Source organism: Lutjanus erythropterus, chromosome 19, assembly GCF_056507025.1.
Source record: "Lutjanus erythropterus isolate fLutEry1 chromosome 19, fLutEry1.hap2, whole genome shotgun sequence".
Taxonomy (NCBI): domain Eukaryota; kingdom Metazoa; phylum Chordata; class Actinopteri; order Lutjaniformes; family Lutjanidae; genus Lutjanus; species Lutjanus erythropterus.
Window position 1 is genome coordinate 27828433 of NC_139335.1, and position 72089 is coordinate 27900521.

The following is a 72089-nucleotide window of genomic DNA, read 5'->3' on the forward strand; positions in this document are numbered from 1 at the left end:
AGATGCTCCACAAGAATAATCAAACACAGCGGGTGATATGCATTTCATAAATTACTTCCTGGAGTTTGAAAAATAGAAAAACTCCTCTTATTCTTTTACCACTCTGTACTACAAGGAGTTTTAAACTGGTTATGAAACTCAGTTTAATACTGTTTTTTTTTTTTTTACTGTAAATATGAATGTGATGCCTGCAACATGTTATAGAAAAAGTCCAGTACCCGTACTCTTCTACTTTGAAGCCACACTGTTGTGTCTTGGTATTGTTTTGCTGAAATAAGCAGTGACATCAGCATAGTTGCTCCAAAACCTGTATGTACCTTTCAGCTTTAATGGGGCCTTCACAGATGCGGCAGTTACCCATGTCATGGGCACTAACACACCCCCATACCATCACAGATGCTGGCTTTTGAAGTAACAATCTGGATGGTCCTTTTCCTCTTCAGATCACGACAGCCATGACTTCCAAAAGCAATGTGAAACCACAGCACACTTTTCCACTTTGCGTCAGTCCATCTCAGATGAGCTCAGGCCCAAAGAAGTCTGCAGCGTTTCTGAACACTGTTGATATATGGCTTTTTCTTAGCATGGTAGAGTCTTAACTTGACAAACTGCGCGTACTGAAAAGTTTTCCAAAGTGTTCCCGAGCCCATGTAGTGTCCTTTATACAATTATGCGGGTTTTAATGCAGTCGTTCATGCTGAGGGGTCAAAGGTCAGAGCCGGTTTTTGGCTTTGTCCCTAATGTACAGAGGTTTCTTCAGATTTTCTGAATCTTTGAATTAGGGCTGCACAATTAGGCACAATATCATCAAAACTGCAATATGGCCAAGTGCAATATCCGAATGGCATAACCAGAATCAAATTGCCATATTTTGAAAAAGAAAACGAAAATATGAGAAAAAGCATAATGAAGTTTGGCAGTGCTGGAGAAATAGGATGGCCTAAAAATCCTGTTCCCCAGCTCAAAAAAAGTACATTTGTTTGGTGCACACCTTAACAAATGTCACATCGTCATGATTTTAATAGTTTTTTTTCGATGAAAATGAAAACTGTGATGCAAAAATGATTATTTCCACTAATCGCACTATGCTCCGCAGTCACAATTTCAGCTAAAATAACTGTAATATGACTTTTTTTTACCATATTGCACAGCCCTACTTTTAATGATATTGTGGACTGTAGATGGTGAAATCCCTAAATTCCTTGCTGTTTTGTCAAACTGTTGCCCACACAGTTTTACACAAGTGGTGATCTGTGCCCCACCCATGTTTATGAACGACTGAGCCTTTTCAGAATGTCCCTTTAATACCCAATCATGATACTATCATCTGTTACCAGCCTATTTATATTTTTAATGTTACAAACGGGTGTTTTTTGAGTGTTCCACAACTTTCCCAGCCTTTTGTTTCCGCTGTCCCTGTCACTTTTTTGAAATGTGTCGCAGGCATCAAATTTAGAATGCATGTATATTCACAAATAACAATGAAGTTTATCAGTTTGAACATTAAATATCTTGTCTTTGGTCTGTATTCAATTGAATCCAGGTCAAAAAGTTTTCTGTTTTTATGTCTGTTTTACCCAAAGTTCCAACACTTCTGGAATTGGGGTTTGTCCATTATTGATTTAGAGATTTCTCATCACTGCCAACTAATGGTTATGATGACATACCTGCACGGTGGCAGATTAGATGACAAAACTTACCCACGTTCATAAAGCACCTTTCACCCAATTCTAGCCTCAGGCTGTAAGTATGTGTTCTCGAGGTTCTACCAGGGAAGAGACATTAAAATTTCAGGGAGGAATAACCTCTCAGAGTGCCCACATAAATATTTAATGTGCTCCATTTCTCCATGCGAGGCCTCCAGTGTGTGTGCGTGTGTGTGTGTGCATATGTGTGTCTGCGGACTGTAATTACCTCGCTGCTGCAAAAACACCAATAGAGGAAGAGAGGGAAGGGGAGTGAGCAAGAGGATGAAAGAGAGGGCAGAGTAGGGGAGAGAGAAAAGTCAGACTACTCAGAAAAACATGATTATGATAATTTACACTGTTGAAGGGGCATTGTAAAGGTTTCAGCTCCCATGCACTGTAATTAGACAGAAGCACGTGTGCAGACGTGGGTGTACGTACACACACACGCAAGCACACACAAATAAAAGGGTTTCTCATTCTCTTGCTGTCTCCGTGTTTCACACGACTTCGATGAAAACTGTGGCTGCCTTTTAAAAGACAAAGATAAGCAGTCAAAGCACATATATTAACTGAAAAAAAAGTTTTTTTGCTTTTTTTTTCAGAGTGACGTCAGTCAACCCAACACAGTAACTTGTGTGATTTTGGCCAAGTAAATGTTTGAATCGGCTCCAAGGCACAATGAAACAGGTCTGGGAGCGAGTTGGAAGAGCTCAACGAGAGTTTCGTTTTGGATCAATAACAAACAAAAGCAGGAACAAAGTCACCCACGCACACAAGTACATTGCCATCACCTGAAAGGACTGGCAGTGACGATGCACAAATCAAATCAAAGTCTGCACGAATCAGTATATTTAGCCACTGTGATTTTCTCTGTCTTCATTGCCTATAGCATAATACAACACAGGATAAAGACACCTACTGTATTACATTTACATGCACACCAGTACCCTGGTTGATAGGAGTAATCCGCTTAAAGAAACAGTTTGATAGCATTTGCATTGTCTGAGGCGTTTCTTCAGAAATGACTCTGTCCTGTTATATTGGCATCATCCTCATTTTGTCAGTATTATAAACTGTTTCATAGAATAAATAAAACTAGTCAACATGACTTTCCAAATGACTACTCATTACTAAGGATTCAACTGAATCCAACTACACTACACAAGAACGCACAAATAATGTGATGGAAACACGTATGTATTTGATCTGAAGTTGCTTATAAGTATTCTGAAAAAGTCCATGATTACCTCAGCAGACTTACAAAAGGTTGCATCTAGCTAAAACTAAAAGGAAAGATAAATGAAAAGGGCAGGATGAGGATGTGGAAATGTTCAATCATTTAAAGATTAAATCATGCTGATTCTTTGTAGGCAGAACAATTGCACTGAAAATGAATATTAAATAAAGCGTTTGCCAAGTTAAACATGACGTCCAGTGTAAACCATTATATCTGGTCTTCTATCTGAACAGAGATACAGGGACAGATTTTGTTGGCTGAACAGTTAACAATGCAAATAATAACGTCTCTATGAACATGCAGTCATTACTATGTTATTACTTGAGTACTCATGTGTCGGACCACAACCATCTTCACACTCAAACTTAATTTTGATCTCAACTACACACAGATCTGATGCTATTGCATTGACACAATCTGTCCAAAGCAGGTTCCGTGGGTGTCTCCAGGACAGCACTTTGCCATGATCATACACCCTTCACACACACACACACACACACACACACACACACACACACACACACACACACACACACACACACACACACACAGAGACACACACACAGTCCCAAGGTGAAAGCACACTGTCACGGCTGGTAATTTCTTTCTTAATGTCATGATTCTTATAGGTCACAGTCAATCAATACTATCTTGACAGTATCAGAGTGATAGGGGAGTTATGGGGTTCATATTAAACAGATATTGAACACAGATTCAGTCTGCACCACAGAAAGTAGCACTACTAATTGTGTATGTAATTATCATATGCCACATGCCATCATGATTGTCATGTATGCAGGATCAGTGGTGGAGGTAACTAATTACAACAAATTTGTGTAATTAAGTAATTATTACATGTCCTTTTATGAGATTTCTCAAGTATTTAAATTTACTTAAGTATGCAGCACACCTTTTATCTGCATTTTTGTAGACAATACGGCTGCTGGATTCCAAACAGACCAATGAAAACCATGACATACGGATGGGAAAAATGCTGCAGCAGGCGCAGGTCTGAACACGTGACTGTGACTATTGAGCAGAACGGCGCAGGAGTTGAGAGTAATTTAGACAGAAATAGAAACTCCTTCCTACTGAATGGTTGTGATTGATAATTCTTTAAACATTGATGGTTAAAAAATAATTAATACTCTGAGAAATATAAGTTGTTTTTGAGACAAATACTTTGTACTCTACTTTTACTTAAGTATTTTTTTTTAAGACCAGTAGTTTTACTTGCAGTTGAGCAATGTTTCAGTATTGTACTTATACAGATTTTCAGTACTGTCAAACAGTCAAAATTCTCAGATCTCAGCTTCTTAAATATGAATATCTTTGAGTTGTGGATAAAACAAGACATTTGAGGACGTCATTTTGGACTTTAGGAAACACTGATTGACATTTTTTGCCATTCTCTGACATTTTATGCACAAACAACTGATTGATTAATGGAGAAAATGATCGACAGATTAATTAGTAATGAAAATAACTATTACAGGAAAGACCTGAGCAATAGTTTCAAACATGTGGAGCACATGGACATACATGTTTGGATCCATTTTTTCAACTGGCAAGATTGTGAAAGGATTAATTAATGGATTAATAGTTTTGAGTCATTTTTTAATTTAAAAAGTTCTCTGATTTCAGCTTCTTAAATATGAATATTCTCTCGTTTCTTTACTCCTCTCTGACATTAACCTGAATATTTTTGAGTTGTGGACATAACAAGACATTTGAAAACGTCATCTTGAGCTTCGATCAACATTTTTGACCAGTTTGAGAGTTTTTATGAACCAAACAACTAACTTATTTGAGAAAGTAATCGACCAATTAATTAATGATTAAAATAATTGTTCAATGCAGCCCTAAAACACTATATTAAGTTAAACAATTTCCCCTGTATTTGGTACTAAGGTGATCCAAAAGTACTGAGAAAGTAATCAAGTTACATTACTTTAAAACTTTGATACCTAGATTACATTACTGATACTGGTAATTAACAGAATGTATTTGTAAAGTAAACCTCCCAGCCCTGTCAATGAGTCAGAGAGAGAGGATGAGGAATGCTCTGTTCACACATTAAACCACTTCATATTATGGTGAAATATTACTTTCTTTTTTCCACTGGGTACTGTCCCTATGTGTCACAACTTCCAATACTTGCATGTATTAACCCCTGTGTTGTCTTGCAGAGCCACCAGAGGTCCCTACCTGCCTCCCTGGATGTGAGCTGCGTCATCTTTATCTGTTTAATCAGCATTCAACCAGCCCCGCTTAATCAACTCGTCGGTCTGTGGGTGCATATTCAGACGTGTCCCTGCATCAGTCAGTGCTTCAAAGAGCTCCCAGCCAGAGTTTTTGTTCATGCTAGCCTTCTACTGAGAGTTTTTCTGCATTTCCATTCTTGTCTGCTTCTAACCTTCAATAAAATCCTGAAGAGATCCTCAGCCTCCAGTCTGCTCTCTGCACTCGGGTCCTCATTCTGTCTCTGTCGCACCGTGGCTGTATCTGCTTGAATCAATAAGCTGGTTTAAGGAGGAGGGATACACCATTGAGATAAAGAATAGGAAATGTAAACTGGGATTTGTAGGGATAGAGGAGACATGAAAGGGACATGGAGGTTACTTAAGTGTTGAATGCTGACTCCTCTGTGTAATTTCTTCCTTCCACTTATCTCCTCCACCCCTACAGTCCTTCACTTATCTTAAGATAAGCGTTTCTTGAGAGACAATTTACCACTTGAGTGGTTTCTCTACAGGAATGAGAAGAGGGCACAGGTTGAAGTGCATTTAAGGATTACATGAGAATGGTGCCATCATATTCTCTTCTTATAAATATGCAGTTGCATAACTGTGGCACTTGAAAACCCCTTCACTCAAGGTTATTTGAGCTGTTGTATTTCACACCACTATTTTGGTGGGAATCCTGCAACAGAATTTCACAGGGGAAAAAAGTTGAATTGCCAAAGTCTTACTGCACACATGCAACATGTGTTTCTTCACCAGGGACCAATCCCAATGTCTCCCTAAAGCCTTAAGCCCTGAACCTTTATGGACTTTAGCTGACATCACCTGGTAGTGTTGTAGGCTGCAAGGGGCCAAAATGGTTTAAAGAGGCACTTTGCAACATATCAAAGTAACATTACGAAGAACATACAATGAAAATAAAAATCATCCTCAAGATCTGACACACATGTTGTTTCCATTAGTTTCTGTTGCCCATTGCCACACTAAGTTCATTCACAGTCAGCCCAGGAAGTCTTCAGGGCAGAATGTCTGAGATTATCTGGTGTTTTGCTCTGTAGTGTAGTAAAGTGGACTCTTCTTTGTGCTACAACAGCTGAGATGGGAGGGATGCCGCCATAAATCTGACCTTTTTCTGGGATGGCTCCTCCATGAGAGCATCTAGACATGCATTTGAAACATGGGTTTTGCGTATGTTCCATGAGGACAATCCTGGAGTCCTGGATGCTTCCATGTCGTAAAGAAGGATGCTTTCCACACAGGCTTTCAAAAAGTTGATCTTGGTAGCTCTTGAGAGGTTTGACTGCCAAATGTAAATTAAAATTAAAATTTTATAAGAAAATGACATAAAAATAAAAGAAGGATATGTATGTAGAGAAATATATTCAGTCAGAGGTTTTGAGGAAAATGTTTCAAAAGCTTAGTCCTTTGTTGCTGTTTCATAAACCAAGTGGTCTAAATAAAGAATTACTGTTTGTGATTAAAAAACTTTGCATATAGAATGATGGAATTAATCAAGAGCATTGTTGTCATCTACGGATCTCTTTTTTGTCTCTTTCCAAATGCTTTTGAGGTTCTTCTGGTAACCCGTGTTTGATTTCACAATGCTGTGAACTGTGGGTAATTCTCTCAGTCAAAGTCTGCAGAAATGCAGTGTTCATAAAAGGCTCAAAAAGTCTACAATAGAGCCCTCATGTATTTGACAATCTGACAGCGGAACAGCCCTGAGCCCTCAGACTTATGGGGAATGCGCCTCAAAATCTTTGAGTCTGTGAGGGTAGACATTGGAATTGGATTCAGTGCGGTAGTTGTATGTCAGGTTCATCCGAAAGGACTTCTATTACTTTATTGTTTTCTATGTAATGACACCAATCATTGATCGGCAAAGACATGGTAGAATTGTTCATCTGACTGGCTGGAGGATCTGGGCTTCTAAAAGGTAAACAGCAATATTAATGTTTTATTTTATGCATTTAAACTGGCAAAGGCCTTGGAATTTGTATTGACCAGCAGTCAAATCAGAGCTGTTGTTTTCACCCAAGAAGGGATGGCGGCATGATGCAGGAGCAAAGTACCTGGATAGGTTGCTCTCATCCATGGGGAACCTGTTAGAAAGCATTTGCTTGTTTACACATCCAGCAGCACCCAACATTATCATTCATTTGGAGTTGCAGAACTGGTCACCCAGCATATAAACAGATCAGGCATAACATTATGAACAGCCCTGACCCATTGAGGCATGGACTCCACTAGAGCCCTGAAGGTGTGCTGTGGTATCTGGCTCCAAGATGTTAGCAGCAGATCCTTTAAGTCCTGTAAGTTGTGAGGTGGGGCCTCCATGGATCGGACTTCTTTGTCCAGCACATCCCACAGATGCTCGATTTGATTGAGATTTGGGGAATTTGGAGACCAAGTCAACACCTCAAACTCGTTGTTGTGCTCCTCAAACCTTTCCTGAACCATTTTTGCTTTGTGGCACAGTGCATTATCCTGCTGAAAGAGGCCACAGCCATCAGGGGATAACGTTTCCATGAAAAGGTGTACATTGTCTGCAACAATGCTTAGGTAGGTGGTATGTATCAAAGTAACATCCACATGGATGGCCATCCACGTGATGTAAAAGAAAACAGACCAGGCCATCAGACCAGGCCACTTTCTTCCATTGCTCCGTGGTCCACTTCTGATGCTCACGTGCCTATTGTTGGTGCTTTCAGCGGTGTACAGGGGTCAGCATGGGCAGTTTTGGAGATGCTCTGACCCATTTGTCAAGCCATCACAATTCCGCTTAAATCCTTACACTTGCCCATGTTTCCTGCTTCTAATACATCAACTTTGAGGACAAAATGTTCACTTGCTGCCTAATATATCCCACCCACTAACAGGTGCTATGATGAAGAGATAATCATTCACCTCACCTTTCAGTGGCCATAATGTTATGCCTGATCTGTGTTCAATATTCACTCTCTTTTAGCTCTATTTTTGGTCTCTACCTCCCGAGGGAAATCTGGCTTTGTAGTTCAATCGACAACTTTATCTGTTTGCTGTCTGGTGCTAAGTTTTATCAGTTTTTTCTCTGAGAACTGCTGCCTGCCGCAGCCAAGAATGACTGTATGAGAGCAGGGAGAGTGAATCAAAATGGTAAAATTAGCGCCCACACAGTTAAACATTGAGCTTAAGTCACTATACTGCTCTATAAAGCCGAGGGGAGCGGCAGACTCAGGTGATTATTCTCTAATTATGTGTAACCCCTTTCACATTGTTATATATTATGAAAATAAATTATAGCTGCTTTAACCATACCTTATATAGTCAGTAACTGCACATAATACTTAAATAATTCAGCCTCAGGGGAAGATGAAATTGGCCAGGGAGCAGCCAACAAGGCACATCACAATTTCTACATGTTTCAAATAATCAGGCAGTGGCTTAGGAATAGCGCACGTTTTCACTGCCATCTTGAAGCTGCGAGATCTCAGCAGAGTCGGGATTGAGTCTCAAATTAATATAGTGCAGTGTTTATGACTGTTGGACCAGACCAGATGCTTGTGTTATATTACATATGACAGGAGGAGCTGACAACAGGCTCCAGGGACCCATACTGTCACTAGTATGACAGGTACAAGCTAGAATGGAATGGAATGAATATAAGGATGTAAGATTGGCATATAAGACCTATTTTCCCCAACTAAAGTGACAGTAAGAAGCTGCACTTTGTCAAAAGTAACTGTATGCAATCCTCAGTCAATGAAAAAAAAAAAAAACAACATTCAAGGATGAAACATTCTCACCTAAACTCATGCAGTGCACGTAACCACCCTGTCCATCCAAGTGTCAGGAGTGAAAAGACTGTAGAAAAATGAGCTGTTTGAAAGATAGAACAACAAAGCTCTAAGCTATGATATTCAAGACTATAGCAATGCTGATGAGTTGAAACAATATCCAGTGAGGTTCAGTCATGCATCATTAAAAGTACTGTGGCCTCCTGAGACCCTGCGTCCACATACAAGGGGCTTGCTACACCTAATATTTCATTCTGCTTAACTTAGACCTTGACCTCATTAGTGGACACTCTGTTGTGCCATCTAGTGAGAGCCAAAGCATAATACACTTATCAGTGTAAAAACAAGATTGCCCAGATTTCTTTAAAAACAGTCTATGGCTGACACTGAGATAAAAGTGAAACAGGTACAAAATCTCATAAAATGTTACTGTTAACACTTGATTATTTATGCTTAGTAACATTTGTAGTTTAACTTGGCATACACATCTGACAATTTTTAGCATTAGCAACAAGCTAGGGCGCTGCTAATTAGGAAGTCCTTGGTTTAGGACACTTTCAAATGCTGATAGGAAGTCCTCATTTGAGGAAATTGGGACTTTATAATGCTAATTGTTCATGTAAAACAAATGTAAATGTAAAGAAACAAATTTGGGAAGTAATCAAGAGATCACAAGACTTTAATGTCAAGGTCATGTCACTTCGAGTCAAGGTTCTCACAGACCTGTTCAGAAACATCTGGGGACAGAAATGTCCTCCCTGAGGACTGGGCCAAAGGTATGATTGCCTAAATTCCAAAGGAAGGCCATCTACAAACCTGCAACAACTGGAGTGACATAACATTGCTATCTATATCTTCCACAAAGTCTTCTGCATAGTCTTGCTGGGCAGAACTGATGTGGTGATTGACACCAAACTGAGGCAGGAACAGATTTCAGGAAAGGAAGAGGGTGCACAGACCAGATCTTTGCTCTAAGGAACATCATTGAGCAAAACCCGGAGTGGAACAATCAGTTATACAGTTCATTGACCTGCAGGAAGCTTTTGACAGCTTACACTGAGACTCGTGCAATCATATGGAGTTCACCCATAGATGATTGCACTGATGAGGATGTTTTGCAATCAATTTGAGCGTGCTGTCATTGTAAATGGCAACCTCACTGATTGGTTCCCCCATGGAATCTGGTGTATGCCAGGTGTGCATCATCTCCCCCATACCTGATTGCCATTCACTGAACCATGTGAAAGACCACCTCAAACAAGCCCAGAGACATCCAGCGGACTCTCTTTACCCAGCTAGAAGATCTTGTTTATGCTAATGGCCTGGCTATTATCTCCACAAGTCACACTCACCTGCAAGAGAAAACAAAAAGGACTAACAAATCTGCCAAACAGATGAGTATAAGACTTGCAGAGGACTTGCAAGCCTTCAAACCACCTGGAAATCAAGACAGAACAGCCAAAAAAAACAAGATCCAACTGTATAACATGGATCAGATCGATGCATTCCATAATAGTCTTCGGAAGATATGTCACTTCTTTTGGCCACATAAGATATCCAATGAAGACCTGTACAAAAACACAAACTATTGCAGTGTGGTGCTGGAAATTAAACACCGACGGCTCTGATGAGAGAGTAAACAAGGGAGTAAACAAGGGAGGCCAAAAGAAGAAAAAAACACTTCTGAATTTAAAATTACTAACCTAACTTGGGGCAAGACATAACATGCTGCACAGGATAGGGCCAGATGGAGGCAGATAGTCACGGCCTTTTGTTCCACAGGGAACAAAAAGATCGTTTGCAATTTTCATTTTGCAAAACCCATATTCAGTCATTAAATACAGTTTTATATTTTACTACAAACTGCTGACCTTATTGCATTATACAGTAAAATAAATCTGTTTTCCCCATATGAAAACATCATTTTTTTCCAAAACTACTTCCTGTTCAAAGACAATGCTTAGTTTTTATACTTATCAGGTCCTACTAATCCCATAATAACTAGGAGAAATTAAAAATGCACAACAAACAAAAGCTCGGGTCTCAGGAGGATAGAATAAATCCAGCAACAGCATCTGCAATCCAAAGGTGTATTTCTGTCATGTAAAATGAATTAACTCCCGACAGAAAGCGATACATTCACTTAGAGGTGCTCTGATGTCATTTTTCAAAACCAGTCTGTCAGACTAGCAAGCACTTCATTAAGTGGATCAATGCAGAGTACAGATCCAAGTGCTTATTCAATTCATTATTATACATTGTAGGAATAATAGCACAAGAGACCCAACTAATGAAAAAAATATCTGACTGAAAGCAATGAGGTCTGTGTTGCATACTGGGGAAAGAGGTAGAGCATTTTGCCTACCCAATTTTGTTGAGTTGATTATTTTTCCTAGATTTTTGTGCTTCTTCAGTGGAAAAACGAGAGCGCCTTCCCCTTCCAAGAGCATTGGAGATGGTGGCATGGTGGCTATGGTGGCAAAAGGCTGCATCTAGAGCCAATGTCTGACTTGTCCATTGTGGGCTACTGTAGAAACATAGTGGTAAGCAACATGGCAAACCTCTGTGCAAGAGGACCCCTGCCCACTGTAGATATAAACACCTCATTCTAAGATAAGGAAAACACAACAATTGTAATTTTCAGGTGATAATACACTAATGAAAGATATTCTGCCATATTCTGCCAACAGATCCCTGTAAGTCCTATATGCTGGACCTTTAAAGTAAACTGACAACACATCAACACATTTAAATGAAGCTTCTGTAATATGTGATATGCATTATCTAAATAGTGCTTATATATAATATGAGTATGATCAGAAGCACAAATATCAGTTCCAGGTGTTGTATCAGTGCAAAGACAGATGACTATTATGTAAGATATACTGTATATTGGACAGTAGTCAGCCAAGCACCGTATAAAGGGGACAAATGTGTAGGAAATAGACTGAGGGCTATAAATTAAGGGCGCCATGAGAGAGAAAAGGGATGGGGAGGCAGAAAGGGGGGCTGCTCTGTGTGGCGTGTTAGTTTTAATTTAACCTCCATGGCTTTGTACAGAGGGCAGAAAAATGCTCGGAGATATATGAAGACTGATGGTGTGCGAAGTGTGTGGTGAGCACAGACCCACTGAGTCTCCAGACATCGTATATCATGTCATATAGATATTACATCATGTCATACCAAAAATGAGTGTGTGTGACCAGAATTACACACTTGTCTGCTTTGGTATATATGTGGGGACACTCTGATAACCTATTGCCTACATTCAATTCCACACTGTTAACTTCAGTCTGTCCTTGGCGCTCACCATTTACTGTATGTGCTAACTTTTGAGGTATTATTGTTTTCCTGCAGGAAATAATCTACCACTGTTTTTAACTGATTTTTCAGTTAGTTGAGCAACAAACAGAGTGCTCAGGATGAGTGTGAAAAAGTGTATATTGATAAACTTTTTTTGATCATGAGGCCACAGGTTTGAGTTTGTATGCTGTTCACTAGCTTAGTATTTCTGTGTTTTGTTTGTCATTTTTGACCTGGATTGTATTGTGGCTTGGGGTTAATGTCTCTCTGCCACTCAACTGCCACTCGACCCCACTCAACACCAGCTAGATTTTCCCCAGCAGAATATGGCTAATATACCAAAGAGTGATCTGGATGGGGAGGGATCAGCTGTCCACTTTATGGCTATATTCCACCAGGCAGAAGTCAGACAATCCGGTCAATTTTCAAAATAAAAGACCCCACCGCAATCATGAAAGACAGACAGAAAAGAAACTATTTAACCACACATCCATAGTAGAAGCATAGAGCAAGGACAGAGGACCAGATAAACTAAATCTTAGCAAACAAACATAATCAGGTGGGCAAAACGCTGGTAGGGGCATGTAGCCATAGAAGCCGTGCAGATCTGGAATCAGCCTGTTATCAGCTGCAATGTAAAGGGACTTAATGGACCAGCAAAGCAGCAAGACATTAGTCTGCCTTAAAAAGCTAAAAACTGATATAAGGCAAATCTTTCATTCAGATTTCAACACTAAAGCAAGGATACAGCCATTTTAATTCATAAAAAGAGTTAGATATAAGGCTAGATATAAAAATAGTGTTGTTGCCATTTGGCTCTTTAGCTTTTATGCCCTCAAAACACCCAAGGCCAAGTGACCTTGTTATGAAATTCCAGGCCTGCTCCACACACTTTGTACAACGTAAAGTTGACTTGCTCGCTTTAATAACTCACTGTGTAACCATGGTAACGCAGGTTATTTCAAAGGCAAATAGTAAGAACACAACCTTGCTCTAATGAAAAATGGATTTGGGTAAAATGTATAACACTTTCCTTGCTTTTCTAGTCAGCTTCCCAGGTTAAATTCATTGTGGGGTATGTTCAAGTTAATATATTCACAATCAAAACATGACTTTCATGTTGCAAGAAAACATTACATCAGTGACATAGCTAATAAGCAACGTGTGTGTATTCATTCAGCCATGAACAGTTTGTGTGATTTGGTGGTTGTAGGGGCCACAAACAAAGTCTTGTTCAGGCCCCCCAAAATCCTAGGGTCAGCCCTGTCTGAACTGTATCACTCACAACCACTTTATAGGAATATCTCTCCTTTTATTATTCCATTACAGTTAGAATTCTATGCATTTTACATGTTCAAGATTTACAGCAATGATTTCAGTGCATGTATTTTGTTGTTGATCCTTTTTTGTTATTGTTATTATTATAAATGGACAAGTGTTTGCTTCAGATTTGAAGTGGCATCCATCACTTTCTTGTGGTGTCCTTGGGAATCAAAGGGCAGCGTGTTTCGTCAATCTTTGTTATCCTTGTGGCAAGACGGATAAATGACATTTAACATATTGCAGCTCTGCAAAATGCAAGCAAAGGCAAACTGTCACAGTCATGCTGTTTGTCCAAAGACACACATTACGTACCACACTTTGGACGAGCGTTTGCCATTTGCCTACTGGGTCAAGGCATCTGACATCAACAAGGAGCTCTAAAGTCTTTCTTGTAGTTTGTACTTTTGCAGGACACTTGCCATGTGTACACTCTCACCTACCCTAAGACACACTGACACACGTACACACACACACACACACACACACAAACAGCACACTGCAGGGCAGGAGGATCAGTCATGGACTCCCCAGAGCATGTCTGTGTTGTAGCGAATGCATTGCGACAGGGAACCTGACTCACCACAGCACCCGAGGGAGCTCGGCATCAGCGGCGAGCCTATGCAGCCAACTGCTCGCAGCACCAAACCTCCTTTCGGAGAGGAAACAGCACCCAGCACACAGTCATCCTGCGACTGTCAGCGTCAATTACGGTGAATTTTCAAATCATCTTCATGCTTCAATTCATCTTGCTGAACTGAAGCTGAATTGTCATCATCTGTTATGGTCTCAGGGGTTTGAGGGAAAGTGTTCTGCAGTCAGAAATAATATCAGGTTCAGGTTTTCATTGATGATGGAATGTGGAGTTAATATGGATTTATACCAGTGATATTCATCTTAATGCAAGTCCATCTGTGGCCAGATGTCAGACAACATCGTTTGTTGGGCCTACCCTATCAGCTGCGTGTCAATCATGTCAAATGTAATAGCATCAGTGTTGCATTTTAGACCATTGATGTTCTGCAGGCTTTACTTCTCTGTCCTGTGGGAGCCAGAAAATCCCAAGAGAAGTTCTTTCAAAGGCATGCCAGTTTCAAAGGCAGTCATTCTGTAAATCTGTTAAGTTGCGCCATGCAGATCATCCCCCGCCTCACACACTGAAATTTTACATATTGACTAAAGTCTGAAACCAGTTGGTATGAAAGTTTTAAACAGTCCTAGTCTTTCTGAGTCACTACCTCAGTATGTGTGAACTAAAACATAAAATAAGGCAAGATTTAAATAATTACATGTACTTTATGTCCACCTCTGTGAACTAAACTACACTAAACAGGGACACTAGTGCTGATAAAGTAAAAAGCCACAGATTTGTTTTTGCTGCTCTTGAAACAGCCGAGTCAATCCAAAACAAGATATTGATTGAACCTCATTTTCATGCATCCATGTTGGTGAGAGCTGTGGCTGAAGGCATTTTGTTTTTGAGTTATCCGTTAGTCTGTCCCATTCTTCTGAATGTAATATCTCAAGAACGCCTTGATGGAATTTATTCAAACTTGACACAAATATTTATTTGGACTCAAGTGTGAAGTGATTAGATTCTGGTGGCCACAGGTCAAGGTCATTGTGATATCGTGCCCATGATATCTCAGCAACGCCTTGATGGAATTTCTTCAAATTTGGTAATGCCCATTTGGACACAAGCGTTCGAATTTGGAGGTCAAAGTCACTGGGACCTGACAAAACATGTTTTTTGGCCACAACTCAAGAATTGATATGCTATTTGTGGCAACATTTCACACAAATGTCTCAGCAGATAAAATGATGAGGTGATGGCATTTTATTTTCAAAAGGTGAAAGGTCAACTTCACTGTGACATAATGTTCAGCTCTCTATTAGCTCAGGGATCCAACAAGTCAAAGAAACATCCAACCCTGTATTTATCTGAAAGCGTATTAGTTTGTCTCATCACCACCTTATTTTGCTCTGACACACTGACACACACCAATGTCTTCAATCTGCAGCTTTCTCTCTTTTCTATCTCATCAGTACTCTTCTTCAGCTCTCTGGACTCCTCTGTAAAACTAATCTCTATGTTGAGACAGTATTTCACTGAAATTATGCATGTCAATATTGCAATGATTTCAACTACACTTCATACCTTTTATTACATTTCTTAAAATCTTCACTACGTATATTATGAGTATGGACAAATCTTGATGTAAACTGCAACTTGACTGGTTTGCAGAGGCATACATTCACAGTAGGAGGCGTGATTCTAATGACGCAGTTTGTTATGTAGCCTGCACTTAAATATATCAGCCTTTGTCCTCAATCTGCATAATACAATGTTTTAAAAAATAGATCAGAATCATTCTGTTAATCCCTACGGATAGATGAAAGCAACTCTTTCCAAAAAAAAAGATAGTAGTAAAGCTGAGAACACCAGGAAAAAACAGTATTAAGCTTCTGCTTCATCATGTCCATAATCAGAAACAATCTCGACGGGTGAAGACATGACTAAGTTCCTCTGTCTTATCAAACACTCACAACAGAGCCTACTGACAGCCTGGTGTCATGAGCAGAAACTTAATTTGTCAGAAAACTACACACTTCACTACATGACACTACACATCCATAGTAGGACTGTCACAATGAAGATCACTTGTAGCATTCAGTGTGTGCCTACATTGATTTATAGTCTCTACAGTGGGGTTGATTTCCTACAGTACAACTACAGTACAAAAGATTCACAAATATAAAAAACTAAAGGCCAGTGCTCTTAAATATGTTTTTCCATGATCAACTCAAAGTAAAAATATGTTGGTTAATAACTTTACACAGAATTGATGAATGGATGAAACAATAGGATGTTGAGCTGTAGAAACTTAAAGGAGTGTCTATTTACACCCAGGTGAGAATAGGCACATGGCAGCCATTCAGCTCACACCTGACCACCTTAGTTTACTAATAGATAGCAACCACTTCTCTGTATATTAAAGCACAGGAGTCGATGTGGGGGAGTAGGGTTCAAGACCCATCCTCCAAAGATTTTGAATTTGAATTCAGTATGACAGTAGAGATCAGTGGCAGTTCAGCTTTTAGACTTAGTTTACTTATTATTTACATTTTCAGGTTTCAGTTGCAGTTTAGTTTGGTTAGTTTAGATTTAAGCAACAAAACTATTTAGTTAGGTGTCAGCAGAGGTGCTGCCAGGGGGGAAAAAGTCAGGACAATTCTAAGGGCCCGGGCCTGACAGGGGGCCCTTTGAGGGCTATCAATATTATTTTAATAGTATTATCTATCTAATCTTTCAGGGGGCCCAAGATTTCTGGCGGCGCCCCTGGGTGTCAGCAACAAAACATCTTGGTTAAGTTTAGGCAACAAAAATATTTGTTTAAGTTTAGGTAACAAAATTATTTGGTTAAGTTTAAGGAACGAAACTACTTGGTTAGGTTCAGGCAACAAAACTATTTAGTTAAGGTTAGGCAAAAAAAAACTACTTGGCTAGGTGTAGGCAACAAAACTTATTGGTTAAGTTTAGGCAACAAAATTATTTGGTTAGGTTTAAGCAATAAAACTACTTGGTTAGGTGCAGGCAACAGAACTTCTTGGCTAGGTTCAGCCAACAAAATTATTTGGTTAGGTGGAGGCATCAAAACATTTTGGCTAGGTTTTGACAACAAAACCATTTGGCTAGAATAAACCAACAAAACTACTTTGTTAGGTGTAGGTAACAAACCTCCTTGGTTAGGTTCAGACAACAAAACTACTTGGTTAGGTGGAGGCAACAAAACATTTTGGTTAGGTTTTTACAACAAAACTATTTGGCTAGATTAAAGCAACACTACTTTGCAGGGTTTAGAAAAAAAAGATTATGGTTTCTCTCTGCCATGTGGGTGTAAATAGCCAATGTGGCTACTTACACCCTGAGTGAAAATAGCCTTGTTAGCTTATGAACACCTGGGTGCTTGCCTCTGCCAAACCAGTCTATAGAAACCCAGGTGTGAATAGCCACATTGCCTTTTCCACTCAGGTAAAAATAGCCACATTGGCTATTCCACCCTAGGTGCAAATAGCATCTTCCAAAATGTAGCTGGATTGGCAAATGATTCCATCTGTTAAGCATGTCAGACTCATACCCTTTCACGTTTCACTTGTTGTGTCCCTCTTTTTCAGTTACGGTTCAATGTTCACACCTCCTAAATCCTTTATGCTGTCACTGCAATTTACTTTCTTAAGGATTCACATTGTTACTTTTCTCCGCAGTAGTTGGCATTTTCTTTTGTTCCTCTATCCTCACTTGTTCGTCCTCGTCTTTCACATGGTCCCTTTTTTTCTTTGTTTACCTTGTTGTACTTTGTCTTTCACTGAGGGATTCCCTTCCCTTGTGTTACATCCCTTCTCACCACATCTTCACTCGCACATGTCTCCCCTCTTCTCTCTCAAGTTCTGCCGGTCAATGGCAAACAGGATTCCGAGCCTTAATTACACCCCAGAGGAGCCTCCTCCTCCTCCTCTCTCTTCATCCTCTTACCACCGCTGCTCCCTCATTCTCTTTGCTTTGTTCTTCTTCACTCTCTCCCTCCTCTGCCTGCTCCTTTTGCACACTCTCATATCTTTCCCTACATCCCTTTTAGCCTCCGTCTCTTGACCCTGTCACTAAACAAAGCATTTCTGTATCTGTAGCTGTCTTTATCATACTGTAGCTTTCACTCTCTGCTTACTCATGCTGTCCATCACTTCCTCCCTTGTCTGCAACCCTGTTACAAAAAGATAATATGCGCTCAGATCTTCATGCCAGGAATAAATCTAAAAATGTGGGACAAAACCTTATTTTTCTAAGCATTGGCCAGGCTTGCTTTTGTTTGTTTGCTGGTCTCCCAGTGACAATGGTTTGATCCTAGTAGGGAAATGTTGTTTTATTGCTCCCCTTCCACTGGGAGGTCAAAGTTCAGCGTCAGCTCAATAACACTTAAGTAAAGCGGATGTTTGCTGTCATGTGGCCATGAACTGGCTGGGCATTTGAAAGCCTGGCCTCTTCACACCACCATCCTGCCAAAGGCATCTACCCATTATGATTCACTCAACCAGATATAGTCAGAATGGTCAGCCAGTGGCTGCATGGGCTAACACTTTTTAAAAATGCATGTCTGTTGAAATGGCTCCAAGCAAGCTGAGCAGCTCAAAATGTGATTGGTGCGCGAACACAGCTGGCATCTTTATTTAGCAAAACACTCTCAGAAATAGAGGGGCTAACAAGAACCTTGTCCCTATAGGAGACCCCTTTTTGGTTCCTCATTACAACCCCTTATAAGAGATGTTAAAGGAGAAGCCTTTTATGGTGTAATGGTTCTACCCAGAACCCTCTCTGGGGGTTATATTCAGAATTTTTCCACCTTCTAACGGTGCTGACAGGAACCCACCAAGGGGGCACCACCAAGAATGCTTTTATATCACAATGGTTTCATCTAGAAACCCACCCAAGGGATTGTACCAAGACTACTTTTATATTCCAAATGTTTTATCTAGAATCCACCAGGGCATTCTCCTGCAAAACCTTCTGTATTCCAAGGGTTCTATCTAATTCCCACTCAGATGGTTCAACCAAGAACCTTTTCATATTCCAGAGGATTAATTTAGGACCTACTGAGGGGGTTCTACTGAGATCCCTTTTACATTCCAAGGGTTTTATCAACAACCTACCCATGGGGTTCTACAGAGACCTCTTTTATATTGTACTACAAAGGACGCGTGTCAAAACTATTTCTTCTGAAAAGGCATGTTAATGGAACCCTTAGTCTTTCAAAGAAGCTTTGATGAACCCTGTCTTCATAAAAAGGGATCTTCAGAAGCAAATCAGTCCTTCAGGTAGAACCCTTTTTTCTAAGAGATTTTTAGGGTGCAACCCCAAATGCCTAAAAAACCTAATGCAAAAACAAGTGTTAAACTGTTTACACGTGGTCATAAATGAACAATACGGGGCTGTTAAACTTGATGGCTTAATGAGGTTGCATTTGTCAAATGTCATCCTCTGACCGCTTTCTCTCTTGTGGCTTTCATCACTGTTATTCCTTCTGAAGGCAGCAGAATAATTAGTCATAAATTAAGCCAAACTTCGCATTAATATGTTTTTAATTAGTCATCCACAGAGCCATTAGCTCTCTTCTACCCATGCTTATCAACTTCAAGGTAACAGCATGAGTGGTGTGTTGGGACCATTGAGAATTAATTTTTTTTTTAGTTGGTCCTGTGATGAAGCGGTTACAAGGCTCCTGTTGCTAATCAGAATACATTGTTAGTTCTCTTTCTGTAGTTCTCATATCTCTATCGATTGCACATGGTGAACCAAGCGCTAAACTAGTCAGCCACTTCTCTTTAGGAGCAACAAATTGATTGCTGTACTCCTTAGGTTTAAACTCTGAGTGGAAATTCAAAGATTTTCTTCTAGACTCCATCAGGGGAATTCCTACTTTAATCATGGCTTCAGTACCCCCTTATACATGACGACATCACGATGGGGTCTAATCTAATCGCCAAAGACTTTCCACATTTCTCATCCAGATTGTTCGCATGTCAAATATATATATATTATACACTCAGAATGAAGTCTCTTGTGATTGAACTGAATTGTGGAGTCAGACTGTTTTTTGATTAGATTTTTTGGTGGATCTGAAATATTGCTTGATGATGCACTGGAGCTGTAGCACTATCATGAGCAGTCTCACAAATGACCCCAGCAATTAGGGACACATTACACCAGAACTGTACTGTAAACGAAAGTGAAATCATATATGCTACTTCTAGACCGATGCCTACTTCTTTGATCAAATCAAATTATCTGGCTACATTATTGCAATAATCCTGTGTAGTCACAGACAAAACATTCCCCTGCTGCTATAATTTTGGCTTTTACTTGGTAGATCTGCTCACATATTATAGCAGATGTGATTTTGACTTTAGTTTACAGTACAGTTCTGTTGTAATGTGTTCCAAATTACCCTTTAATAGTCTAATAAAGGGTCCAATTTTGTCTCATAACAAACATATACTATTCTAGTTTTTGTGTAATTTGATACAAAGTACAACTTGTTACATGTTATTGGTACACTGTAAAATAAAGTGTAACCAGTGATTTTTTTTTCTGACTTACTTGTCATAATCATGAAGTCATGAGGGACTATGTAGTCAGTATGATGTATCACTTTACTTGAGGGGACACAGAAAGAGTAGCTAATGATTAAGTAATTAGTAATAAATGTGTTATTGCCAGTTCGGGCAGCTGAGCAGCTGGTTCAGAGTTAAAAAGGCTCAACCCATGAAGCGAATCATTGTTATTCTGATTCATAGACACTCAACTATCATTACCTAATGATTCATTAATATATCTCCCCATCTGTTCTCTTATAACTCATTATTATCTGCTATATGGTCCTTGAATCACAGTTATTGAGGAAATTATCATTAATGATTCATTAATTGCCAGCCCATTCCTTATTAACTACACATTTTTTGTGTAGGTTTGGCTGCATAATTCTTTACAGGAGAATAAAAACACTGTTATTTTTCAGCCTACCCCTGCTCAGATATTTTATTCGTTTTCATCCCAGCTCGTGTTTTGTTTTAGAGTTCAGTATTATGCAAATTAATCCTTTCCCCTCCACATTCTTCACATGAGGAAAACTCTTCTCCAATATTGTAAATCCAGAATATTAATAAGCGTCAAACAGACCCAACTTTCAACATACTTCATTTTGCTTCTGTAGCATACGTCATATCACTCCAAAACTCCCCTTGTATCTTCATAAAGTATATATTTCCACATAACTTTATTAGAGTAGCACAAGGGCAACGAAGCAGACTTGATCTATGCAAAACATTTCATGGGGATCTAGAGCTGGCAAGGCAGAAAATTAATGATCTGGGCATGAATTATGGCATTATTCATATCCATGTCGTGCTGCTTCAGCACTCCTATTGAAAGTGAAGCTAGCTAGTGAAAGACAGCTTTAAATTTCATTACTTTATAGCGGGTGCTAGCCTCTCACCAGGCTGATGACTCATGGTGAAAATGGATAAATCAAACATTTTCTGTACACATATATATATATATATTTTGTGTGTGTGTGTCTGTGTGTTCCTCCTGGGCCTCTCCGTACACCATTCACATTCTTCGTGTGCAGCAGGGAGGGGAGCCAGCGAAGCGTAGCATTGCACTACCCTGCTTGTTATCAGGTGGAGAAAACGAGGACAGAAAGTGGGCAGACGGGGCTGGTGAGCGGTGGGGGGTGGGGGGGGGTGAATGGAGGGATGAGCAGAGATTGAGAAAAATGAGGGAGAGGGGCACGGATGACTGGAGAGACAGAAAGAGAGAGGATGGAGGGCAGCGGGCATGGACAAATGGCTGGGAGAGAGAAGAGAGGCAGACGGAGTGACACTTGAATCTGCGCTGAGAGCAGACGAGAGACGCTATGACAGGACTGACATCGATGAAGATGGAGAGAAATGAGAGGAAGACGAGGGAAGGGAAGATGTTAGATGGCTTACAGGAGATCTTAGTGTCAGAGAGAACAGTGAGAGCTATGTTATTAGATTCCTGAAATATTAATCGGTACACACGCACCGACAAACACACATAACTGCACAGCATTAATATAAAATGGACCTGTTACTTTGTTATTTTGGTGACACAATGCAATAGGTCAACACTGACAGAGACCACAACAGCACACATACATTGCGACAAGAGATGCGCAACTAAGACACATTGCTTCACATTGCATCACATCACTAAGACACTAGAATATAATACTGTGACTAACTAACAACAAACAGGAGGGGTTGTGACAGAGGAATAAGATATGGTGGGTACATTTGTGAGTAAATAAGTGTGTGTGGGAGGGGAGGGGAGGGACATAAATATATCTGTGGGGTCCAAAAACCAGGAGCCCATTATACTTGTAGGGTTTGACTCACTTGCTTACAGTTAGGTTTAGGCAATGTGTTCTCATCACAACTCATCATAAATCAACAATTTGTCACCACCTCTCGGCATCTGGTACTAAAGCACAAGGTATCCTTTAGTGCATTGGTTCACAACCTGGGGTCCAGGCCCCCCTTAGGAGGGCGCCAGAAATCACAGGGAGTCCCCAAGAGTTTGTCTGGTCTGAAGTCATCAAAAATCAGATGTGCACATATTACGAAAACTAACTAGACTAACTAAAATTGCCATTTATGCAAAAGTCTGTATTCAAAACTATTTAAAAAGATACATTTTTTGTCCTCAGTTTGAAAAAGTAGGCAATTTTGTAGGCTACTTAGCTGTGAATGGGTACTGTCCATGTCTGCCTGAGTCACTGAGGGACAGTGACAAAATTGTGACAAAATTGTCGGCATGTGACGAGCATACTTGCCAACCCTGAGACCTCAAAAATATGGAGGATTTCAAAACCAAAGTGGGGGTCCTCCCCCTGAGAAATTTGAGTTAATTCAACTTTATTTCCTGCATTCTAGTGACCTTTAAAAAATAAAATAACAAAATAATCAGTAATATACACATCCTTCTACAAACAGATACCTGCGGATAATGCAAGGACATTTTTGTATTATCTCAAATTTTTCTTGTATGAACATGTCATGTCAGATTCAGCACACATTCGCATCTTCTTTTGTGTAAATGATGCACGTCTGTGTATCTGAGTGCACATGCATGACACTTGTAAATTAGCATACTTAATTCCTGAATAATACCATATAAGATTATGCCTCCTGCCCCATATGTCAGGAAGTGTTTATTCAGGAAAATCGTATCAAAGAGCAAAAAGAAGGACTTTACGAGTTTGGAGTTTGAAGTTTGAAGTTCTCCTTTCAGATATTCATAAAGAAAAGTATGTCATTGTAACAGCATCTGCAGTGGAATTAAAGGATCCACTTAAGCAATGAAACGGGAAAACCGAGTGCTGTTAATGCCGTGGTATCTGAGGGCCAGACAGTCATTGGTATAAAGAAGAAACGTCTTGATATGAAAATGACTTCAAAGCACAAATAAAGCCTCACCACAGCAAAACGAAAGATGCAGCGTCTCGTCTCAGAAAATATCGCATTTTGCATCCATCCATGTTTCAGATACCTTGACACGAACAGGTGAGCTAAGACCTCCATACACTGCAAGCAGATGAGGCATGCCAGTCAGTCTACCCCCTGGAAGTGTGAGGATTGTGACGTGTCCCTCTGTCTCACTGCAGACAAGAACTGTCTTCAGGCATGGCACTCTAACTATAACTTGGATGGACAAAAAAATGAAAGGACTTATCTTATAAACGTGAATAGTTTTTACTGTGTGTTGACTAGAGTGTTTTGGTTTTTTCCCCCCTGATTGCCAAAGTTTTGTAAAGATTGTAAAGTTTGTCTTGAATCAAAGTCTGTGAGATTCAATTTCCGCTTAGTTTTTTCTTTTGTCTTTATGGTCATATCCCTTTTTGTACATTAACGTAACATCACTGCAGCTTACATAGCCCAGCTTGTCTTGAAAAAAAAAAGATGTTCATAACTTTATTGTGCATCACAGGGTTGAGGTTTTACAAGCATTTTTACACTAGAAGACCAGGCAAACCAAAAATCAAGGTGACATGTTTTTCAGAGGCGTCCTTGCTTTTTTTCAGCAAGACAATGCCAAGACACATTCTGCACATGTTACAACAGTGTGTCAGCATAGTAAAAGAGTTTAGGTACTAGACTGGTCTTCCTGCAGTTCAGACCGGTATCTCAGTAAATACGTGTGGTGCATTATGAAGTACAAAATGCAACAACAGAGACCCCGGACTGTTGAACACCTGAAGTCGTATATCAACCAAGAATGGGAAAGAACTTCACTTTCAAAACTTTAGCAATTAGTGTCTGTTCTGAAATGCTCACCGAGTGTTGGTAAAGTAAAAGGTGATGTAACACAGTGGTAAATATGTCCCTGCCCAACTTTATTGGAACATGTTGTCATGGACTCTGCTGGAGCTTCTTCTCCTCTTAACCCCACCCTCCTGCCTCCAGCACTCTGTCCACACCCACTGATGCTTCCTCTGATGCTGTGTCTGCTCATTTACCCTTCAGTACTTATACCAGTTTGCCTTTGTTGTTTGCCAGATCTTAGTTTGTGCTCCTACCTGCTTAGTATCCCGCCTGTTTGTATGTTTTGCCTCTTCTGGATTTTGCTTTGGACTTTACTTTGCTCTGCCCGAAAACCTCAGTAAAATCTCAGTTTTTGCCTTACTCCTGCCTCTGCCCTGTAATTCTGCATGTGGGTCCTCTCTGGTTCATGACAGCTGCAGTCAAGAAATTCAAAATGAGTGTGTATTTACAATAAACAATAAAGTTAATCAGTTCGAACATTAAATAATTGTCTTCAACTGAATATAGGTCAAAAAGGATTTGCAAATCATTGCACTGCATTTTGTAATTGGGGCACTAGCAATAGTTTTAATAATATAGTAAAATGTACACATATCCTGGAATTTTTTTGGGGAAAATATGTTAAGATATTAAGCAAAGAAGTCTGACAAAAATAATCTCTTTAACAGCAGCTACGAGCAAAGTCATGAGATCTCCAGGAAGGTTCATGTAGAGGCCAAGTTATTCAAATGTCCAACAGCTCTGAACTGGCAAAAGACAAAAGGTTGAACTGCAGCTGAACTGAAAGCAGACCACTTTAGAGTTCCAATGTCTGCAGTAATCGTGTCACTGTACAACTACATACTTTACTACAAAATGGGATATTTGCCCTATATCTGCTGTCCAGTGCCAGTTGCAGTCATGTCACATGCGCTTATAATGTACATTAGTGCCCAGAGAGCATGTGTCATCCCAGTATACATGAAATGTTTGCCCTGTCTTTTACACACTTACTTACACATGTACACAGCGTACGCGCCCACATGCACATGTCAGCACACATCAAATGGAAGAAGCAGATTATTATGTCCCCCTGCTGTTCTAATCCCTGAGGGCTCATAAAGTGCTAAGAAGGAAAGGGAGGACTAGGCAACATGCAGCGCCACAATTGTAATCACGGACTTTAGGCTGACCTCTTCTTGAAAAAATTCTCCACACTCAAAGAATTTGCCAATGGATAATATATCTACTCAGAAAAGAAAAGTTGTGAGTGCTTTTTTTGTGTGTAGATGCGTATTTTTGCATGCATGACTGTACATGTAGATGCAGACAAATGTCACCGCATGTAACTCTGTGTGTGTGCAGCATGCCAAACTTATTTATTAAAACACAGACTTTCAATATTTGATTTCCTGTACTGCTTCAAGGATGAGTGAGGTGAAAGGAGCATCGTAAATATTTGATCACACCCAGGTAGCACATGCTGCCATGCGAAAGCGTGCTCTGACTGCTTGAAAAGGGGAGAACTGGCATAACATGTGACTAATAAGAAAGTCACAACATTAAGCATTACTGGCCTTTTTCATATATAACCTAACAAAATGGAATGTTTGACAGATTCAGACTCCTGTTTTTGTCCATATTTCAGTAATAGTGTGTCAAAAAACTGAATCTCTTCTCTTTCTTTTTTCTACTCTTCACACTACACCTTAAATTATATTATATAATCATATCAACGCCCTACCAGGCTTAAAATTGAATACATGTGATGCAGAGGAGATAAACACTGTCTGAGGAGAAAATGAAGTGCAATGATTACATTCACTACATGAGCCCTGGCAAACATTGGAAGCCCTTGAGTTGGTAAACTAATTATATTGACCCCATGCAACGCAGGTTATGGAAAGCTATTTCAGCCGGTCTGTGCGATTTGATGTTCAAAGCACTCACTGTAAGCACAGAAAGGTCAACAACTGGGTAAGCAGAGAAAGCCAAGCCAACTCTCTGCTTATAATTAAACCCTTAATAAACCTTGATGAGGAAGAAATCATATTTGAGGGAGATTTTAAAATAAATGTAGCTCGTACACAAATGCATTATGAAGCTTATGACCAGCCATGGTGCACATGATGTGCCTGTGTGCATCGCAACATGCACTTATTCATATTTATATAAGCCAGGTCACATCAGGAGATTAAATAAATAAAAGCCTTTTTAGCATTCATTAGTTAGCATGTAGAGCATGCACAAACCAAGCTTGCTTTAACCAGAGGATGGCTGGTACCAGGATTTATTCCCCCCATGGTGCTAAGGGAGGGGGCTTGACCAATACATGCGGTGCTACGAAAATAGTTGATTTTCATGGCTTTAGAGTTACTTTATAGGGAAGTTCTTTTTTTTTATCAATAAAACCAAATATAGCACATTCAATATAAATATAGTCATAAATTGAATTCAGCCGAACAGGTATAAGTCTAATAGAAATGACCACAAGGCAATGACAACGTCTTTCATGTGCAAAGGTGAAAGACTAAAGCAGACACAACACAGTACACCCAAAATGCAACATCAACATGAAGTGTATTTATGTCATATGCACAATCAGACAATTGTGCACTGGTTATAACGTTGTATATGAAATTGCTATCACAACATCTTAAATGAAATAAATAAATAATGATATCCAAAATGCAGCCACAAGTGCAATGGATTTAACCTATGCATGTTCATTATGCAAACATGGTCTAAAATGAGCTATCATCACAATCTTAGCGATTATATTTTTGCCTGCGATCTCCTTTAAGCAGGAAACAGTCCATCGCTAACATAACATACATAACATAGCCTCACACACACCAACATTTAAAAATTACAAAAAAAATGCTTGAGAGGGCTTAACTGGGGCTACGCAGATTTGTCATTTGTATAGCGCTGTGCCTTAAAATTAAAAGCAGTGCTCAAAAAGCAGAGACCTGTTATTCTCTTAATTTGGGGTGGCTAAAGAAAATATACATGTTCATCCAAAAAAAAAGTAACTCCAGCTGAAAATCCTGTTTTTGCTGTTCTCTGGTGGTTTGACTTCTCACCTTGCTCAATAAAAAGCTGCTTTTCAGATTAATAATTAAACACCTTTTACATCAAAAGTAGCACATATATGCAGATTTTTTAAAATATGGATAAACCCATCAACTCATGTGTGCAGGAGACCAGAGAGAAAGAGGTTTTTAAAAGTTGTTGTTCAGCTCTCAGTACTTTTGTAGCTTCTAACTGAATCTCTGTGGTTTGAAGTTTAGTTTCATTCCTGCATCGTTGTCTGTACTTTTAGGTATCTGCTTTATTTTACTGTTTCAGGTTCAATTTTAGCAGGACAAGTCTTGTTAAATTACTGCTGATGAAAACCCAACATTTTCTGATTTAGCTGCTTCATAATAATGAGGATTTTATTGTGAAGAATTTATGGGAAGTAAAATGGTTTTACACCATTCATTTTCTTGAGTAGATACAAGCACTTCATCAGTAAATACACATCTTCAAGCAGGTGGAAACTCTGCACTGACGCACCCAGTGAAACTGAGCCAAGCGGCACATGTGTGAAAACAGAGCACAAGAGTGTCAGAAATTACTGTCAGAAAAGGGGTGAAAATTAGCAGAATTCTAAAATAATAAAACAACAGAGAGAAAGCAATGAAACAGAAACACAAATAGTTCTGTGCATACGGCTTAGTTCTTGGCTTCAAATCAGCTCATGCTTACTTCCTGCATGTCACTGAGAATGTACAAATAGAAAAAAGACACACGCACTGTTCTCTGCCATCCATAATGGCATTATATCCATCATGTAATGTCATCACATGAATTATGCACCCGCATTGATACGTATATAAATGCTGAGATGAGAGCTTGTTTGTGCTGTCTGGACCTTGTGTTGATATTTCAATTTGCAACCACTCAGTCAGACACTGATGGAGAGTTGCAAAGATTATAGGGCCATTTCACTGCCATAAATAAACCATTAGCTCAAAGCTCATTGCCATGTTTCTCTCATACACATGCACAAACACAAATGGACACAGAGAAAGGGTGGTTTTGTAAGAAGACTGGAGAAGAAGAAGTTGTGGCCGATACCACAGGGTTGAGCTGAAGTGACATGAAGTCTGTGTGTTGTGGCCTTCATATTACTCTAAAAACATGAATACTGTACATTAGGTATGTACTATATATACAAACACACACACACACACACACACACACACATATATATATTTATATGTATATATATATATATATGTATACGTCCTCGTTCACCTCCTCCTGCTCCATCTCCACTGTCTTCCTTTTCTTCTGCCTCCTGGTCGTCCTGTTTTCTCCTGTGATTTGAATGTGAATTGAAGGAAGCTGCTCACAGATCCACACTCACTTTGACCAACTGAACAGATCTACCGAGAAACATGGGCAAATCTGAGTCCCAAAACTGAGATGAGCCCAGCTGTTGCTGACATATCCAACAAAGCTGGAAGCGACATCACTGTCAAATGTGCCAAAACAAAGTGTTGAGTCAGGAAGTTAAATCACTATTAAAGCAGAACTTTCTGTTCTATTTTCGCTACATTTGCACAAGGTGACAATTTCTTCAAACATGTCATTAATTAGCTTAAAAAAGTGTTGTAGGATTGTTTAAGTCTGTCAGAGCCCTTTACAATTTGAGTTACAAGAAGCTTTCATAAATGCCATGGTTAGGTAATGCTTATTCAGTATCATTATGCATTTATGAAGTGTTACTTAAGGGATATATGTTTTCAACTTTACAATAAGGGTCACAAACAGCATTAATACCTAATTATGGTTAAGTAGTGTTTATTCAGCTTTAATACATGGTTAATTATTGCTTATATAACATGCATAAAAAATATAGGTGAAGCTATAAGTTAATGACCGTCTACATAACGATAAAGGAACAGGCAAACTTCTACACGCAGACCATGGATTGTGCCCATCGATCTCAAGCTTTACCAAAAATAAGTCATAAAGTGAAGGATAGACAAGTAAGTGGACAATTTTTACCTCTAAATGTACACTTTTCTCTTTTCTCTTAATGAAATGGCTTAGATATGAACTTCATGATATGCATGTTAATTAACATTTTTTTATCGACCAATCTTAATATTAGTTAGTAATCTAATTAACATGTAAACTTTAATAAATGCTAATAATGCTTATTATAGTGTTAATTACCTGTTAGTTAATACTTATTACAGTTGTAACTAATTTTAATAGCATCTTTCTAAACTATTAAAGAATGTATGACAGAAAGCAGCCTCTCTGGTCATTAAATTATCTTTTAAGTTATGTCAAGCAGCACAAGCTTTCCAGGTGATTTCTTTATTGTGTGTTGTACTGATGTCTGAGTGTTTTCTTTAATGATTTACTTTGGTGATTAGAAAGGCTGCTTTTAGGCATTAATAGTAGCAACATTTCCATGTATGTAATAATGTTACACTAGTCACACTGCTGTGCCTAGCGAGTGAATGCCCACAGGCAGACTTCTCACCTTATTTCACCCGCCTTCTGCCCATCCGCCATTATCATAATGTCACTTTTTATGACCCGGCCTGCCTGACCTGTGGATTAACTGTAGTGCCTGCATCACTACAAGTGGGTCATTTCAGCATCTCTGCTCACTTTTCCAATTCATTATTTACATAGCAATGCACCAGAGGCAGATGCACTTGGCTCTCAAAGGAAATGGGAGATGGCATTTGGTTTAATACATATTACGCTCAAAAATCTATGATTAATTAACAGACTAAATACAAGCCCTTTTCACCTTGTGCCTTACTTAACACCTAGATTATGCACAATTTAACCAGCAAAATGGAGTTGAACACACTTGTTAGATGTTTGATAGTTTTAAGATTTTATTCTGAACTGCATATTTGGACATTCTTGAATACAGGGAGTGTATCAGTGTGTGTGTGTGTGTGTGTGTGTGTGCTAAAAGGGATATTTAAAAGGCTACACATGCAGCTATGCACATATTCATGAACATGCCCTCAGGCACACATTTATTTGCACATGTTTGTGTGTTAACCTGTCAGTGAACGTTTCTGTGTGCACCTACATCTCAGTATTGAATGGTGTCTGTTTATCTGTGTTTGTGTGCATGGCTGTATGTTCTTTACATACAGATGCAGTTATTGAAATTTCTGAGGCATTAGTGTTGTTTGTTTGGTTCAGATTCACGCCCATGGGATGTGTTTATTCAAAACACATTTTAATGAAGTCTCAGTGGTAACATTTAGACCGTAGGTGCATCCAAATTGCATCCAGCATTTTAACTGAATCTTAGGTAGCACCATTTTAGTCTCTTTGTTTCTTTTTGATAATGTTAGCGTTATTATTCTTTATGTTATTAGTGTTTAATTTGCATAACACATGGCTGCAGTCTATGAGTTGCTGCTTGTGCTTTGTTGTAAAATCTTTGTGTGATCTCTTGCCCGGAACAAGGAGTTGATTGTGGGTCAATCTGTAAGAAGAGGAAGGCCAAGTGTCCTTTTTACTGGAGGTTGCGAACCTTGCTTAGCTCCTACACTCACACCCCCACACACACACGACCGTGACCTCTTACATAGGTGCATACCATTGATGTATGTGACGCACTTGTGTATTCTTCATCTCCTCTTCATCACACTCCAGAATACCTCAATGCACATATCTTCTCTATAATATCTTCCTTTCTTCTTTATCTACATGCACAAACACACACAAAGACCTGACAGCATTTATCTGCAGTCAGAGTCTTGACAGAAAGTAAACAGCACTGTCTCTATCAGCTGATGTGTATCAGGGCCACAGGGACCCTATTATTCATTTCTATTATCAGTGATTACCACCACGGAGTGATCTTCCTGCTCCTGATTTTTATCTGGACTAGCAGGCCAAAAGATCTGTATCAGACACTAACTAAAGGTATGAACATTCATATTTGTCATTGTTTTCTATTAATTCTTACTTTCAAGCAAGAGGAAGGGGTGATGGCGTTATTAAAAAGATAAAACATTGTCCCTGTCAGGACTTGCCCAAAAATAGATTAAGCTGTGGACTTGAATGTGGACATTTGAAGAATCTTTCTGCAAATGACCTGGATTATTTCACTGTTAAAATACATTTTCAGAAAATATATGTGAAATAAAGTAGGGGAGAGCAGGGGTGAAAGTACAGGAGGGGCCAGATGCAACAAAGAACTTTTTTCTTTTAACATGAAAGTCAGGAACAGGCTGTGTCCACAGGAAGTACGCCCAAGGGTACGTGGGTTAGGGTGAGGAAGCCAACAGAGGTCTCACCAGTCTAGGGGACAAAAATAAACCTTAGATCAATTTTCATCTAAGTATGACTTAAGTAGAAAACCTTATTTATAAAACCTTACTTTGGTATGAAAATGTTATCTATAAACAAAGTCTGGACTTGACTTGAAGTGATTTTCCTGCTGGTTATGTCAGTGTATTGCAATTTGGAAAGAAATGTGCCCAAGCCTCTGGTGACCTTTGGATCAACTTTATGGACAATGTGACAGGAATTATCAATTAAAGGTGTGACAAATCAATAGTGACACACTTCCAAGCTTTGTGTTTGGTTTTTTTTTGTTACTCCACTGAATAATACGTGTTGCCTGACTTCAATCTCCTCTCCCACCGCTGTGATCTTATCTTCCAAACACTTAACTTTTCGCTTTTGGTTTAATTTTTATTTATTTTCTTTAGATAAACTTGAAGCTTTGAGTTTGAGAAAACCAAAGAATTCTGTATTTCAAAAATTGAAATCGTTATTTGGGTGCTTGAAAATGAAATCAGTTTCTGAACAGTTTTTGAAAAGAAAAATGTTTTGTTTCCAAAAGTAAAAGATACATGTTAATCTAAGAACAAAAGTAAATTATGTCAAAATAAAGATTGTAGGTTAGAAAATGTAAGAGTCTGAGTTTGATATAAAACGAAAAATCTAGTGATGACAGCTGCCTTTTAAGTTAAAGTTTTTTCAATGCTCAGTGTCTTTACAAATGGAACAACATCAGAAGTAATCTTAAGACTAAATTCAAGTACAAAACTAAGAACATTAAAAATGAGGCCCATGTGTAAACCAGCGCATGTCTAACTGTTGATGAGAGGTAATTATGCACCAGGGTAAGTCTGATAACTTGAACTAATTTCATACTGTTGTGACATTTGAAATGATAAACTGATCTGAAAGTAACATGGTCATGTACTTGAACTAACTGAAACATTAATGAGCGCTATATTCCAGAAATATTAGGCACTTACTTGTTTTGTCTTGCATTTATCCAACTATTACTTTTGTCCTGTGCCTGTTTTACTTTTCACCCACCCAGGAACAGAGCTGCTGAAGGAACAGTGCGCAATATCGACTTCCAGTGTGATTGCAGCCAACTCATTTATCCAAAATGTTTAATAATGGGTGGTATTGGTAGAGGACATGTGTACATTCACAATTAAATATGGTTACACGCAATAAATACATCTCTGTGCAAAGAAGCAAATATAAAAACATAACATCATCCCTGCTCTCCCCTATTAATGCAAGGCCTCGAACTATATCAAGTTTAGTATTGTGCACACTGAGCAGGTGCAGGTCCAGGAACAGTGGGATCCAGTGTTTATGGAAGAAGCTAGTTTTCACTGATAGGACCATGAAAAAACATGGAATTATCTTACTACATTAATGTTATGATCATCGTTTCTCCATGACTCAAGTCAACACATTTTATTTTTGTCTTGTTGTTGCAACAGTTATCAACATCTGATATCTTTCAGTGCCAGAGGGAGGCAGTTAGATTAGGCAGACTGACAGTGATTACTAAGTGTGATAAAGAGAGAAAAGGCTGACCAATAAATAGAAAAATATGAGGAAATTTCAATCAAAAAGAAAAAGAGGAGAAAGTGTGGACAGGGTCCAACTTTTGCCACCGGCCCAGGGGCCCCAAGTGGGTCAAGACTCTACTTGCCCGGCGATGCTTATGAGTCCATTAGCACTGGAGCCTAACAGTTCCTTTAGCATGCAGCTAACAGCTTGGTGCAGTGTGAAAAACCCTTAGCATCCGGTCAATTTACAAAATAAAACACACAGCGCAGACTCGTGATTACATAGCCTCCTTATCCATGATAGAAGCAAGGACAGAGGACTAAATCAATAAAATTTGAGTACCTACAAAATCAGGCGGGTAAAGCACTTCTGAAACACAGCTGGTGGGACATGCAGCTGTGTGTAGGACGCAAACGCAACATGAACAGTGCAATCAGTGGGTAATGTTGCTCATGCAGAAATGTCTTGTCTTGAAAATCATTTAAACATTTTTTTTAAATTTGATCACACTATACAGTTACAGTTTATTCCTCAGTATACTGTTCTGTTTATCATACAGAATATTCATAACTGACACCACTGAAAGCAGCCTTTATGTAAATGATTTTTGTTGAGACGCCAGCAGCAGCAAGAACTCTATGACAAGAGACCATCTGTTGTTTACAGCTGCATTACCACACACACACACACTCACATAAAGATTTGCATTCAGTCATTTAACTTATGACAAACAATCTTATTGACTTATAGTCTTTCTTTCACATTTTCATGGCCTTCCTGCTTTTTACTCATTAGGACTTCATATCAAGCTCTTTTACAAACTGAATGCATGATTACGGCCATTACTGTCAATGCGGAAGTGTCCATGTGTAGCCATTATTATTATAATTGTGATAGTGTAAGTCAGCATATGGATCAAGGGCACATTGTTCCTTTATCCTCTTAGCCAGCACTTAGTGACAAGTATAAACCAAACATAGATGCACACACAGATGTGTGTACATCATGTGTAGACATAAGTCATGATCTCACACAGACCTTTATTGCCCCTGAGTCTGTTGCTCTCTTCTTTTTCTTTCTTTAACAGAGACACAGAGACTAATGGGAGAGATAAAGACAAGCTACAGTGGGGGGCATTTCAATCCATCTCAGTAAATGATGCAATTAGCATACACATCTTCTTCTGCGGTCGGAAGCTCAGATGCTTTGTTGGTTTGGTTGGATTAATGGTTCTCAAACTGTGGCATGGTGATGCATAGAGCCACTGCAGGGGGCGTAGATGACCAGGGGAGAAATATGAAGTGAAACAAAGCTGAAAGAATATGATGTATGCAGGGAAAATAAACAAAGAAGAGTTTACTGATGGTATTGTGCTGACTTTTATTTTGCTAAAATTCAACAGAAATCCTATTTTATCAGTCAGTTTTTGTTTATGACTGATAAAAAATTGTGGGAATGAACTTTTTTGGCTTCTGAAGAGCTTCAAAGTTTAAAAAAACACTAGAAGAGTGCACTCAGGACAGTGCAGTTCCCCACCATGCTAAAAGATGGTGAAGCACCTACTGCAATGCCACCACAACTGCCAGATACAACCAGTGGAGATTTGTAAAGATTTCAAACTGAAGCAGCTGTCAGTCACTTGCTTCACCTAGCGGACGGTTAAGAAGGGTAAGAAATCAGCTTTCAATGGTCATATAAAACGGAGCAGTAAAAAAATAGTTACTGCCTCACAGTTGTACGCCTCTGCCAACCAGTTAAAGTTTACATCCATGTCTGTCCAGACTAATAATGCATATATATTGCAATACTTTGAAGGAATTTAATATGGTACTAATCACTACGTTTACCTGCAAATTTGAGGGAATTTTATCAATTTTATTTGTCATATTTAGCATATGAATTCTTGAGTTATAGCCAAAATGTGTTTGAGGTGAGCAGCGACCTTGACCTTTGATCGCAAAAATCTAATAAGCTCATTCTTGAGTCCAAGTGGTCATTTGAGCCGAGTTTGAAGACATTCCCTCAAGGCTTCCTTGAAATATTGTGTTCACAAGAAGTTTCTAAAATTATGAATCACAGAGGCCCTTCAGCGTACAGTCAGGAATGTGCACAAAAAAAATCAAGGCTGATCAGTTCAGCAGTACAAAAAATTGGCTCCAGACAAGCTGCAAGTCCATTGATCACACACACACACACACACACACACACACAATCACGGAAGCAATTGCATGAACCCCTGTAAAAACCATGGTCACCAGGACCAAATCTGTTTAACAGTTCTTGTTGTAAAATATTTGACTTTGTCACTTTCCACAAGCATGCACCAACCTCCGCAGAAAGATCAGCTTGAATGGGTAGTGATAATAATAATAAACTCTGCGTGGCCTTTCCCATGCCACACAGCTCAGACGACAATACACCATCCAGTGAACTGAGATGCATAAATCTCGACATAGTATTCCACCTGATATGAGGCAGAATGCTAAAGAATGCAGCTGCACAGCAGATAAAGTCTTTTCTTCTGAAATATAATGATTGACACAGCGGTTGAGCATCATTACACGGATATAAACTGAATGCTGGTAAGAAATGTGGCTCTGTTTGGCAGCAATGTAAACCATAGAGCAGGAGCTCAGCAGTTTACGAAACAATAGTAAAGCAAGCTGCGACCATAACCTGACAGCTTTCACTGGAAATACTTCCAATGCTCAGCTGAATATGAGAAAATGGAGATGTGACTACCATCCTATAAGAGCCATGTTGTTTCACATGCTATAATATTACAGGGAAATTATTATTATGTGAAGGGGCTGTGAGCAAGACAAATCCCTAGTCAATTTATAACCCCAATTCCAGAAAAGTTGTGACATGTGAAAGGTAAATAAAAACAGACTGCCTTGATTTACCCAAATCTTTTCAACCTATATTCTGCAGAATACTGAAGACAGCACTAATATCAGCACTCATTTACTATGAAGCCACGCTGTTGTAACACAGTCAGAACGTGTCTTGCCCAATGACAGTAAATAAACACTGTGCAACTGTGCAAAATTTAAGCCAAATTACGCCATCGGGCGCTGGTGACATCATTTGGAACCAGAGTCTGTGGAGTAGTGACCAGAGTTAGAGCCTTGGTAACTTTTCCTGCCATACAGCAGAACTCAATCACAAGTAGAACTCAGCTGTCAATGCTTTAGATTAGCTCTGGAAAGAATCTGGATTGTCTTTTTTTTCCACTTTGCATCAGTCTAGCTCAGATGAGCTCAATGTTGTTGATATGTGGCTTTTGCTTTGCATGGTGGAGTCTTAACTTGCATTTGTAGTTGTAGCTACAATCTGTTTACAACAATGGTTTTCCTCAGGGTTCTCGAGCCAATGTAACATCCTTTATGCAATTATGTGGGTTTGTAATGCAGTGCCGCTTGACGGGTCAAAGGTCATGGGCATCCAGTGTTGATTTTCAACCCCCTACGGATTTTCTGAATCTTTCACTGCTATTATGGATTGTAGATAGTGAAATTAAGTTTCTAAATTCCTTGCTATTTTGTGTTGGAAATAGCATTCTTAAACTGATGGACTATTTAGAGTGCCAAACAACAGCAGACAAGAATAAGCAACAAGGAGTAATTCACAGTTATTGAGGAAAAGTGATTCCCAAGATGGGATGTAGGGGCTGTATTATGTTCCATTTTATAATTTGCTCAGTTTTGTCATTTAAATTTATAATAATCTTGCACAATAACGTTGTGAAAATGTAACCCTTGGTTATCCTTGGTTTTCTCTCATGTAGGCTTGTACATGGCTGGAGTATTGACATACTGTAGAATGACAGATTGAAAAGTGTGTACACTAGTCTGGTAGTATATGATGGATTATGATCCACACTATTTTTAGACATCCCTGTCAGCTATGAGTTAATCTGAACATGCACAAGCACATACACACACACACACACACACACACACACACACAGACTGCAACACACTGTGCAAGGGGTTCAAGGGTTAACAAGCACTGCAGTCATGGTCATAAATATAAGAAGGGAGGGAGGAGGTTAGGGGGATTTATGTAGCAACAACATCCATTCATCTGCGTCAATGACAAAGACAAATAACTCAACAAATGGCCACAGCAGCTGGACATGATGAAGTGACATAATTTCTGTAAAAACAGTCCATCTTAGTATAAGCTAAGTAAACATTTAAAGCTACTACAAAGAACTTTTGTAAATTTGTTAATGATTTTGGAGCCCCCTGTGGACAAAAGTGGTAGTGTTCCCACCATAATAACCACAAAATATAACATCAAAAATGAAATTATCTAAATAAAAATCTCCACCCGCTACTTTTTAACTGGCTCACATACTACTCACTGTAACTTTGCCTAGAAAAATGTAAACATAGGCTCATTTCATCTCATTGCATGGAGAATCTGACCCGGTGGCAGGCACTAAGAATTATCATACAGATATAGCTAATCTTCTCACAAATAGTGTTTTTAATTCATGTAGGTCACATATAGGTATCAGTCAACGAATTGAGACTGTTTCATAACTGGTTAAAAACTCCTTGTAGTAGCTTTAACTGCAGAGGATACCACTGTTGTTGGATGAAATATCCTTTATTTCTCTTGGAAGAGCTGCTTACATAACTTTAAAGTTTTGCAAATTGCAATCAATTGATTGCTGTTCACCACCATTCTGTTGTTATATTGCAGAATTTAAATTTCCTTTTATGTTGTTTGAGGTTTCTTGCTGCATTTTATTATACAATGGTTTTATTGCAGTGATGCATTAATGCAGATCCTTTATATGCCGCAGTGAAAATAACATCTACAAATTCTGCTGTGGCTTTATGATTACTATCTCTCCCTCTTTGGCTCTGGATTTTATATCTCACATCATTAATCCAACCCTCTTCTTCATTCCAGCATCCACTAGGCTGGTCCCTCTCGACCTTTGCGTCCATCATCGCACTCACCTCCTTTACATCGCATCCCAGAGTGTGTGAATGTGTTTGGATGTGTGTGCTTGTTTGTCACAGCTTAAAGTGCATCATTTCCCAGATGACTTGACCTCCATGATAAAACAAGCTTAGACAGGGAAAAGAAAAATTGTAGGATTTGTATAGAGGCGCATTAAAGATGCCATGATTCTCGTGAGACTCCTGTCAATCTGTTTCGAGTCTCTTTCACTCTTCCTTTTTTCTCTGCCCTTCCCATGACCCCAACTGAGAAACATGAAAACAAGCAACATGATTATAAGAAATGAGACCAATCCGATTCAAAACTAGTTTCAGAACCTGATTTTGACATATTGCATTCATCAGGAATCAGCTTCTCAATGCTGATATGCATTCCGATCTAAATTCTACAACACCAAATGTTTGCTATGTGTTTTCAATTTGTTACTATTACGCTAAAACAATTGGAATTGAGAACTGAATGACACTTTTTGATTGTATATAAGGGAATTTTTGCTACGTTATTACGCTATAATACAGGTGTAGTGAAAAATGTTCCAGCCACCTCACTCATAGTGTAATAATAAACCAGCACAAAAATGACAATCACCACCATAAATCACTATGTTTTGAACAAACACGTTACAAACACATGACAAACACATGACAAATGTTAATAAACAGTCACGTTTGCATTTTGGAACATAAAATAGCAAACTTTAACGCTCAGCAATGTATCATGGGAAAGTATACAAATGAGAGCTGTCTCTCAGCCTGTCAGGTGCACATGTGAGTGTCACAGGCCAGAATCCTAGGGCGCCCCACAGTAGTTGATGGATGCCATTACACAAGTTACATTACACAGTCTACACAAGCTTTCCAGACTGAGGTTCAGTTTGATCCTCATGTAATCTTACTACTACTACCTCTACCAATAATGATAATAATAATAATGATAAATCATTACTATATGATAAAAATCAAGAGAAAAGAGCGGTATTGGTATAGTATCAGTATTGGCAGATATCCAAATTTAAATTCAGATATCAGAATTGGATCGGAATTGGATCGGAACTGAAAAAAGTGGATTGGTGGCCTTTTTCTTCTGCACATGTCAATCTATTTTTTCTGTGGGAAATTGGTAACACAGGTAGAAACATGTTTGCACATGCTCCACCCCACAAACGTTTAAAACACAGACTCAAAAATACAAAAAGCAGCCACTCCCACCACAACACCCAAGAGAAATCAGTTGCTGTTGGAATGCGTAGCCTCAGAGCCCCTGCCCTTTACCTTCAATCCCCCTCATCACAGGAGAGCTCCTCTGAGACGGAGGGAACAGCTGCGTTAAAGCCCCATGATCCAGCCCAGGAGACCCAGCCCGGCTCAGTCTATGCTGGCCTTATATGCATAAATGATGTAAATTATGCCAAAGGCAAGAGGCCACATCATGCAGGTTACATAAACCTGTGCTCTCTGCGTTGCTTAAGGGGTGCCCTATGCATTTCTAACCTGACAGTGGAGACGTAGACTTAATCGTGTTCCACCTCAATGGTTTCAAGTAAGTTCACGTCATGGCTACAACGTCCACAAGAAAAAATGAAAATGTGGACATAAGGGAGACTCTCGCCCCAATGTGATTACATTATGCATGCTGACAAAACACAGCACATACTGTACATATGACATAGCAAGACAAATATGCATGCATAGATATGAATACGCATGAGCAACACTGATACATGTGGGTGCACAAACCCATTTCCACATGCATCGATGCATGCTTGCGCGCATGCGCCCACGTGAGCATACTTTTACATTTGCAGTATAATCTACTCCAACTCATACATGGTTAATTGCATACTGCCTGGTTTAATACAACAGCGCTATCTTCTGTCCTGAAGAAAAACTGCAAGACTGCAGCAAATCAAGCCAGTGTAAACAAGTGTTTCTTTTCTTTTCCCATCTATCTGGTGGTAACCTGCTGATTCATCGGGATCGATAACCTCTTTCATCTGATCCAATGAACATGTCAATAACACTTGCAAGCTTTTGAGCTGACTAAAAAACCCACCTACATGTACACAGAGGCTGCAAGGTTTCTGTTGCTTTACATGAACAATGTATCAGAAAAATGCCTCTTTCAGCCCACGTCTTCTCTCCCCCTCTACTTTTCCACTCTGTGTTCCACTGCTTTCTCTCTATTCCTCACCTTGCTGTTACCCTTAATCATTCCTCTTCTTGTGCTTCAGCAACACATACACACTTTCGCAGTTGAATCTCTTGTTCACTCTCCTGTATTATTTTTCACACACTTCCAAGCTTTGTTTCTCTCTCCTCCCTCTCCCACATATCCTCCCACCCTCCTTCTTGCTTCTAGATCTCTGTCTGTCTCCTTATTCCTCCCCTGGCTTCTCCCTCCGCCTCTCTCTGCCTCTGTCTGACGTCATAGCAACCGCAGTGCAAGATCCAGGGCTTGCTTGACAGTGCCCATCATTCTATCAGCAGTCAGACAGATGAGCACTAGAGGAGGTGGAGTGGGGGGGTAAAGAGGTGGTAGAGAGGGACTGAGCCACACCCACATTGCTGTGACATGCTGGGTGGATGCACTATTAGGGCTATTTGGCCAGCAATCTGTGGGCAAGGTCGGCTTTAGGCTGCAGCATTTTTAATGATGTGACTCACTCTGGCATGGTGCAGCAAACTGAGCGTGCAAGCAACACAAGAGGGTTAGAATGAACAGAAGGACGTCATACTGATGTGTCACAGGGCAGAGGCAGAAGGGAAAAGGGTTAGAAAAAGATTGAGGGAAGGGTAAATAAGGTGAAAGAAATTTTAGTGAAAAGGACATACCAACTTTTCACTCTACGTATGTGTCAGTGGCAAACAGGCTTGGGGAGTAATTGATTACACAATTATCAATTATCAAATTTCAGATACATTTTGTAAAAACTGGGATTATTAGAAGGAAAATACATTTTAAAATAAAGAACAATATACTACCATATGCAATGTGCACACATTACTACACTTCACAAGTCTCGCGACACCACTCTGGTCTCAAATGAAACCATATAATCTTAGAGTTGCCAATTCATTGCCATTCAGACCAAACTCTGTTCAAACCAGCAGCCAACATTAGTCACGCAGACCAAACCGCTGTTAGCTATGCAGAACAACTAGACTTATGATAGAACTGGACAGAGCATTACAGCTCAGATTTACCACCAAATTTTTCTAGTGGCCACTTGTGGTATTGCACCAAAAAACATTTTTGAAACTTGATTAGAGCAAAAAAAAAAAGCAATTTAAAAATGTGTGATGTCATCACAATGTAAAGTCTGTGGTCCAAGCGGGAACTTGGGGGCAAGGGGGGAAATGTATAACCAGGAAGTAAATCCAAAGGCTAGAAAACATTTGGCTTACGTACCAGGCCAGCAATTCTCATTGGACTGAATAGGCACCATATTTGTCTGCTGTATCCAGTTTATTGTAAGAAATCTGAGACCAACTGCCAAAGTTAGCTAAACTGACCAACTGCTAATTAATCTAAACATGCATTTGCACACAACAAAGGAGAGAATAGCTAAGCAAATAATAAATAAACCTACAATGACCATGAACATTATATAATGCTAATCAATTTGTCCATATTTGATTTGGAAGTAATCCAAAAGTAATCAAATAACACATGTCACCATATATAGCCCACTTGGATTAGATTACTGACTATTTTTTTTTAACAGGGAGGCTCAACAGTAATTGTATTAGAAAACATTTTTAAAGTGACCCTCCCAACCCTGGTGGCATTAGAGGGGAAAGAAGGCAGCTGAAGACAGAAGAGAGGGATGAACTGTTGTGTAAGTGCAAAAACACTAAGTAAGACACTAAGTGATTTGCATTTTAAAGGATTATTGGCTCCTCAGTCAGGAGGCTGTGCAACATGTTTTTTATGTGCGTGCACATACAGACACACAATCCTAATTTTTTTTTTAGACCAAGAAATTAAAATGCAGTCTCTCACTGTGCTAAATTTTCAGCTCCAGCATCAAAGCGCCAGCTCCTGTCACGCATGAATCATCTCATAGTCAGGAGAATAGCTGATCATTTGGTTCTGATGCCCATTTAGCCTGACTTCCACAAACTTAAGTGGTTGACACAGGGTACTGTCACTGTCCCCTAAGGCCAATTTGTACTACAGGAGCTTACATGACTGCAATTATAATGTCTTATCTTAGGTGCGTGTTTGTGTCTGAGTGGGTTGGCGGGTGTGTGGAGGATGGAGGCTCGTGGGGGCTGTAATAAAGGGAGCATACAGTAAGCAGTTGAGCTGCTGGTTGAGCTGTAATGACTGTGCTGATGTGAAAAAGCTTGTGCACACATTGCACTAGAGACATCTTGTGGAGAACTTGTGCAATAGGATTATGCTTGAGCATCAACGATCACTGAAACAGGTTTAGAGGAAATTCAGGGTTAGTCCAAACATAATAATTACATTTAATTATTATCTAAAATAACTGAACTGATCAACAGCCTATTTTTTTAACTACTAAGGAAGCACCTAAATCTGAATGTTATTCAGAAAAGCACAAATAGTGCAATGGAAACTTAGTTTAGTTAAAAATAAAAGAAGAAAGAGGGAGATAAAAAGTACAGCATGAGGATGTGGAAATATATTTCATGATTAATTGCATGTCAGTATTAAATCACTTTGACAACAACTTCACTGGCAATGAATGTGGAAATACAACATTTGTCTAATTGAATGTGACCTCTGGTATAAATTTCTTCCATTTCTGTTCTTCAGTCTGAATACAGATAAAGGTAATTTTGTTGGCTGAACAGATACAAATGCAGATACAAACAATTACATCTCAGTACACCTCTATTCACTACACATCCTCAAACATAGGGTTTAGAAAATAAAGCATGTCATTGTCCTTAGCTTATTGTTATTGGAGCATGTAACCTTCAAATAAAAATCCTTTCCACAATATGTTTTGAATGTAAATCATGTTTATATGATTTATTATTTGCTATTATATTCACATCCTCAAAAAGACATGTCTTTCAAAGTAGGCAAACAACATTCACTATGGACCTAGGCTTTAATCACTAGGTGTTAAAAAAGAGTGCGTCCATGAAAATAAATAAATATATATGTATATGTATATATATACACTTATTTATTTTTGAGAAAAAATTAGATCGCCTGATAAGAGTGTCTGATTTTGCTCCTGTTTCCATAAGCAGTCTAAGTTGTGCGTAATGAATGACACGGTTCATTGGAAAGCTGGAATGGATGAATGCAACGACGAGGAAACTAATGAATGAATGGATGCAACACAAAAAAACGTCGTGTCGTGTACCTACGTCATCTATTGCTCTGCGGAGGGATACGTTCAGTGAGAAGTGTAGTTCCGGGATCTGGAACTACTTCTCGGGATGGGGAAGGGAAAAGCAGTGAAGGGCGTAGGGATACAGCGGAGCCACACGTCGCTAGCAGGTGCACAACGCAGGGAAATCACAAATACGAGGCGAAAGATGGCATAGCATATGTTGTTTTCCCATTTCCACCTACAGAGGACACGTCAGCTACAAACCACAACATTGGGCTTTCAGTAGAATAATGTCACGGTAAGTTATACCACCGTTGTATGTTACTGTTAGCTAAAAGCGAAATGTAGCATGTAGAGCTAACAGCTGACAAGTCTGTGTGAATACATTACATTGGTCAATGAGACGGATGTTAGGAGTTTTAACTATTCGTAGGCATCGCACTGCACGTTTTGTGCAGTAAAATGTGCAAGTAAATGTAAATGTAGTCGTACACGTGTTGGCATTGAAAAATAAGGCTAAGTATTGCTCATTTTCTAGTCTTTTGACTGGACCTGACGTCAGCCGGGGTTTGACGTAATATAAGCTAATGTTGAACATTAAGCTTTTTATAGGATGGTCACGCCATGTACGGGCATTGACTTGCATGCAACTAAGCAGAATATTTTCATAAGAGTAATATTTTTGCTTTATCACGCGTGGGTCTAATGAACAATCCTGCATAATGTTAGCTTTCCAGCGCACCGTGTTGGTCAGCTGGCTGGCTTTAACAGTGACACCCCCAAAGCAGCTGAATTCTGCAGTCTGTATATATATATAAAAAAAATATCATTATGTAACACTTAATAAAACATATTGCCACGCTGTGTGTTCTCCAAACACAAATACCAACTGCAGGTGAGTCACTTGTTGCTATATGTAATTTAATGTCCTACGGCTGGTTTAAAAATAGCTTTGGTAATGTAGACAGCTAAGCTTTAAAGGCATAAAATGCAACATCTTCCTTGAAAACAGTGAATAGATTAATATAAACGTAATTATAAGATCACAGACCCTCCCCTCTGACATTCTGGGAACTCAGCAGTCACTATTTTTCTGGTGCGTTCAAGGACTGCTCGGTCAAATCCCACTTATTCTACTTTGTAACTAGAATGACCAAGAGCTGTAAATTTCCCCTTCAGAATGGAGTTTCCGCCTCTAAGCTCTGGAAAGCGGTGGTTTTGGAGGGATTTCCCCATATCTTGAGGAAGTGGCATTCCTGCTCGCCACAGTGGCACATGCCTCAGTGTGTAACTGAGTGTGAATGGATAGATGTGACGCATGGCTGTGTGTGTATGAAAGAGAGAGATGGAAAGACACAGCCTGCCAAAGAGAACAAGGACTGTCGATCATTATTCAGCCAAAACTAGCTAACTTGGCGTGGCACGAGGCAGCAGTTGTCTGACATACATGGCTGTGTGGGTGGGCGTATTCACAAGAGGGGAACATGAGTCACCATTGTTGTGGTGGCTGTGAGGAACAACTGGGGGGAGGTGTTTGGGAAGGGGAGGAGGGTGTCAGTAGGGCAGGCTGACACAAACTCAATTATCAAGGTAAAAATAAGACCTCTTTCCACTGTTGTAAGAGGAAAGCTTTTGCTTGTACAGTCGTAATTGCTTCTCAGATCACAGTAGGACAGCTGTAAACCCTCAGAGAGTCAAGACTCTGAGTCTGTGAGGGTGGACATTACGATCAGGGCGCACACACTTGCCCTGTCTGTACAGCAGGATGTTACTCTTTGCTTTTATTGCAGCAGGGTGTTGACCAGTGTGTGCAAACACAGGTGAGCACAGCCACGCCTCAATAATGGACAAGATCTTCTCGTGTTCAGAGTAAGATGGAAGACATTTTTATTATAGATAGAGCTGCAGTGGTTCATTGATTATTAATCAACTGTTTAATTAATCAATTAAGTATTTTGATTAGTTTGATTAATTGTTTTTAGTAAATTTTTAATAAAAATGTCCAAATCTGATTGCAGGTGCTCAAATGTGAATATTTTCTGGCTTCTTTCACAGCCCTAACAAATCTGGCTAAAGCTTCTACTGAGAGCCAAAAGTGATTTGGTTATTCATGGGGTTTCTGGTGGTTGCCTAATCTGTATCAAGTTTGATGATATATACTTTGAGATCACAGGGTTCCCCTAGAACTTTTATTATTCAGTCCGAATGGTACACTGTGAAAAAATCCTAAACAAGGATGCAGGATGGAATATTGATGCAGTTGGCTTTGGTCAGGTGGTGCAGAGACCAGTCAGCAATTTGTCTTCAAATTTTTGCACAATATATTCAAGATTTCAAACAAAGTGATCACAAGGAGAAGATGATTTAATAAGCTGCTGTTTTTGCAAAAAATAAGTGTGTAACCTATGACACATAATGAACAGAGTACATGAAACGCAGCTCAAACAGAAATCATAGATTTTGGAAATTGGATATTTGGCACTGTTTTTGGCATTGTCAAAAAAAATGGCCAGGAGGGTTCCTGTTGGCCTGGTGGCCCACCAGATGATTTTCTAGAGAATGTGTCATATCACAGTACTCTGTACTCAGAAATATTTAATTTGCTAGCACGTAATACAAAGAAAATCGGGGCATCCTCACATCTGACATGCTGCAACAAGCAGCTAGCAATTTTATTTGAAAATTATCTTCTTAAATGATTAATCAAAATAGTTGCTGATCCAATTTATGTTGAATGACTGATTAATCAACTTATTTTTTTGAGGTCTTACTTTTGTTTCCTTCTGCAGCAGGACTTTGGAATTATAGCCAATATGTGCAACAGTTTGCAAGAGGGGTTCAGTCGTGTTGGTTTTCTTGGCAGGTGATTAAACCGTCAGTGTTCTTGTAAGGGAGCAGCTCCAAAATCCCAGTGCTCCCCTGAGCTGCACACAGAGCTAGCCTGAAAGTACTTGGCCATCCTCCAAACCTCAAATTGATTTCTCATCTCTCTTAAGTCCTAAATCCCTCTTCAGATGCCGCAAGCCTGCTGCTGGAATGAATCATTTTGGCAGGGTGTTTGCATGCTGGTGAGCCGCTTTTGTAGGTTATGGTTGTTTCACTGTTGTGTCTGCTGCCCTGTGTTATGTTTGTGATTGGCTTATCAGTGCCTACATTCCAAGTGGTGTCCTGCCCCAGGATAGTGAAAGATGAACATGACAGCAAGATGTCAGGATGTTAGAAGCGTACAAATTTCCTCCCCTCTTAATTGATGAAGAAACTTTGGCTCTCATTCAAATAATTGGTAGTGACTGTCATAATCAGGGGAGTGGTGATTATTTTGTGTGCCAAAATCATTTTTCTTTGGCCTCCGACTTTGCAGATAGATGAATACTGACAGAAGACTAGAAACTTTTTAAGTTTTTTTTTAGTATGGAAAGGGATAGTGGGGACTGGCTCGGACACAGGGTGTAAAATTATGAATTTGACCTTTTTTCTTCAATCGTTTATTTGATAATCAAAATGGTTAATGAATTGATTAATTTAATAATTGATTAATTCTTGCAGCTCTAGTTTGACTTACAATCACACTTGTTTTCAAAGGAGATGTGTCATAATAAAAGCTTGCCAACAATAGAAATGCTATCGAATACAGTACAAGAACCTTCCAAATAAGAATAATGACTATCTAATTATGAACTAAGTGTAGAGCAACATGCATCTGTAGTCCTATATAGCATCATAGGTTAAGTATACAGTAAATGTGGTTGCCACAGCCATGTTGAATAAGATGAAATTCCCATAAAGACAAAGCTGCTCTGAAAACAAGTAGGCTAAAAGTGAGTGGACTCTTTGTGATGAATTCCCAGTGAAAAACTTTAACAGAATGTTTGTTAATTTTGCCCTAGGACCTGTTCTGTACCAAAAGATTACACAAACACACAAAGTTAAGTGAAGTTATTAGCCTCTGGGATGTACAGCAGTCATATGGCCATGAGAGAAGAGACACCAGAATGCCCCTCTTTCTCTTTCTCTCAGTATCTCTTCCTCTCTCGTTTACTGTAGAACCTCTGATGCTCTTCCTTCTGTAATGTTTGAAAAAGGAACATTGCTTTGCCACAAGATTGTTGGACTCTGCTAAGGTACTTCTCTTGCACATATTTTTTGAGAAATAGTAATAGTGTTTATGACAAAAAGGCAGGTTTAGAGAGGATAAATTGTAACAGCTTGAAATCAATGAATGGAAAAAGGATGAGGCACAAATTGATGGATTTAATTATTATAAATAAACTTTATCCTAAGAGTGGTACTCTAGTATGTCTTACATTCACACAGCACTGACATCTGGAGCACTTTTGGGTTCAGTGTCTTGCTGGATGATCCTAGAATAGAACCACTAACCATTTTGTTTCCTCTGTTTGTCCGTTTCACAGAACTGGTACTATCTGCTGACCTCCTTTCTCCAGAGTGGCTACGGTATTTGCACATAAAAGCCATTCATTCTACAACCAACAAAATGTCAGGTAAAAAGTTGTATGAATTTGCTTTTAGACCTAAGTGTGAAAAGCGGTTTGAAGAGAGTTTATTGTAAATGTATTCCTGAATATCAGCAAGACTTATTCAAGACCACAAATGCATGCAGACCTTGGATTGATAAAGTAACACAGATACTCTATTCATGACAGGAATGAATGCCTTATTCTTTTCTTTGGAAATATGTTAATATATTAATTGTGGTTTCAGCCTGCTTTGTTACTCTCAGATGTCCATTTATAGTATATATATATTTTTCTGTACCAGATTTTTGTAATGTATGAATCTGTCTTTGTTTTAGGTACCTACACACCAGCCCCTGGTGGGCCATTCTCCGCTCTCACTCCAAGCATGTGGCCCCAGGACATTTTGGCCAAGTATCATCAAGTAAGGATGTGACTTCATATGTTGTCAATGTGCAAACCTTCGTAAACATTTCTTTTGTTTGTGCTTCTGTAAACAACAAAACAATAGGAAAAAAAGATGACAAGCCATGGTGCATCCATATAGCATGACAGAATTTGAAGACAAATGAAAACTTCACATGAGCTTTGTCCTCATGTGACACTCCATATGATCTGATATGTTCACTGAACTTAAAGCTGTCGTGGACATCATCTACAAGGTCTTTCACAGTTGCATTTCCTCTAGTAATGAAATGCATATTATTTGTTTGTCTCTACAGAAAGACCCCTCAGAACAGCCTGAACTACAATATGATGAGTTTGGCTTCAGAGTGGACACCGAAGGTAATGTCTTCACATGGACACATGCACACATGCTTATTTCTTCTGTCCTCTTTTCCATTTTTCTCAAACTGGTAAAATTCCTTAATCCCAGTCAAGAAACATAAATGAAAATCTTCATGTTTGGGCACAGTGGCTACATTACATGTACCAGTTTAGTTATGATTGCAACTGAGTATCTCTCTTACTATTTGTCTGTTGTTGAAAATATATTGTTTACCCCTTTAAATACTATTTCTTGTTCAAAGCTTATTATAGTGTAGTGATTCAAAAGGCGGTTTTCTGTATTCAGCTTGTTGTGATTGTTGACAGATATGCACATAACCCACAGCCTAGGAGGCCAGTGTCCCCCTTTAAAAGAGTTCTATTTTTGGCTTTGTTATTTAACCACTTGTCCTTCATACAGATACTTTTCCCCTCACAATTAAGCAGAAATGATAATGGTGTTGCTATCAATAACATCAATTCCCATCTCTAGTTCTCACTGTCTGACATTTCTTCCCCTTCAATGCCCCTGTCAATCTTGGATAAATTACTCTCTTCATCATTACTATCATTTTCCAGTCTGCTGTTTTCTTATGTTAGTATTTCGGTTACAAAGAACACAAACACTACTAAATCCTGATATATTACACTCTCCTCACTCAGACGGTGGGAAGTTCAGGTCCTGGCTGGGCACTGAAGGCTCACCCCAGCGTGAAGACCCCCAGCAGCGATTGCGCTGGCAGGCCCACCTGGAGTTCACCCACAACCACACAGTGGGTGACCTGACCTGGGAGCTCATTGATCCTGTCCTGCCACGCTCTGAGCGTCTGCGTTCCCTGGTGCTAGGTGGCATACCTCACAGCATGAGGCCACAGGTAAGTAGACTTGCTCAGCACGGGAAAACTAATTGTTTCATTGATCAGAAGTGGAACACAATGGGGTGAAATGCTGCCAGGGATGGCTAGTCCATTTTTAATGTAAAAAACAAAACAAAACAAAAACACATAAACTAGTGAATAAATAAAAGTTAAGTACTGACACTTTAGTGCTGACATTTGTTTTAAGATGACTAATTGTTGTTTTGTCTGTTAGCTATGGATGCGCCTGTCTGGAGCACTGCAGAAGAAGAGGACCTCTGAGATCTCTTACAGAGAAATCATTAAGAACAGTTCCAATGATGACACCACCACAGCTAAACAGGTAAAATTCCTAGCTCCTGTGCGTATAAACAAACACAATCCCATTGCAGTTATTCTACCAAGCAAAGTTTTTCTTGAGAGAATGCAGTAATAAATATTTATGAAACTCTTCTGTACAGCCCCAGAACACATGATCAAAGCAACCATAATCTGCTGTAGACCTCCAAATTCTCAGTCGAAGCAGCGCCTGTGCTCCTGCAGCTGTCAATGTGTTTCCATGGTGACAACAAGCCTAACTTGTGCCTGTCAAAAGCTAATACTTTTTGAAACTTTTTACAACTACTTTTTACACTCGATGTCATCAGTTTTAGCCATCAGCTAGCCTACATTGCTGTCAGATTAAATAGTGTTTGGCAGGATGTGGGGTCAAGATGATCCCGTAGACTTTTGCGGGGCGCTTTTACCCAAACTGGTGCAGGAGTGAAATTGACTGCACAATCAAATTTGTAAGAATTCAGGTGTAAGCAGAGTTTGATTTGACAGCCAGCAGAGTTCATACCCTATATAGTCATTTCTTTTCTCACTAGGACACAGCTAGAGAGAGAGATGAGTTAGGTGATAGTTCAAGCACCATCATCATGATGCTATAAAGTCAGAGATAATTCACAATTAATTGAAAAGAAAATACCCTTGAGATTAGATCTTAGCAAGGTGCTCATTTTAGAAAAGATAAATTTGAGGTCTTTATTATTTTTTTCCTCTAACCTCTCCTTCTTTGTAATCATGTGATGTTTTTTCTTAACCTCTGTCCCTCAGATAGAGAAGGACCTTTTACGGACAATGCCAACCAACGTGTGTTTCAGTAGTCTGAACAGTGTTGGAGTGCCAAGGCTGAGACGGGTACTGAGGGGTCTGGCCTGGCTCTACCCAGACATTGGGTACTGTCAGGGGACTGGCATGGTGAGAACACATGCAAACAGAACCTGTTGTTACCACAAACAACTACGTGACACCAGTCAGCTGACTCAACACACAAATAAATGCACATACACTTGGATTAGCAGCTTTACATCCTTTTGTTGCTCTTGTCCTTTGTCTAACCTTTTACTGATCCTCTTTTCATCGTGTCTTCATCCCCCTCAGGTGGTTTCCTGTCTGCTCCTCTTTCTCGAAGAAGAGGATGTTCTATGGATGATGTGCGCCCTGATCGAGGACCTCCTTCCTCCGTCCTACTTCTCCTCCACTCTGCTGGGCGTCCAAACAGACCAGAGGGTTCTCCGACAGCTCATTGTTCAGTACCTGCCAGCCCTCGACCGCCTCCTGCAGGACCATGACATAGGTAAAGATGCATTTTAGGGAAGACTGATAGATTGATTGATTTTAAAAAAGAGAGATCGTTGTTAGAAGAAACTCATTAGTTACACCCTCTGAATCTGTTGGTGTGTTGAATGACTACAAACTGTATATACTTTTCAATATGTAACCCACTCCTTCTTACACATCCAGAGTTGTCACTGATCACACTACATTGGTTCCTGACATCATTTGCCAGTGTGGTGGACATCCGTCTGCTCCTTAGGATCTGGGACTTGCTCTTCTACCAGGGCTCACTGGTGCTCTTCCAGGTCACACTAGGCATGCTGAAGATCAAGGTATTTGCACTACACCACCTATTTTGTGAGTCTTTGCTCACGATTATACTTTTTATTTATTCATTTTACCACTACAGAGCACAATAGTGAGGTTCCAGCAAAAACACACTCATATTGGTGATATAAGATTTAGATTATTAGCCATAATGTTGTAACCATCTAAAGTATCTGTGTCTGTCCGTAAGATATGAACCTTGTTGTAAGAAAAACATGTTTTATTTGCAGTGTCATAGGAAAATGCTCCAGTACCCACAATCCTAAACTGTAACAGTGAAATCTCTGATTGGTAAAGTTTACTGTTACCATGGAAATGGGTAGTTCTGCTAGCAGGCTGGCTAGCTCTAGACAGCTAATATTAGTTAACATAAATAGTACTAATGATGCAGTTATGTCACGGGGAATACATTTTATATATACCAGAGCGGCAACACTAAGAAGCTGTCATTACATTAATTGCCAACTATTTGATAATGAATTGGTTTGAGTAATTTCTAAAGGAAAAAAGTCAAAATGATCTGATTTCAGATTTAAAAAGCGTTATTCGCTATAGTTGAAGTAGAAGTTCCTTCAGCCCTAAAATAGTTATATGCACAGTATTGTACCTTTGCCTTGTTTTCTGTTTTCCAATCACCATCTTGAATTTGGATAACTTGGTGCCAGAGTTGTTGAAAAAGTGTGTGGTCACTATTGAGATCTGTTAATAACAGACATTATACACTATATAACTAGAGACTATTTACTGGCCACTCTTACTTTTTGACAAAAACTGCATATGTAAGTATTAATCCTTGTGTAATTTATTCTGCCAGGAGGAGGAGCTTGTATCATCAGAGAACTCTGCATCCATTTTTAATACTCTGTCGGACTTGCCAAGCCAGCTGAAAGATGGGCCTGCAGTTCTTGGGGAGGCTATGAGGCTAGCAGGGACCCTATCCCAGGAAACACTGGAAGCCCACAGACACAAGCACCTAGCCTACATCCTGAATGAACAGACGCAGCTCAACAATGGAAACAACACAACACTCAACACCAATCTTAACAAGGTCAGTCCTTGCAGTTTTTGCAAAGTTAGTGTGCTGAAATATCTTTTTTAATTGAATATTCTTTTTTTTTATTAGGATTATATTTTTGAGAATGCATTTTAAGAAACAAATAATTGAACCTGCATTTCTATATGTTCAGGTGGTAAGGAGACAGTCTCTGCGCAGGAAGTCCACACTGAGCTCCCTGCTGTTTGGGGAAGATGAAGCAGAAGCCTTAAAATCCAAGAACATTAAGCAGACAGAGCTGGTGGCCGCCCTGCGAGAGGCCATAGCCCGCACAGCAGAGCACTTCCACTGTCTGGACCCACGTCACTCCAGCACTGTGAGTTCACACACTGCAGCACAGTCCCAGTTGGGTTTATGTCCTATTGTGAACTCTGAGTATTAAGAGAGAGGTATTTTCATTTGCTGGGATGTCAGGCTAAATGGTTAGTCCTAAATTTTATATTTTTAATACCATCAAATAGAAGCATTCAGTTAAGATACCTCCATCCATCTATCCATCCTCCAGGACCTGACTCCTGACTACTCCATGGAGAGCCACCAGCGAGATCATGAAAACTTTCTAGTGGTGTCTCGCAACCGGCGGAGACGGGCAAAAGCTTTGCTGGACTTTGAGCGACACGACGACGATGAACTGGGCTTCAGGAAGAATGACATCATCACTGTGAGTCACAACTTACACACACAAACCCACCCACAAACAAAACACTGCACATACTGCCTTACCTCTCATGCATACCTCAATGTTCTATCCTTCTTTTTCAGATCATCTCCCAGAAGGATGAACACTGTTGGGTTGGAGAGCTCAATGGCCTCAGAGGTGTGGGCTTTTCTTATGTATCAACACCCACTATTGCTATCTGGATAAGTTATTTTTCTATAATCTGTTTTAGAGCTCATTTGACATGTAGTTTTTGTGGTTCTTTGTAACAGGTTGGTTTCCAGCTAAGTTTGTCGAGATCCTAGATGAAAGAAGCAAAGAGGTATGGAAGCAGTTTAAGTTGAGATTAAATGAAAAATACTTTTTTAATCATTTTAGATCAAATCCCCAGCCATATTGTGAATCTATTTAACTATATGTCAAAGAAACACTGGGTCTTACTGATTTACTGTAAAAAAACATAACAGTTTTTATCTTTGTGTACTGACTTGAAAGTATTCTCATTCATAAGTCCTTAACAGTGATTGGTTCTTGTCTGTCTGTCTGCAGTACTCATTAGCAGGTGATGACTCTGTGACGGAGGCGGTGACAGACCTGGCCAGGGGCACACTGTGTCCTGCCCTAAAGGCCATATTTCAGCATGGTCTCAAGAAGCCGTCTATACTCGGAGGGCCTTGTCACCCTTGGTTATTCATAGAAGAGGTAGGAGAGCTTTTTTCAAATTCTAAATCACGTTGTATTGCACACAGCTGCTGTGTCAAATTCGCTACAGTGCTTAATCATTCTTTGTCTTCTTGTTTTCTTTCAGGCGGCCAGTAGAGAGGTAGAGCGGGACTTCAACTCTGTCTACTCCAGACTGGTGCTGTGTAAAACCTACAGGTAAAGCGGTGTTGGGGACTGTAATCTCTTGGCAGAGGAATGATAAATCAATTTACAATGTGTATGCCAGCATTATAAGGTAACAACTTAATCTCTTGTATTATCCAGGTTAGATGAAGATGGTAAAGTACTAACACCAGAGGAGCTGCTATACAGAGTAAGTAAGCATTTTATTAATATGTGTAATAAAAACGTATGTATTATTCAGTTTATTGTGTGAGGATTTTAGGGACGGTTCATTCCAAAATCAAAAATGCATAGTTTCCCCTGGCCTGTAGTGCTATTTATCTATCTAGATTTTTTTGAGTGAGAGTTCCTTAGTGTTGGATATATTGGCCATAAAGATGTCTGCCTTCTCTCCAATAAAAAGGACTAAATGACACTCTGCTTGTGGTGCTCAAAGTATCTGTCTGAGTTTCTGTTGAGTTTTTCAAATGTAATTTTTTGGTGCTTTGGGCCCTGTTTAGTCTCACTACATTGAAGAGAAGGCAGACATCTCTACTGCCAGTATTTCCAAATATCTCTGTAACTCGCACAAGAACAATCTACAACAGTCATTCCCAAAGACTGGGTCATGACACACAGGTGGGTCACAGGACATTTTATTTGGGTCACCAAATAAACATGGAAGAAACTCTGCAAATTTTAAGATTGATATCTGCAGTACATCTTTTTATAAAGCAATTAAAGTACATTTTTTTGTTATTTTACCTCATTTATGAAGTAGGCTATAATGTGACTAAATATCACACTGTAAAAATAAAAAAGTTGAGAAATTCAAAATCTAAACCCAACTTACTTAATAAATATGAGGTTTGAGCCCAACTCAAACTCTTAAGTTTTGTTGAGACAATTTCCTTTTCTTCTTTAGATAAAATTGAATCTTTTAAGTTTAGAGACCTCCAAAATTGTATTTCAAAAAATAAGTAAACACGCTGAACTTAAAGTGAATAATACTTGTTTTCCTGATGAGAGGAAATAAAACAATAAAATTCCCTGGTAACTCAGCCGAAATACATTTATTTCTCATTTATAAAGTACTTAACGTGTACATGCATGCCTCAAGATGACAGGAAATGACAGTGAAAATGTTCAGGAATATTCATTTATTTCACAAACTGATTTGGGCTGCATAGTTTGTCATTTTTAGTAAAAAGTTTGGGAAACACTGATTATAGATGGATAAACAGCGCCACATGCCAGGGAGAAAAATATGCAATTTTGATTTCGGGGTGAACTTTCCCTTTAACGTAAAATAATTTCAGTTATTTCATGGACATGCAAAGTTTGTCCCAGCTTCCAAAAGTGAGTATGTTTCTTGAAAGTCGTGTCTGGCTTGTGAGGCTCTGCCATGTCTATTACTGCAGCCTTTAGGAATGAATGTTTTGAGGAAGTACATGAGCGCCCTCTGTCTGCTCTTCCCAGGCGGTGCAGTCAGTCAACATGAGCCACGACTCAGCACACGCTCAGATGGACATCAAGTTTAGGTCTCTTGTCTGTGTCGGCCTCAAGTGAGTTTTCCAGAACAATGCACACACACACAGAAGTGAAATCATCACAGTCACTCTGTACGCGTTGTATCTGAACTGTGGTGTCTACCTCACCAGTGAGCAGGTGCTGCATCTATGGTTGGAGGTGTTGTGCTCCAGCATGGCTGCTGTAGAAAAATGGTATCACCCGTGGTCATTCCTTCGCAGTCCTGGATGGGTCCAGATCAAGTGTGAGCTCAGGTAAAAAAAAAAAAACACTTTACCACTCAGTTGGCTAGTGATATTAAGTGTCCTGCATCTTAAAAATTAAACATTGTGTATCAATAAGCACACGATCTCACCAATAAAACAAATGACCGTCTACTGTTGCTGTCTCCCCAGGGTCCTGTCAAAGTTTGCCTTCAGCCTCTCCCAAGATTGCGAGCTACCTGACAAGAAAGAGGTGAGTTCAAGGAGATTAGCATCACCTTATAGAGCTGTAGAAAGCTAGTTTTACCATTTAAAGACAGTGTTACTATTCAGGGGAGAAAAACTTTGTGACTTTATGCTATTTCAGAAATCCACTATTCTGAAAGCAGAAGCTATGGATATGCTGGTTCAGCATCACCTCTTTAGTTGGGACCTCTAGGTAACATGTCACATATGAGACTGTAGATGCTGTAGTATAGTCATTAGTTCCTAGTTTACTTAGGCTGATTTAAGACTTTTATTTTTGAAAGTTAAGTAAAATTTAGAATAGGATGAAGTTTGTCATAGCATTGCCTCATTTCAAGGTGCTTGTTCCCATTCGGATGTTTGAGTCTCTCTGGTTACAACTATTACTCACCATTTATCAGCTTGTCAGTAGATGCAGTGGTGTCAGTAGTCATCCTTTGGGCAAAAGCCTGTTGCTGCCTCTAGCCAGACTTCAGTCAGTCATGTCTGATGACATATTATGGTCATTTTATAATTTTTCCATTAAAATTTCTGGTTGGTGTTTGGTCAGAGGTCTAACATCATGGAGGCGCCCTTTGCTTTGTAGTGGTGTTGTTGTCTGTAGGTTCAAATCTTACCACCTTTCCTTCCTTTTCCAGGAGAAGGAGCAGAGACCACTGAAAGAGGGGGTGCAGGATATGTTGGTGAAACATCATCTCTTCAGCTGGGACATTGACGGCTAAACGCACAGCCAAGAAAAAAAAAAAAAAAGACTGAATCCTATTCCGTCCTGTGTATCTGTGTATATTTGATGTCTCTTCACCTGTTTCTTACAGACTGTCAATTATAAATTAGACACTGTTGTCTGCTACAGTAAGAGACTACTTTATAGATCCTTTCTGTCACATCATCTTTCAGCATTAGACAACGGTGACACCCTTATAAATACTCTGAGACTCTTGTGTCATCATAGAGGTGGAACTTTTGTACACGCTGAAGCATGTGTGCATTAGAGTGCATACTTTATTTTAATGGAGACCCAATGTAGGAGGTTGCACTACATGGTGAAAACTATATATACAAGTAAAACACTACTGTAGTACAGAACAGTTTGTACCTGTGGGACAGTAAGTACTTCCTCAGTACTCACTGCTCTGACTATTCAGCTTTTCACAGTGCATTTTTTTGTACAGGAGTGGCGTGTACAGTTTGACTGGTCGCGTGTCTGTAAAAACACAGCAGCAGGTCGTCACCACGACAACCACTGGAATGTTTAACAAGGTCCTGAATTCCACGTTACCCTGTAAATTCCCAAATATTAAGACCAAAACAGAACATTCCTAAAAATGGAGCTATAAAGTTACAAAATATTTTTGAGAGGAATGCTACTTACCTCAATATCACTCAACTCCACAGAATATTTCATTAAATACCAATGTTGCACATGCCAAGTAAAGCCTTTTTCAATCGTGACTATGGATATGTGTGCTACCATAACCGTGGTAGTGAACAGTTACACTTGTATGACATAATGTAAATGGAGCAGATAAATACTTTTTGTCTTATAATCAGTAAATAAATGTTACATATAGTTTGTAATGTGTTTTGTATGTAAACACAACTTTCGCTTGTTACTAAATGTGCCCTTGCAAGTTAAAGCAATTCAGCGTAGGACTTTCTCATTCTTAGTTGACATACTGATTTTCAAACTGAATTAAAGTTGCACATATATTACAACCGCAGTTCCAAAAAAGATGGAACAATTTCTGAAACGTAAAAGAAAACAGAATGCAATGATCTGCATCTCCTTTTTGACTTATATTCAACTGAATGCAGTACAAAGACAACATATTCGGTGTTCCAATTGATTAACTTATTGTTTTGTGTGAATATACACTCATTCGGAATTTAATGCCTGCAACATGTTCCAAAAAAGTTGAGTCATGTTTACCACTGCGTTCTAGTCACAGTCTAGTACCCAAACTCTTTTACTACAACGTCAAGCTGTCGTAAAACATGCAGAATGTGTCTTGGCATCGTCTTGCTGAAATAAGCAGAGTCGTCTCTGTAAAAATGCTGTCTGGATGGCTCCAAAAACCTTAACTGAATAGTCCAAAAGTATTTGTTAAGCAGTGTTTTTTTTTATGTTTTACACAGCGTCCCATCTTTTTTGAAATCAGGCTTGTAGAAAAAGAGGAATTGTCTGTTTATTTATTCTGTTGGCCATTCTTGTACATGAGGACTTGAGAGGGTTATGTTGACAAAACTTTTTTACAACTCATTTGTTTATGTTAACTTGTTACATTTTTAACAGGGTAGTTTTTGATACTTTACTGACTGCAAAGATTTTGTTGTTTTAGTTATTAGTTCTGACAAGCTGTCACATAATTTGAATTATTTGGACTTAATATTAACTTTCCCATGTGCAGAAAACACAATCAACTTAGTTTCTTGTTTTACTTGATTGTAGCTACTGTAGCTGGTGTAAATCACAATATTGATTTTCAACAATTTGCAACTGAAATACACAGTCTGGTGTCTACTCAAAGACAATCCAGCCAATAACTGCCACTTTGCACTTTTGAAATATGTGGAACTGATCAGACTGAGACTCCTCCTAAAGGTGCAGTGTGCAAGATTAACAGGGGAAATATGATATTCATGAGCATGTTTTCACTAGTGTGTAATGGCCTGAAAACAAGATTTTTTTAAAATGAGCCCCTCATATTTACAGATGGCACAGGTCCTCTTCCATGGTGTCTGCCGTGTTGCACTGCCATGTTTCTACAGGAACCCAGAACAGACAAACCAAAAGGTTCTAGATTGGACCTTTTGTGTTTTTCATTAGTTTTCGTAACAACTGTTGTGTCTCCTTCATGTTTGGAAGGGGAGGGTGAGGCAAGTGGTATTCCATGGATTGCTATCTACAATTCCACTGCTAGATTCCACTAAATTCTTACACATTGGTCCTTTAAATGAGTTACAGTACAATGAGGAAAAAGAACTTAAACATGCTGAAAACCCATCCAGATATTTTTTTCCACACTAATAAATAAATTAGACAGTATCAATATTTTTAATATGTGATGAGGGAATTTGATAAAAATGCAGATATAGAGAAAAAGAGGCAATGTTGAAAAGTTCAGTAAAGCTTGTTTATTAATGGTCAGTTTTGTAGCGGCAAAGTGTGTTTAAAATGTCACAACATGTTGACAGCGACAGGCCATAACGCATGGGGTACTAGAGTTACAAGTAGCACTGCAAGTACTGCATGTCTTATAATCATGAGCAACTGCTGGAGTGACAAGATTTATGTGCTGTATTTGTTTGTACTAACACTATTGGTGTGAGGTTTGAAACATGGCTGACTGACTAACAGTGGAAGCATGACAGATACTGCTGGATCTAAGAGTGCGAGTGAGAGAAGGTGGAAAAGATCTACGACCATCGGAGAGTGAACGTTCTGCATGTATGCCAAATAAATAACTTGACAATTATAAAATTTGACAGCTTATATTTTCCATATATCTAGAATTTGAAATCACTATGTGCCCTTTGCTACATTCATTTATGGTTTGCATACATTTTGTACAATGGCGTCTTTCCAATCAGAGCACAGCTAACAGCTAATTTACATATGCAGTATAAATAGTACATTAAATGTTTTTCATTGCAAATACACAGGGAATGCATGGGGGAAGTTTCATTTATAGCTGCTCATATTGGTACTGGACCCTTGTTTTGGGTTAAGCCTTCCTCCCTGCCACTGACGTTGAGCCAGAGGACTGAATTGTAGATTTCATAGATTCATAAAATACGGATAAAATTGATTAAAACATCATCCTGAGTGAGGCTAACCTCAAAAACCAGACTGCTTTCCATCAACCAAACCATCCGGAATAGTAAAGGCAGCTGACAGTAAAATGTGGTAGGGGTGTATGCCTTTTGGTTTGGGACATACCCCTTTGTGTTCCCTTTAAAAAAAAACAAAAAAACTATAGAACCCGGGGCCTCATTTACAAACGCATAAAAGAAGGCTTGAAATGTGTGTGAATTGGGATTTATAAAAACAAAAAACTTGATGAGGAAATATATGCATGTTTAGGGAAGCTTTGATTCATGTGTCCATACATCATGGAGACGGGAAACTGGTGATGCCAATGAGGTGGTGGTGAACTGAAGCCAGATTCACTACAGATATACTTACAGATCCACGTTATCATAAACATTCAAACCAGTGGTGTTATTTCTACTTGCAGTTGTAGTGAGCCATACCTGTTCTATAAGCTCCTTTTAATTTGAAAGTGCAGGAGGAGGGAGAGGAAGCGATGGACGGACTGTATGAAATGAGGATCGGTTGTGCAAAAATTACATCGAAGAGCCTTTTCCATGATTGAATAAAAAATGGCATTGTTACAACTTGTTGATGGAATGATGTCACACTGTTACAGCAACAACAATCTTGGGTAAAAGTTAAAGTGACGTTACCAACGGCTCCACAGTGAAAGAGTTAAGTTTTAAAAAAGGGGAAGGACTTCAGTACTGTGGAAGTGGTTTGGTTACAAAAGATCAGATGTACAATAAACCGCAGTAATATGTAAGAAGCTATTTTCATCACCTCAAGCAGAAGTACACACAAGTTTGAGGAGAGCCAAAACTCCTGTGACTTCTAAACCAAAAATATAACTCAGTATTTTGTCATATCAAGAATAGTTATCACAGAATATCTTGAAATATCTTGATATTATTTTGGGGACATATCGCCCACTACTCCACAGCGCACTGAGGCACTGCAGCCACACACAATTTCTCAACATCCACAATGTGCTTTGCATTGACCATTTATGGTTGAATGTGGGCGTGAAGAGGTCGAGATGTGGCATATCTATATTAATTAAGGGCATTTCTTTAACCATTTATGGGTAATTGTGTCCCTGTGGGAATTTTGCCCTGTGGTACACTTTGAACAAGCGACATTAGAACTCAGCAGAACCTTGGTCAAGTTTCTCTTTTCCTGTTTCATGTCCTAACATGTCCTATGTGCTTGGTTCGTCTATGTTGAAAAGAAAAAAGTTTGAAGATTGTTGAAAGATGTTGCTGGGGGACCTGTAAAAGCAGCATATATATACACATAAATATATATATGTATATAAATAAATACATATATATACATATATATATATATATATATATATATATATATATAGTCACATCTCAAGCAAAACACTAGCTAATTAACAACTGACTAGTTAGCTGGTGTTTTGCTAAAATTGGCTATCAGATGTAACTAGGTACTGTAGCTAGTGATTGATGTAGATTAACTGGTCTGTTGGCTCAAGTTTTGCTACAGAGCAAAGCACTATCTAGCTAACTATGGATGTAGATTAGCTAGCTTGTTAGCTATATTAAGATATGTTGCTTTTACAAGTCTCCCAGCAACACTGCAGTTTTCTTAACAACATAGGCAAGCCTAGCACACAGCATGTGTAAGGACAGGAAACAGAAAAGGAGAAATTTGACCGTGGTTCCACAAGGGGCAGGAAGGGTCAACTGTGGGAGTGAAGTGAATGGTGTGTTTGGTTTGTGTAATCTACCTGCGGAATATTAGAAAAGGAAATAGCGCACTGGCAGGTTTTATAAATCTGAATATTTTTGGCTTTATACATACAAAAAAATGTGGTGTTGATTCTCCGCAGAGTTTTATAAATGAGGCCCCAGGTATAAAAAGGCAAGGCGTATTAAGAGTGAGGAGTGTCTCGCTCCAAACATCTGTATCCTTCATGGTTTGTGGAATGAAGACACTTGGTGGAGTGATAGCAGAGAGGGAGGTTTACAAGGGGCAAGGAGGGGCAGTTCAGCAGCCTCCTATTCCCGATGAGGAGGTGGCTGCTGTGGAGTTGGTGCTGCTGTTCTGGCCTTTTCCTTTGTGCCTCTGGCCACCCCTCCTCCTCCCACCTCCTCCAGACTTTGGCTGCAAAGCAACAAAAACACCTGATAAGGCACCTCCAAATGTTCATGTGCATTTTAAATATTTAATAGGACAGTCTGTTTGTTTGTTTGTTTTTTGAAGCGTATTTGTATGAGACCTTATCCATAATCAGTGTATTACTGTAGAGCTGCTTTGGCCTTTGGATCGTACATCACTGACATGTTCAAATACGAGAAAACGAGAGCTGCATTTTTACTGGATAAAAAAGCACTATAACCTTTAATTTCTCAACCGATCTCAATGAGTTCAGTGGTAGTCAAGGGTTTCTATTCTAAATGGAGCAAGTTATTTCTAATGCACACTAAATCATAAACTCTTGAATGCAACACCACTCATTGAGATCAGTTGAGAAATAAAAGGTTGTAGTGCTTTTTATCCAGTGAAACCCCAGCTCCCCCATTTAAATGTGTTTTTTTGTAGGTCAGCCTTGACCTAACGAAAATGGCGGCCATGTTGACGTAATGCAGCAACTAGCTAAAGTGGTCAATTCAGCTAGGAAGCTAAGAAATTAACTACTGTGGACAGAGTCAGCAGCAAAATGTCTTTTAGCAATCTAAAAAAAATGTTCAAGTGTAGGCTATATTTAGGATATTTTCAGTGCTTTACTGTGTCATCAGACAGTTTTTCTGATGGGAAACTACTGTTACATAAGCCAGATACTCCACAGGCGAAATCAGTCATTTTACCTTGTGGAACACAGTCTACCACGGCCTCGTTCTGTTAGTTTGTTTGTGTTATTATGTGACTTAGGTTGTTTGTATGACTTTGGAGAATCCAAACTAACCCTTGAAAACACCAAACTGATCAAGGCAGCAATAGACCTGCAACTCCCTCTGTGAGGTAAAATTGATTTTGTCAATGGAGTCTGGCGGCTTTGGAGCAATATTTGGCTCATATTCAAGGGCTGTCTGTTGGCAAAGTAAAGCAATGAACATATTCTAAATATAGCATACACTTGAAATGACAGTGATTGTGTTTTGTTTTCTTTTTTGTTTTGTTTTTAGGTGGTTAAAAAATGTGTTTTGTTTTGTTTTTTGCTCCCCCTGTCCATAGCAATTCATTGCTTAGCTTCCTACAGTTCTACTCCTGCTGCTTTTCCAAATTGGAGACATGCAGACCAACATCTACTGTAGGTAATACACTGACTATGGATAACTACCTCAAAACTCCACAACAATAAATCCAAAAAATCCCTTTAATATGGCAGGCGATATAACAAGAAAGAGCCATCTTGCTAAGTAATACACAATCTCCCCTCTCCAGGTTCTCCTGTTCTCATTTTGAATTGACCCATTTTACCTTGTTCTCTTTGTTGCCCTCTTTTATCTGAGGGTCTTCCTCTCCCTCTCCCTTAGGAAGCCAGCCACGCAAGCAAAGCGGAGGGAGAGAGCGTGATGGAGTGATGTGGCATGACAAAGTTAAAGTTTAGGATGAAATGAGACAAAATCAAATGGTATCAGGGAAACAAAGGGAGGAGGACACAGAGGAGTTAACAAGTTAGAAAAGAGCAGCATTGTTAGGGCAACACAGTAAGGACGTCCAAACAATCACAAGAATATCATTGTTGACTAGTGTCTCACCGGTTGTGTTGTGTTGGGGCCTGCTGACTGTGCTATCGTTGCTGCGTCATCACCGGCTGCCACGGTGCCATCCTCTTTTCGGAGCGGTGCCTTCTTTGTGGACTGCATTTTGATTTGTGGAGGTTTGGAATTCGATGGCAAATTATTGGTGGATTGCAACAGCTGAAAAAATGAGAGCAAATGTGTGAGTCTTAGCAAGATAAAAAGAAAATCATCCTCTCATGATTAAAAGAGGTTCATTAAAATTTGAGCATATCTCAGATTCAAGCTCTATCAAGAGAGGATGTTTCACAGGTGAGTAGGTTAATTAATTAATATCAACGCATGTCCTTGATTCAATTCCTTTTCTACAATGAATAATAAAGAATCAGTTAACTTTTTTCTCTTATACAAGAAAATGTTGCAAAATGCCCCTCTCCTCTGATTGGCTGAAGGTAAAATCCCCCTGCCCTCTGATTGGCTGAGGGAAAATCCTCCTGTCCTCACATTTGCTGGGGGAATATTCCCCTCTCCTCTGTTTGGCTGAGGGAAAATCCTCCTCTCCTCGGATTAGCTGAGGAAAATTCCCCCTGTCCTGTGATTGGCTGAAGGAAAATCAACCTCTGTTCTTTATTAGCTGTTGTAAAATCACTCTGCCCTATAATTGACTGAGAGAACATCCTCCTCTCCTCTGATTGGCTGTTGCAAAATCGCAGAAGGAGAAGGAGTGGGTTGATCAATCCCAAAATATCAATACTGCATCTTGTTTTTGAAGATCAATTGTGGCGTCAATATGATCAATACCAAAAACAGGATCAGTGTCAGTTTTTCTCATCTCCATTGTACAGTTTTTAATTCATCAAATAGCAGAACTGTGTAAACAATGTTAAGTTGTTTAGTGCATCTGTCGTCTGTGTGCACTCAAACAGCACAAGCATCATGCAGCATGACTAGTTTAATCCGACACATAGTGACTGAACGGAACGGACAGAGAAAGGGCTTTGTTTGGAGATACTTCACAGCTGTGACTGAAAACGTGTGGGGTAGGAAGTCTGTTCAATACAGATTTGTTCAAACACATAAGAAAACACCACAAGATACAAAACAAAGAGCTGCAAGATAAGAAGTGAGGAGGAAGTGCAGCATCCAGACACAGAGAGGAGAGGAGGAGGAGAGAGGGGAGTCTTTTCAGAGAGGCTCAAGCAGGAATAACCACGTATATAACAGTTAAATAACTGTTAGTCAAATAGAATTTTCAGCATTAGTTAGTATTACATTTTCAAATTGTAATTACTCATCAATAGCAGACGAAATAGCCTAAAATTCAGACATTAAAATAATATATTCAGCCCATTGAAACATGTCATCTATATTATTTTAATGGAACTGAAAACAAAACCTCAAACCTGAAATATAAAAATGGCTGAATATAATAACCCTTCACTTTAACTGTGAAAGGATTCCTATATTTAGGCAATTCTGGCCCTGTATTACTTGGTGCCAACTTTTCGATATCGACAGCCCCAACCACAGAGTGCACAGAAAGTAGTCTGGTGTCAGAGGTAACCGCCACCTCAATAATGGTTAAAACTATAAACCAACATCAACAACCATGAACAGACACATTACAAACAAGAAGAGACATTTTCCTCTTACTCATACTTAGTCCAGACTAGGCCTGATGGGAATGTGGGCTGTTGCTATGACATTTTAACCTAACAAATTGTAGCAGAGAGCAGCACACTCTGCTCCCTGTAGGTTACAGAAGGAGGATTAATATATTTATCCAGATCGTCAACCTTGTGTTTATGCAGGTACTGTGAGAAAAATAGACTTCTAGCATAAATAAACACTTCAGGTCGCAGTTAGGACTGTGATAGACAGCAAGACATAGCTGAAACATGAACCTGCAGGGAGCTGCACAGGAGAAATTATTAAAATCACTGTGAAACAACGTCTACCCTCTTCTATCTTATAATGCCTAGGTGTACTTCTGCTGTTATTTTTGTTAAAATAATGAAAAAGTTAAGTAACTTGCCTAACAGTGGTGATGTTATTGTAAGAGTAAATACCCGGTACTGTACTGTGGTGTACCACCACTCATCATGTTAACGCTATCCCAGTATAAGCAGAAGCTGATGTTCCAGAAGGTTGTTCTACCTTGGTGATGGTTCCCACAGCCTTGGTTCGTCCCTCCCTGAACACCAGCCTCTGGTCGCAGTGCAGGTACTCGGGGGTTTTGATGAAGCGGAAGTGAACTGAAGCCTTGTCCCCCGTCCGTAAGCAGTCTCTATTCATGGACAGGATGGTGGCTGTCTGCCTTATGCTGCCACAGTGGACTAGGTGGGGGGGTGGTGGTGAGGGCAGAGAGGTGATTGGATAGAGCAGCAGAAAAAAAGAAAAGGGAAAATGAGTTTCACAATTGAGAGCACCTGTATTTCTATCAAACTTCATCACTGTGTATAACAAAATGATAACAAAAGGACTGCCCACTGGCCCATGGCAAGAACATGCACTTAACACTTTTCCTTGTTATTGTTACCCACCCATGGCCTGGTATCTGGGCGATATCGTAGTGGGATGATGCAGTACCAGGATCTCTGCCTCAAACTCCCAAGTGGCCTGTGGGCACAGCCTTGGCGAAACCATCACCATGCCTTTCCTTATGGACGAACGCTTGATCTTCACAAAGAGTAATGTGATAGGAGGGATAAAGACAACAGAGGAACAAAGAAATGTTCAGTTTTAGACACTGTTCTACTATCATTCCCCCAGTTAATTTCTCAAGATTTGAGGTGTTATATAAGAAAGATGCAAGAGAAACAACCAAGGACTATATAATCCCAGACCTTCACCCTTGATGCTGCTGTGGGAGATTTTCCCCTCCTACCTTTTTGAGAGCAAATGAGGCAGTCTGGCCACCCCTGACCTCTTTCACAGGCATTCTCTTGCGATGGATTGATTTGACTGCAATGGGGATGAAGCTGCCCAAAGGGTCCGGCCCTAGTAGCATCGTATCATTCAGGCGTATGAGTCCTCGTAAGGTAGTTCCTGATACTACTGTTCCCACTCCCTGAAACATGAACACAACACAACCAGCAGTTTAGACAGCATTTGATAGGTACTGTTGTGTATGATATGTAGCATGATATCCCTCACTCATCTAATTCACATGGTACAATGAATTTAGCTATAATAGTTTGGCAGCGGTCACCGGCACAGAGTAGGTATCGTCGATCTGGAACTCAGCCGGCTGGTCGTCCCGGTAGGAAGTCCTGGAGGAAAGCAGGTTGAGGAACATCTTGAGCAGGTCCATGTTCTCTCCGGTCACATTAGAGATCTGGAAGATGGGACACATCCTGCAGGGGAAAGAGGGGGCAGGCATAGAAATTACAAAAGAACATTTTCGTTCTCAGTCTAAATCTGGCTGGGAAAAACCAAGTACCTCTCCGAACTGAAGTTTGAAGCCGTGACTATGACGTCGTCCTTGTTCTGTACCAGGACAGGGATCTTCCTGCAGCCGGGGGACTTCAGTAATCTCTGGAGCAGCTTCAAAGTCTCTGTTGTGAGCAAACACCATTAGAATTACAGCACATTATCACATGTTGCATATTCAAGACATTTCAGGAAGAAATAACAGCATGTATATTCCATAAATATCTATGATATTATATGTTTGTAATGCCTGCTAAATTGGCAAATGACCTGCCAGTGACAAGAGTTTGATATCAGTTCTCAGTACCTTTAAGCTATCAATCAAAATAACCCAGTGCCAAGAAGTATCAAACCCTAACCTACTGTTAGATTGTTGCATCTCAGAGAGAAATACAGGTGAGGGAGTTATAAAAGGAATTTCAGAGGACTGACCTTGCAGGATGTTGGCTGGACACATGTCAATCTTGGTCACCACTACAAACACAGGCACATTCAGGGCTAAGGCCAGACCCAGGTGCTCTTTGGTCATCCCTACGATACCTGCATTACTGCCCACCTGGCAGGACAGGGAGAGAAAAAAAAATGTGGCTATATTTTAATCAAGGACACAGGAAAAAGGTTTCACAGTGTATATACATATAGGTAGACACAGTTAGATGGACAGACAGAGAAAGAGATTTTTAATATGCAACCCAGTCATGATATTTACCAGCATAATGCCAATTTCCTATTGCCACACACCCACAAAAAAAAACATCTTCCCTTTCCTGAGCCCCCTTTCTGACCATGAGCATGCAGAAGTCTGGCAAGTGTCCAGTCATCCCAAACACGGTGGTCTTGAGGTATTTCTCGTGGCCGGCCAGGTCTATGAAGGTAATGACCTTGGAGGACTTCTCACAGATTTTGGTCCAGTCCAGGCTTCCTCCGTGACTATCTGGTTTGTTCACCACCTAGAGCCAGACAGAGAGGGGGCTGGGTTTTATCCACAGTGTTCATTTTGTCTCCACCTCCATGTGCTGCTTTACAATCAGGTCTTTTATAACACATCCTATTACTGTTATGTGGTGAACGTTACTTGCACCCTCATACAGTAAGCAACTTCATGTCTTTAAATAAACAATCCTGGTGAAAACTTCCTAAGTAAGAGCACCTAAGCTCTTATTTATAATGGTGCTATTACAGGCTACTTTAGCTGCTACACTTGACTTTTTCTTGATGCCATCTTCAGCATTTCAATTAGTCCTTCACCTCTTGTATAGTTAACCTGCTTTACTTGTCAAGTTGCTGTCAATATTTAATTCAAATATACATATGTATGTGTATTGTATTCCTGTGTTCAAAGACCACAGGACAAACTAAGGGCAAATCCTTGTGCTTCTTGTGGGGATCCTTAAAAATACATAAACATATAATTCTAACGTTTTAACAATAGAGCTGGGGTGATTTGCCATTGATTGCAAAAATACATAAATTTGCAGAATAATGCATTAATGCATTGCAATGAACTGTGGCGCCTGGTCAGAGTGGGATTCACCCAGAGAACAACCTGCAACAAACAAACCATGCCGAATCATCTGAAGTGTGGGAGTATGATTCTCTATAAGCTCTGCAAACTGGAAATGGCCTTATCACAGCAGAGCACCGCTCTGCACGAGCACTGTGAGAGAAAGCTGGAGCGCTCTGTCAGCAGCACTGAGACAGCACTGTCTTGTTTACTTTCTGTCAGCACCCAAGCACAATATGTCAGGATTATCAACACGTGGAATGTGTTTCTGTTAGTAGTAGTCACTCATGAATGAATGCCTATTCACTGCCTCCATGTTCAAAGCAATGCCTGCACCGCTGCTTGATAACGCCACACTATGATTGTATAACCTTTGATTCCACTGGGTACATCACATCTGCGCCACAGTTTTTGATCTATAAACAAAGTTGTTTTTCAGCCCTATCTGTTTACATTAATGGCCATGTATGAGTGAGAAAGATTATTGTTACAGCCTGTAACTTGTTTCAATTATTTTCTTTGCCCCACACTGATGCAAAAACACATTTGCCAGTGATCATCATACCTGCATATTACTCCAGTAATTAAACAAAACCATGTCATAAACAGTTTAAGTTTTAAGTCAAGTACTGAAGTACAAATACTGATTCTCCAGTCCAGGAAAAGCGTTGACACAGTGATGCAGCCCTTTTTAATTTGAGGTTCAGTATTTTTCTGATCAGGCATCTGACAAATGGAGTCTATTAAAGAGGGTTAAAAGTAATTTCAAAATACACTACCATTATCATTATTCTAGTGTGCTTTATGTGTCTAGTTTTCAGGACTATGACAGAATAAAATACTGAAATATAACTATTCTTTCAGGAGTGTGGCAACCAGTAGACTTCTCTGTTCTCTACCCCTCACCTGTCCCTCCTGGTCAAACCCCAGGATATCGTTGCCCACACTGCTAGTCCTGCCGCTCTCCATCTCGTGTTTGTGTCTGAAGAGCTTCTGGCGGGCAAAGCCCCTGCCATTGTCCAGCTCTCCATGTGTTAACACTCCAAGCAGAGTACTCTTACCAGCGTCCACATTACCCACCACTGCAACCCTGAAGGGTAGAGGAGTACAAAACATCACCAAAACTGTGCAAAAAAAGCCATAACTGTCAGACATGTCTCATTAAAGAAAACGTAATCAATGTAGTGAAAAAAGAAAGGAACTATTATTCCAGTAGTGGGTAATATGTGTGGGATCTATTACTGGATCGTAACCATGATCCTCGTTATTCATATCTCTGACCACTCACCTGACCTCCAGGAAGTCCAGCTCACCCACACGCCGACGGATGAGATAATCGCGGACCAAACCAGCAGCCTCATTGCGCTCCCGCAGTGGAATAAGGTCAGCATCCAGTTGCTCACACATGGAGCACACCGTGGCTACCGAGGCCTCCATATCCTTCTCATCCAGACCCCAGTCACCACCATCTACAACAGAGAGATGGAGGAAGATGAACAACAAAATGAGGAAAAAAGGAAATAAAATTATATGTTTCCATCACTGCGATTGTGCAAAAGAGCTCAAGTTGCTGAATAATTTGAGTAACCACAGCATGTGAACTGCAGTTTTCTCACCTGAGCCCATCCCAACCACATAGATGGTCTCTCCACATCCCTCCTCCATCCTGTCCCGTAGCTGGCGAAGTAACGAGTCATACTGCTCCCCATTTGGGCTGACAAGTGCCAGCTATTGTACATGCAGAGACAAAGAAAGAAACAGAGGGAAAATTGGCTATCGTTGGAGATGTGACCCTGGCTGGATGTTTGTTCTTCATTAGATGCATAAACAAAGCAAATCCTTTACCAAATGTGTTACAATCAGTGAATCATTAATGGTTCAATCTGATTTCAGTTTCTCAAATGTGCATATTTTCTGATTTCTTAAGTGCTCTTATGACAGTAAACTGAATATCTTTGTGTTTTGGACATGGGATATCTGAGGATGCCAGCTTGGGCTTTAGAAAACAGAAGTCAGCATTTTTCACCATTTACTGATCTTTTACGGAACAAACCACTCATCGATTAATAACTGATAAATCTAGAACAATCAACAAATTAATCATGATGAAAATAATTGTTAGTTGCATCTCTAGTTCAGACAGTTCTCATATGTAAGCAACAATACAAAGCAAAACTCTGGGGAAAGGTAACTGGAAAAGCTGCTCACCACACACCAAACACAGCTGTTTCTCTTCCCATGAAACACCCCAAGGTTACAAGCGAACGCAACACTATTATCCCTGCAGATATAGATGCCTCTAAAGCTCCATTATGCCAATCAATACCACAGTAAAACTGCTCCACACTGTTGACCATGATTAACTGAGGAACACAAGTAAAATACAACCAAAAGCATCACAGTTACTACACAATCTGTACAACTGTGAAGGTATTTTATGGTAGTTTTCAATGCATTACATACTGAACAAAGAATTTTAATTAGTTTTAGGGCTGCAACTAATGATTATTTTTTTTATTCCATATTGTGGAAGTGTGGTTTAAGTTTTGTTATCCACTCTGTCACCCAATCACATTAGATTATAGCAACAATTAAGACAACTACTTACTTGCTTTTTGTGGCTTTTTTGTTTCACTATTGAGCTAAATGTACAGAGGTTTTCCTGAAAAAATGGTTATGATGGTGTTAATATTACAGTATATGCTAAAATATATGCATACTTACTGATAATAATCCATCACCGCTATGTCCATTTACTTCAGACAGTACTACACTATTAGCCTGGTTCAAGTACATTGGTAGTTGTAAGTACTAGGTATGTATAGAAGAAGAGGGCATACTTTATTAATCCCTGAGGGGAATTACATTCTTTTCACTCTGTTGTAATTTTGTACATACATACAGGCCCAAAACACACACACAAGCACAAACAGGACCTAGACAATCATCTCAGATGAGGTGTCAGAGTGAGGGGCTCACATATATATACATATATATACAGTCAGGTGCCCCAAGCAGTTAGGGGTTTGGTGTCTTACTCAGGGGCACGTTGGCAGTGCCCAGGGAGTGAACCGGCACCTCTCCAGTTACCCGTCCACATTCCGTACTTTGGTCCGTATGTGACTTGAACTGGCAACCCTTTGATTCTCAAGCCAAGTCCTTAAAGACTGAGCTACTGCCACCCCAATGTATGCAGGTATGTGTACTGCTATTGCCTGTAATTTGAATCTGAGTCCAATTGTTCTTATAAAGTTTCTATTTTGCTCAGTTCTTATCATGTATAAATATTAATTTTCTAAGTTTCTCTATTATTTCTGTCTTTATGCTGCTTTAACTCCAGAATTCCCTTCTAGGGACCAATAAAGGATTTCTTATCTTATCTGCACCTGGAATTAAATTGATGGTTCAGTACCATTGAGCAAAAGGTGCACAGTGTGATGTCACATGAGTAATATCCACAAA

General features: G+C 39.6%; 2 protein-coding genes across 4 annotated transcripts in view; one reads left to right on the top strand and one right to left on the bottom strand.

Moving 5' to 3' along the window:
* The first annotated feature begins 43746 nt into the window (after positions 1-43746).
* sgsm3 (small G protein signaling modulator 3) lies at positions 43747-57802 on the top strand. 2 transcript variants are annotated; one of them, XM_084744618.1, is made up of 22 exons: positions 43747-43914; positions 47661-47737; positions 48029-48118; positions 48430-48515; positions 48814-48877; positions 49523-49734; positions 49952-50059; positions 50815-50958; positions 51142-51337; positions 51505-51650; positions 52460-52693; positions 52833-53015; positions 53205-53360; positions 53462-53516; positions 53630-53679; positions 53907-54059; positions 54166-54236; positions 54345-54393; positions 55662-55747; positions 55844-55966; positions 56108-56168; positions 56800-57802. In XM_084744618.1, the coding sequence occupies exons 3-22, from the start codon at positions 48112-48114 to the stop codon at positions 56881-56883; spliced, it is 2268 nt and encodes a 755-aa protein (XP_084600744.1). In that variant the 5' UTR covers positions 43747-43914; positions 47661-47737; positions 48029-48111; the 3' UTR covers positions 56884-57802. The 2 variants fall into 2 exon arrangements, with proteins under 2 accessions (XP_084600744.1, XP_084600743.1); XM_084744617.1 differs by lacking the exon at positions 47661-47737.
* A 3583-nt stretch (positions 57803-61385) lies between these two features.
* The window catches only part of gtpbp1 (GTP binding protein 1), a 12848-nt gene continuing 2144 nt past the window's right edge, over positions 61386-72089 (bottom strand). Inside the window, exons 2-14 of one of the 2 annotated variants that reach the window (XM_084744778.1) lie at positions 70244-70355; positions 69916-70096; positions 69534-69717; positions 67909-68073; positions 67556-67679; positions 67134-67248; positions 66903-67047; positions 66579-66761; positions 66235-66370; positions 65849-66027; positions 63710-63871; positions 63429-63479; positions 61386-62111 (exon numbers count right to left, since the gene is read on the bottom strand). In XM_084744778.1, the coding sequence (XP_084600904.1) occupies positions 61995-62111; positions 63429-63479; positions 63710-63871; positions 65849-66027; positions 66235-66370; positions 66579-66761; positions 66903-67047; positions 67134-67248; positions 67556-67679; positions 67909-68073; positions 69534-69717; positions 69916-70096; positions 70244-70355 (1854 nt within the window). In that variant the 3' untranslated portion in view covers positions 61386-61994. The remainder of the gene's footprint in view (positions 62112-63428; positions 63480-63709; positions 63872-65848; positions 66028-66234; positions 66371-66578; positions 66762-66902; positions 67048-67133; positions 67249-67555; positions 67680-67908; positions 68074-69533; positions 69718-69915; positions 70097-70243; positions 70356-72089) is intronic. The other variant, XM_084744779.1, reaches the window with a different exon arrangement.

Bases quoted from the DNA above. Each gene is read 5' to 3' on its own strand.
- sgsm3 (XM_084744618.1), top strand. The intron at 48,516-48,813 runs GTAAGGATGTGA...TTGTCTCTACAG, and splicing joins TTTTGGCCAAGTATCATCAA to AAAGACCCCTCAGAACAGCC. The intron at 49,735-49,951 runs GTAAGTAGACTT...TTTGTCTGTTAG, and splicing joins CTCACAGCATGAGGCCACAG to CTATGGATGCGCCTGTCTGG.